This window comes from Lygodium microphyllum, chromosome 6 (assembly GCF_053477565.2).
Source record: "Lygodium microphyllum isolate KBCC chromosome 6, Lygodium_microphyllum_v1.1.10, whole genome shotgun sequence".
NCBI lineage: Eukaryota > Viridiplantae > Streptophyta > Polypodiopsida > Schizaeales > Lygodiaceae > Lygodium > Lygodium microphyllum.
This window is the reverse complement of record NC_141140.1, coordinates 131,055,769-131,127,857: the sequence shown is the minus strand read 5'-3', so window position 1 is coordinate 131,127,857 and position 72,089 is coordinate 131,055,769. Positions and strand designations below refer to the sequence as shown.

Below are 72,089 nucleotides of genomic sequence, written 5' to 3'. Positions count from 1 at the left end.
AGGGTAACTCCATAGTCCAATTCGTGTGTCCAGTGCTGCTTTGGAGTATTAAGGGTGGCTCCAGTGGCATAGATGGTGTGTTGCTTTCCTCTTGCGCAGCCATTAAGGTGCCAAGCTCTCTAGACTTAGAAGATTCAGAGGTATCAAGCTGCTATTTTGGTCGATATATTGGTTGGGGTTTGATGATCGCAACCATTGTGGGTTCCATGGGTCTTGCAGCTTGGGTTTCGTGGGTTGTCACAACCCTAGATGGAGTGTCACTGCCTGGGGGTGGATGGCAAGCAATGGTTGTGGTTGGGCTATGCTTCTAGGATTTCCCTTCTTGGGCACCCATATCCAGGTGTTGCCTTCATAGTATCCTTGGGCTCACAACAAATCTTTGGGAATCCATCGCGGCTTGGTTGTGCACGTACGTGTCGATAGCATCGAGTTGGTCTATTAGGTTTCGAATGATAGTTGTTAGCCTTGCGGGGCTGTGTTTGCAAGTAGGTCACTTTTGGTACCTTAGCAACCATTTAAGCATGGACTCTGTGGCTTTGGGGATGGCCTTAGTTGGCAGTGGTTTTGTAGTCTAGGTGGGTTGTGATGACTCACGAGCCCCCTCCTTAGGCTTGGTCCTAGGTAGCTCTATTGATGGCATAGCAGGCTTTGGTGGAGCCTCGTTTGCCCTTGCTGAAAGCTGTCATGATTCAAACGTTACCAATAGAAAGGTAAATAAGCTGCAAATTGTAGTCCACATTGCAATGTGCTTGCTTCTTGAAAGTGCATCCTAACAGTGATTCTTGACCTACATCCTTCGTATTTGGCAATACATAGAAGAGGACTAGTAGGTTCTTAGACTCGATAGAGAGTGCGATCTTGCACTTCCCTAGGAGTGCATATGACTTGCCCCCGAATGGGCTGAGTTCAGTGTTGGTGGGCTGTAACTGTGGCTGACCAATGAGGGTCCAATGAGCGTAAGTCAAGACATTGAAGTTAGCTTCCTCATCAATCAAATGTGCATGTGCATCAAGCGGTGGTTGTGATGCGCAGGTATGCTGGTGCTACTACCTCCTCATCGTTGTCCTCTAATTTGGTGATGGTGGCTATGTGAACATTGACAAGGGCTTCTAGCATAGGGGGCTCATGTGGTGGATGTGTTAGAGGGTAGTGCTTCTTTATGCGACTACCATTAAAGAAGTATGTGCCCTCACCTTCAAGAGTTTCAAGTTTTACGTTGCCCGTCCTACTAATGGTGCACACTCAGAAAGGTCCTAATCCTCAAAATTTCATTTTCTACTTGTGGCCCTTTACGAAGTAGAGAAAAACAAGGTCTCTCTGCTCAAAGTCACGTTGTTTGATATGATTGTTGAACCACATCTTTCATCATGCTTTCTCACAAATGAGGGCGTGGGTGGCTAGGAGCCGAGTCTCAGTGAGTTGTTCCAATTCCATGAGATGGTTAGTCCAAGCTTCCTTCCCTTCCCATCTCTCCTGTATTGCTATCCTCAAGCTAGGGACAAAGAATTCTAATGGCAAGATGGCCTCAGTCCCATAGGTCAGCCTAAAGGGTGTTTGTTTCATAGTCGTTTTAGAGGATGACCGATAGGCCCATAATACTACCATAAGTTTGTTGTCTCAGTCACTTTGTGAGGTGGAAACTACCTTCGTAAGGACATTGAATAAGATGTTGTTCGTGGATTTTTCTTGGCTATTAGCTTGAGGGTAGTACGATGAGGATTCCCTATGGATGATTAAGAAGGTTGAGAGCAGGTGGGCAATCACCTCATTGATGAAGTGAGTGCCTTGGTCGCTTATTAATTCGATAGGGCAACCAAATCATGAGATAACCTGCTCCCACAATAACTTCGCTATGGTTCTAGCATCATTCTTCTTGGTGGCTCATGCCTTGGTCCATTTCGTAAGATAGTCAATTGCTACGATGATGTATCTAGCCTGTGAGTATTGTGCCGCAAGACTTATGGGTCCAATGAAGTCGATTCCCCATTTCTCAAAAGGGTCGTCGTGCAGTGACAGGGGCCAACTCCATCTTTATCCTTTCATGCAAGAACTTTAGTCCTTGGGCACTCATTGCAATGCTTTACAAACTTAACAGCATCGCGGAATAGGGTGGTCCACCACAACTGAGATTGCAACACCTTGCGAGCTATCGTATCCCCGCTAAAGTGCCCTCTAGCAATCCCACCATGCGCTTCACTCAACACGTCATGCATCTCGTGCTCGCACAAGCATCGCCGTAGCAACCCATCTTGCCCTAACCTATAAAGTTGACTGACTATCAACTTGTAAGGTTGGATTTTCAAAATAAGTCTCCTAAGCATGGCATTCTCGATAGGTCTCTTGGGCAGACCATGCTCTAGAACTTGGACTATGTCATCCACCCAGTATGATGTTCGATCAACTTTAAACAAGTCCTTCTCGCTAGACAAGCTGAAAAGATTAGCATCTGGCAAATCGTCAACTATGCCTTGTTCAACAGCTTCTCCTATGGTTATTCAAGACATGTGATCAGTCATGTAGTGTTGCTTGCCCTTGCGTACCACTACAGAGAAATCGAATTCTAGAAGAAGAAGCAACCATCTAGCGATGCGTCCAGTAGCGCAAGGTTTATTTACAAGATATAGCAAGACTTAATGGTCTACAAAAAAGGTGAAAGGCATGGCCAGGAGGTAGTGTCAAAACTTCTTTACAACGAATACCATGGCCAACCCCTCCCTTTTTGTGGGGAGTAATTCATGTATGTGTCAATGAGCTGCTTACTACTAGCAAAACTCACGAGGTAATCCAAGTTATGTTCACCAGGCTCTCTGGCACAAGACAGCTCCAGTAGCAAATTTAGATGCGTCTATATACACATGGAAGATGATGTTCCAGTCTAGGGCTCGTAAGATTGGTACAGTTGTAAGAGCCTTCTTCAACTCCTCATATGCTCGTTGGCACTCATCAGTCCACTCGAATACAATCAGCAACTTATACACTGGTCTTGCAATCAATGCATAATTCAACATGAAGCGTCGATAGTATCTGGTGTAACCTAAGAAACACTGAACTCCCTTATAATCTTTGGGTAGCGGCAAGTTGACAATGGCCCTGACTTTCGAAAAGTCTGTGGCTATGTTATTCTTGGACACCACTGCCTAGAATGCATCTGTACTTGACCAAGAATTGACACTTCAAGGGTTCAATGATAGGTTCTAAAGCCAATATCGTTCAAAGACCTCTTGCAGCTTTTCCAAGTGTTCTGCCCAACTAGAGTGCACGCATAGATCGTCTACAAACACCTCTAGCTCTAGTCTAAGCATATCTTTGAAGATGGTGCACATTAGATACTGAAAGGTTGCACGTTCGTTCATTAAACCAAAGGGCATTACAATATAAGTGAAGACACCCCACTCAGTGGCAAACGCGGTCTTCTGCCTATCATCGGGATGTACTTGCACCTGGTTGTATCCTGAGAAGCCATCCAGAAAGCTGTAAGCCTCTTTACCTCTGCTACCCTTTTGAAAATGGGCTCTGTGTATGGTAACGGTTAATTATCCATTTTTGTTGTAGCGTTAACCTTCTTATAGTTCACACACACTCGGATCTTCCCATTCTTCATCATGACTATCATGATCAGTGACACCCAGTTTGTGTGCTCTATTTCGTACATGAATCCTACCCTCATTAGCTTATCGATTTCCTCCTTCATGGCTTGGGCATGTTTCGAATTCATAGGGTATGGTTACAAGCACCGCACTAGAGGCCATTGGTATGTTATGCGTCACCACTCTAGGATCCACTCCTTTGAGCTCATTTAAGGACCAAGTCGAGGAGAGCATGAAGTGCAGACTACCCAGAAGGAGGCCAAGGCACAAGAGAAGAAGAAGGCCACGAAGCCCCAGCAACGAAGGAGAGAGGAGATGACAAAGGAAGAAGGAGTGTAGCTGAAAAGAGCCCAAAAAGAATCCAAAAGGGTGGAAGAAGAACGAAGGAGGAAAGAGGAGGAAGAAATGAAGAAAGTGAGAGAAGAATCACATAGAGTCGAGGAGGAGAGAAAAAGAAGAGCAGAAGAAGAGGCTAAGAAGTTAAGGAGACAGGAGGATGAAGACATGGCGGAGGCCATGCACAGGTCTATCGAGGAGACCCATGGTGCTAGAGAGATGAAACCCTTGAGTCCACAATAGGAAAGCGAGCCCATGGTGCTAGAGAGATGAAACCCTTGAGTCCACGATAGGAAAGCGACCCCAATGGTAGCACAGGAGCAGCGCCTGTTGTAAGAAAGGGCAAGGCCCCACTACATCCCCTCCCTTCGACTTTCGTGCCTCAAACCACCACCACCACCACCGCCACAGCACAGGAGCCAAAGCCTACCATAGACACCACTAAACTTATGTCCATGATGCAGTTCTTGGTCATGAAAGTACAGGAAATAGTGCCAGAAGAAAGAGTCAAAAAGCCAATTGTAGCTGATGCTGAGTCTAGGCAAGATCCAAAAAGGCAAAGGTTGGAAGCATCCACCACCACAGCACCGCCAACAATGCCCCCGGCTGTAGACTACAATGCCTATGTAGCTGAACTTCTAACCCAGCTAGAGAAGGATAAGGAAGAGAAGAATGCAGCAGCACAGAACTAGAGGCCGAAAGAGAAGTGTCTACGGCGCTAAGGCTAGAGATGACACGGCAAGCCGCAGAACATCATAAAAAAATCCGAAACCTGAAAGAGCAACTTAGTGCCAAAGAGAAGGAGGCACAAGAGAATGAGAAGAACAACATCAAGAACAGGAGGATGTCATGGTATTCACGCTATGGTTAGCAATGGAGGAGCAAGGAAGGTTAGAGAGAGAGATAGAAGTCATGTCAAAGGAGAAGAAAGAGGCCACAGAAGAAGCCACCAGGAGCTTATAGGACAACCTACGAAACACCCAGCAGAAAGTGGAGGGACTGATGGCCATGGCTATGATCGAAAGAAGGGTGCACCGAGCATAACATCAAAGCCAAGTGCAAGTCAATGAAGATCTATCAAAAAGTCTCATAGAAGCCCACCAGCAATTCTCTATGGTTGAGCAAGGTACAAGGATAGTAGAAGTGCGGTTGAACTGTCAAGACAAAGAGAAGACCCAAATGCTGGAAGTGTGGAAGGAGCAGCAGCAAGTGGTAATGATGTTGTCTCAGGAGATGGAAAGGGGAAAGAAAGATTTGGAAGACAAAGCACAGCAATGGGAGAGGTGCAATTTTGAAAGAGTGCGAGGATTGACAGAGCGCCTGGCAGTGGCGGAGTGCAAGAGAGTGCTCGTGGAATCTAGGGTTGAGGCCACTGAAGTGTGCTCCGACACGCAGAGGCAAGCCTTTCTAAGCACAGTGCTTCATGTCACACAAGTTGAAGGCAAGGATTCAATGGAGAGAGTGAAAAGGAAGTTGGAGTTGATGCCCAGAGCCTTAAATTATGGCCTACAGGAGCGCACACTCCCAACCATCACAGGCATAACCAAGGAGTAGCAATGCAACTACTTACAACATGCCAGTCTCTCCACTAATGAGCTCAAGGAACTTGGATTCGAAGAGCATGAGCAACCCTGACCACCCCCAGTTCAACCCACGATGGAACATGACATCAAGGAAGGGCCGGACTTCAAGCAAGAATTGGAAGAAGAACAACAGCACAAAGAGCCCAGTCCGCCCCTTGCCTGATCTACCCCCAAAAGAGCCAGAGGGTGCCCAGGTTCCCAAGCACATTATTGCTGCAAGAAGAAGAATACGGGAACTTATAAAGCAAGCCCAGCAAAGAGCATGAGCACACGGCCACAACAGCTTCATGACAAGCCCATGCCACTATGCGGGGATCACCATCCCATCAATTGGCCACAGGTGTTGACTATCTAGAAATAGTAGGAGCTCTAATCTCAACCCTTCGAGATTTCCTTCCTCTATCCACGAGCCTTGGACCGAGTCTTACCCTTGGATGTAGTGGAAAGGATCGTTCGTTTGGGCAATACTTTAGCAAACAAATGGGTCGAGGAGCAGAGCATCATAATCACACAATGGAGGTGGGAACCCGTGGACTACTGGCACGATAAGGTCTATCAGGTTCCCAAAACCATCCAAGGCTATGAGGCGTAGCCAAAGTGGCGGAGAAGGATTTGGGACACCAATTTTGATGCATGGATGGTCTTCTACTGCATGCTACCTGAGGAACGGAATGATCCTATCTACATGCTCTTCCTGCATAGATATGGTAGATATGGAGTAGATTATCATAGGAATGTGCATGGAAGATACGACTTTCCAAAGATCTATAACGTCAATGCAGAGACTCCCGAGGGATGGACGACTTTCAAAGCAGGGGACTTGCGCCCATCCATCAACCACTTCCTCGAGGATTTCTCTTCCTGCCCAGACCCAGCCTTCATAACCACCTGTAACTACCTTAGGACCATTAGGTTTTTACTTAAGCAAAAGCCAACAGCTGAGGAAGCCCACCTTCCCCCACTCTTTTTTCACATTAACCTAGGAATAGATAGCTGCACTATGGCTAGGCTCATAATGAGGGCAACTTTCGCCTCACTCTTTTTGTATTAAGATCCTTGAGGACATGAGCGATAGCCATTTTACGAGGTGTGATCATCCCTTCTTGTCAACCACACCTCTTAATGTAAAGGCTAGTATCAAGGAACGCCTGCAGAGCCACACCTTTTTTACTAAGGCCCTGAGAGCACCTCGCGAATCATCCGATGAGAATCGACAACCTGAGCACACCCCTGTATCAGAATTCCGATTGTAATCATCTATTAAAAGGAAACAAAAAGTGAAAAACTGGATCCCCTAACGTATCATGAGTGCCACAATCACTACACCTAGGGTCGTTATACCTAGCCCCGTTCCCCATTGCACATGCTTAGGGCACATCAACCGCAGGACATTCTCCTAGACCTGTCTCCCTAAGTGACGCACCACACTTATAACCATGCATGAATTGGGTTCTCAAGTGTGGGGCAATGCCTAGGCTTGACGGACTAGTCTCATTAGCACGATCACAATGCAGCACATGGCACACCCCCAGGAAGTGCGCCTTCTTTTCTTTTTAGGTACAAACAAAGGCTCCAAACCCCAGCTTCAGAGGTCCCATCATGCATGCAATGCACTCCCGGCCTCCACCACCTTAACCAAGTGATCCATTTCTTTCCAAGCCCAATTCCTTTGCGGCCCCATCATCATCAACTCATACGTCTTCCCTTTCTCATCGAACGTTCATCAGCTCAAAACTACAATGTCTCAAAACTAGCACCTGCCTAAGAGAGGAACCTTATGCAACAACATTCCCATGCATGTAGATGAAGGCAAAGGTAGACCTAGGCATCCCCAGTCAAAAAGTGAATGAAGAAACTGATTTGGAACATTGCAAGAGAATGCAGCCATGAAGGGCCAAAAGACAGATCCAATCTAACATCGTCTTAAATTTCAAAGATGGATCCATCCACCTGCCATCCTCTGTCTAACACCATTTTCAATTTGAAAGATGGATCCACCCACGAGTCTATTTCCACGCACGGATCTGTCCAACACGATATTCAATTTGAAAGGACAAATCCCTTCAAGGCTAGCATCAAAGAGGGACCCACCCCAACTTCAAGGGCTGGTCCACACAAGCTCAAATACAAACTCAAAAGAGCCATCTAGCTACATCCATCCCTTCTTCCAACCACTCCGCATAGGTGCCATGGGATTGGCACTCATCTAGGAGGGGGTAATGTTAACTCTCATAGGAACAAGGTGGAAAATTCAGGAAATCTAAAGCAAAATACAAGGCCAAGGCAAAAGTGAAACAGAATATAAAGCCGCACCAAGGAAAATCTGGAAACACAGAAAGTGCAAAGAAGTCCTAAATCAAGGAGAGAGGTGCATAAGAAAAAAGCACAAGTCGATACTTTTGTAAAAGAGTGCACGACACACCATGATTTATTTTGTAAAAGAGTGTCGAGCTCTCACCCGTGCAAATTGGAAAGGTAGACGAGCAATAGGAAGGAAGCTAGGAAGATAGGAGGACAATGGAAAAAGAAGGGCCTACTAGGCCATGGCCAGCCATGTAAAAAGGGAATAATCACCCAAGGGAAAGAGGGCATGTATATAAGCCAAAAAGTTAATGGAAACTCTCATTCTTGGTGTGTGGCAAAAAGCTTCTTCTTCTTCTTCTCTTCTTCTTGCTTTCTTGTGTGTGCTTGAGTGAGGGAGTGAGGGAATAAGTGTGTGAGAGTGAGGGATCGAGGAGAAGAAGCTCCCCACCTCCTCTCTTCATCTTCTTCTCTTCTCTTGTCTCACGCAGCTATGGAGGATGGAGCTTGACGGAGAGGGATTGAGGTTGCTCGAGCTTGCTTCGAGGATCATGGAGCTATCGTGTGTACGGGAGAGGAGGGTACTCAATTGGGCATCAAGGTAAGCTCACTACACCCCATAGGTAGGGAGAGTGTGTCGGCTATGTGAGAGGTAGCCATAGCTGCCTGGCTTGAAACGCTTGACCAATAAGCAGTTCGTAGGTCTCGGGGGTTGAGCAAGAGAGCTCCCTTCACCCTCCTTGTTCATCTACCTCCCCATTCCTCTCTTTGTTCCTCTCTCCCTCCCTCTCTCCCCTCTTTTGTTTCTCTCCATCCTTCTCTCTATTCTCCATTCTTCTCTTTATCTCTCTTCATCTTATCATTTTCCTTTCTTGCCTTTATTTTTCTCTCTCTTTATTTCTCTCTATCTCTTTTTTTTGTTTCTCTCCCTCCCTCCTTTTATTGCTCTATTTATCTTCATTTGTCTTTGTTTCTGTTTCTTTCCCACTCTCTCTCTATTTCTCTTTTTTATTTCTCCCCTCTATATCTCTATTTCTCTTCCTCCCTCTTTATTTTTCTCTCTCATTCTATGTCTTTCTCTCCCTCCCTTCCTCTCTATTTCTCTCTCCCTCACTCCATTTATTTTTCTCTCTCTTCTCCCCTCTTTCTTTGTTTCTCCTCCTCTCTCTCTCCCCCTCCCCCTCCCTCTCTCTATTTTCTCTCTCCCCCTCTTTCTCTCTTTACATCTTTATTTCTCTCCTCCCCTCTCTCTTCGTATCTATTTCTCTCTCTTCTCCCTCCATCTCTCTATTTTTCTCTCTTCCCCCTCTCTCTCTTTTTGTTTCTCTACCTCTTCATCTTTCTCTATCTCTATTTTTCTCTCTCCCTCTCTTTGTCTCTCTCTTCTCCCCTCTTTCTTTGTTTCTCTCCCTCTCTCTCCTCCTCTCTCTTGTTTCTCTCCCTCTCCCTCTCCCTCTCCCTCGTCTCTCTCTTTCTTTTCCTCCCTCTCTCTATTTTTCTGTCTCTCCTTGCCCATCTTTATTTCTCTCCCTCCCTCTCTCTCCCTCTTTGTTTCTACACCTCTCCATCCCTCTCTTTGTTTCTCTCTCCCCCCTCTCTTCCCTCTTTGTTTCTCTCCCTTCCTCTCTATTTTTTTCTCTCTTCCCCTCTCCCCCTCTTTGTTTCTCTCCCTCCTCTTTTTCTCCCCCTCCCTCCCTCTATTTATATATCTCTTCCCCCTCTTTCTTTGTTTCTCTCCCTCTCTCTCCTTCTCTCCCTCTTTGTCTTTCTCCCTCACGCTCTTATATTTTCCTCTCTCCTTCCCGCTCTCTCCCTCTTTGTTTCTCTCCCTTCTTCTCTCTTTCTCTCCATCCCTTCCTCTCTATTTATCTTTCTCTCTCAATGCATCTCTCCACAAATAAAAAGATAAAGAGAAGAGAAGAAAATACAAAAACAAAGAGAGGAGCAACAATGTACCTATCTCAAAGGCTTGAAGAAGAATCCCTTCGTCTTTCAAACTTCCCTCAATTTTCTCATTCTCACTCCTCTCCTTCTTTGCAGGTGGCAATAACGGCTCTGTGTCTGTGTGTGTGTGTGTGTGTGTGTGTGTGTGTGTGTGTGTGTGTGTGCATAGATCGTTCTTTCACCATAGCTACCCTTTCCTACCATGGGGAAGGAGAATCATTGTATATCTGGAAAGGTCCCATGGGTCATAATTTGGCCTTCCGTGGATGATAATAAACTACTCTACTCTGCTCTGTACTTTGAGCTCTCTCCCTCTCTCTTTTGTCCTCTTTCGATCGTTTACTCTAAAAATGCCATGCTCAAGTCTTTATTGATCTTCTTTCTTAGTGTTTCATCGCTACTAGCATTGCTATTTGTGTCGAAATAGCGACTTTGCCAATTCACATTAGTGACATACCATCCCTACGATGCTTGCATCATAGTTATGCACTTTTCAGAACCCATGGACCAAGTCACAAGGGGGCAGTGCTATCATGGTAAAAAAATGTCCACCTATTCATGATTTAAAGCCAATATCTATATTGTTATTTGCAAAGACTTTGAACTCTTCCGTGCCAAACAACAAGATAGAATCCAAACCCCTAGTTTGGCATAAGGAGCTGCAAGCCACCTCGTGGCTAGTATCTTGGGTAACACCCCACTAGTTCCCATTAGACAGGAAAGTCCTAACTCAATAGGGAAAAAGGGGCAAGACCAACACAAAACCTACTAGCATAAAGCATGAGCTTCAAGATGTAAGCAAAAATCTCATAACACATCCAAAAGGAGAGAGGAAACAATAAGAAATACAAGTCAATATGCTCTCTCTACAAGCAAGACAAGTGCAAGTAGTAGAGGACCAAGTCCAAGTTGTGCAAGACTTCATCAAGGCTACGTTAAGTTGCTTTGCTCCTATCTCACTTGCCAAGGCCCACTAGCCCCATAGGTCATAAATAAATTTAGGAGCCCAAATACAGATATCCTTTTTTTTATTTTGCTTCATTTCCTCTTAAAGCTTTGAAAAACTTCACTTAGGTACTTAATTATGATTGTCATCATAAAAAAGGTGGCAAAAAGGGTATTTACTAATCTAAGATTATGTATGGTTGAGAATTCAAGTACAAAAATACAATATTATTGGAAAAAGGACTTAGCAATACATAAAATGTTTACTTTTAATACGTACATCAATAGGTTTGCATGTGAGTGCCATGAGTTTCATCAAAATACATACTCACTTTCTCAACATAGATTGCATTGATAAGACTCACCTTTCATGGTATTTCTTCATTTCAAATTGCCAAGTCTTGGTCCACCTTGTTATCAACATGCATGCCATGATCTATGGCCATGTTTCATAGCATACATATACAATATAGAATAGTGACCTTGGGACTTTGTGAACATGGAAATTTTTAATCATCCCATCCAAGATAGGCAAAGCTTAGTTTTTGAAAAGGAGTCAAGAACAGTCAAAGGTGGTAGAAGTCCCCATCTCTTATTGTTCATTCTTAAATGTTGTAACCTAAATTGGAGAAGGATGGAGCATTTGATCATTGATTAGCTTGAGCCAATCAAAACAAGCAATCTTTTTGTAACTTTTTTGTTATTGTTTGGTCCAAAAAAACTTCCATACATGTTGAGAGCAAATTTACATCAACTATACATTGCAATGTTGAGGGGTAATTGCCTTTCCTACCATACTAGTTGCTAGCTAATTTAATATAGTTCTTCTTTCCGTTTTGATATAGTTGCAATCAATAGCATCCATGCAATTTTTTCATTCCATCATATTTGGTTTAAATCTCAGTAAATGAGATTGGCCATTGGATGATGTCCTTAAACTGGAGAAGCATTACATCAATAAAGTTGCTAATAAATTTAGACACAATGGACAAACCACAATCAAATTCCATAGAAACATATGCATACAAGCAACCAATTGCATGGCAAAGGAGGCAATGGTAACCTTTCTTTCCACATGGAGAACACGAGCGTTCATGTGTCAACAATGACTTGACTATCCTACCTTGTTGTGGCGAAGGTTTGAGCACATGGACAACCTGCACAAATAAAGTTGGAGGTGGACATAAAAAACATTGGAAGCACATGCAATCCTCCGTGCACCAAATATGATAACTTGATCACCAATGGATGGAGTGTCATTTTATCCCGGGGAGGTCAATCATAAATATATGTATGTATCATGTGGGTTCAAAATAAGGGATTTTTAAAAAGGCATTTTTTCACCTTTTTTACATATAGAAGGATCCCATATAAAGGGGTTACTTACAGATTGAATAGAAAAGGGTTATGTTTTATCAAGGAAAATTTCATAGATAAGGATTTTTATGAATAGGCCTTGAACACACGTGATATAGAGGGTATACATATAGTGAATTACCCAAGCATTTTATATGCCATGTGTTGTCATGAATGACAGACCTACATGCATGAAAAAAAAATATTAATGTAATGTTGGATGCTTAAAATAGATCGGAGGAATGAAGTACCGAATGGATAGGATGAAGTTTGCATGAGCTCTAAATTATGTTAAATTTTTGTGCAAGACTGTTTATATATGCATAACTATGAGCATAAGTATGAATGGATACAATAACGGTTCTAGATATTGTTTAGACAAATGCAAGCACATTATATGCAAACAAGATAGGTAGTTAGTTTGGTACCACGTCATATCTACTAGTTTAATTGATGATAGATAAACAACTCTCTACGTAGATTTTAAAGTACAAGCTTATAGAAGACTAAATAAGTCTTAACTTTGTGAGATAATAAGAGTGAATAGAATCCACTATTCAAGCCATAAAATGTTCACTTTCAGATATCTCAAAGTTGTTAAAATAATTGCCAAATAAGTTTTTCCAATTTCTCCCAAAGCCACTTAGCTAGAGCTTGAAGTTGATCTTTTCAACACAACGTCCAAACTTTAATTTCAAAAGACCAATGTTCTCACCTATTCTCTTACCCTTGAATTCATCGATACACACCAAGAATGGGAAAAGGACACATCAAGCAAAAACAACAAGGAGTAAGCAAAAATAAGCTCACAACGCCATTATTAGATATAATAATAGAAATGGAGAACAAAGGATAGGTACACAACCCTATATTAAACAAGAATAGGATACATTTCTTCAAGCCTTAACAATGTAGTTAAGATGTGCATTGTGAGACATTGGAGATGGTGAAATAAATAAATGTATATGATACATGGTAATAAAGAGTACCTTGACATATACGAAAATGGGTGGGGCTAGGAAAAGCGTGAATGCACCATTTTTGAATGTCTAAATAAATTCAAACCTTCATTTTACTCCAATCAATGGCACCCTAACCAAAAAAAAGTATTAAATGATGTGGCTTTGCAATACTTGCAAATGCAAATATCAAATTCCAACAAAAATATTGCTAGGCTCCAAATGTCAAAGTGTGGCCAAGTCTCGAAAAAACTGGCCTCACTCAACAAGAATGACTCTATCAAGTATCAAGTGGCCAAAACAAATGATATAGGCATACTACACGTATTAAAGGTGTCATGTATCAATAACCACATAAGAGTTGAAGCCATCACATCTATTGTGAGCATATCCTAGGAGATATAAAAAGTATAAGATGTGCCACTCAATCATACAACCAAAAACTTCATTTCATTAAGGCACATAAGCTCAACGCATGATTCAATGGAGCATCTATGCTTTCAAATCATTCCATATGCTTGAATGCTAACCTATCTCTCACCTAGGTTGTCTAACATCCAAGCTCATGAATTCCTATTCTTGTACTCCAGTCCTACTTCAAGAATACAAGATAGAAGAAAGAAGAAGCTTGAATTTTAGTGAGTATTCATCAATGCCTTAACCTCTACCATTGTAGTTTGGATAGTGTGTGGAGGAAACTTTGATGGTCTCTTGCTCCATGATGCAAGCTTTAGCTCCTCTAGATATGCACTCCCACAATCCCTTTGCCTTGAACATACAAGCAAGTAAGACCAATAAAATAAAACTTGAGAGAGGAAAATCCCACAAAAGCTCATAACATTACTCTTATTCAAGCTCAATGTATGGTTGATGGACAAGAGCAAAAAGGAACACTCAAGAGAGTAAGAGGGGCTCATATATCCTCAATTGCAAGGAGAATCTCACAAAAGCTCACAACATTACTCTCATTCAAGCTCAAGGTATGGTTGATGGAGAAGACAAAGAAGAAGATAGAGAAAGAGTGCCACAAGTTTGCCACACACAAGAGCTAACAATTTATTGGATAAATCTACACTTTTAATACAATAATGAGTTAAGGTTAAATTAGGACTTCCATTCTTCCACTTAGCCATTTGGCCCATTCCATACAAGTCTAACATCAAAGATTTGGCCTTCACCTTCACATCATTGCAATTTGCACAAGAGAGAATCTAATGCTCAAATTTATAGCAAATACTTTTGGCAACTTGTGGGATTGAAATAATAAGATATAATAGCCTCAAAAAGTTGGTAAACGTTATATTGTACGATTAGTAAATTGATTGTCATGCTTCTTTTGATTTTAATTTAAAGTCTCTTTCTCTTTTTGGTGGCCTTTTTGTATACAACCTCTTTTAAGGAATTTATTTCACCATTGTATTTTTTGCCTTATGTGATAAACAAATAAATTACCCCCTTACTAGATTCTACTAGTCCCTTAGCCCTCTTTACTAGCCCAAGCATGGTTAAAACATTCACAAGACAAAGGTGTGGGTGGTGGTTGATAGATTTTGCAACTCTAAGTAGTAGGTTGCTTACCTTAGGGGGTGTGTCCACCTTATTCAAAATGATGGTGTGGATAAAAGTTTGATTGGAGAATGGGTCAAGCCAAAGCTTCCTAGGTATGCCACACCCTTGAGACGACCCAATGAGTGATGTGATAGGGTGATGTGCAATATATCTAGTGGGTTAGATATTTTGAGAAAGCTCGAGGGGTGTCTTGGCCTTGATGTTTGCTAGAGTTATTCAACAACCTTAAGCAAGGGATGCTCCTAGTAGGTTGAATGCTATCAATATTGGTGATTGGGGTCAAGTATTGGCACTTCATTTTTTATTTGAAAAGAAAAACTCGTGATAAGCCTGGCAATCTATTTGGTTCAAAAACTTTTCTCCTAGTTGTGAGCTATTCTCAATGAGGCAGTTGGATGGTGGAGAGCACGAGGTCTTGTGATAGCTTGGTTGGGAGCTCAATCTCAAAAATGGAAGTAGTGTTAATGAAGTTGAACTCTCCAATTTTATGCAGGTACATTTGAGATTTTCCTCATTGTTTTACATATAGATGACTCAATCATCATAAGAGACTATGAACATTTGTTTTAGAAGACTAGGGAGATGCTAAACTCTAAATTTGAAATGACAAATGTGGGACTTATGCATTTTTGTTTGGGTATTGAAGTATCTTAAGAACTTAGCAAAATATTTGTTTCTCAATGAAGATATGCTGGGGAGATTCTAAAGGGATACAAGATGACCAATTGTAAGGTAGTAGTTTTATCAATGGAAGTAAATGCAAAGACTCTCGTTTGAGGATGCATCACCACTTATGAACATTAGTGGGTATCAAAAGCTTGTGAGAGGTCCTAGCAATATCTTAGTTATGTAGTTGGAGTCCTAAGCAAATTCTCAAAAGAGCCTTGAAAGAACCATTAGAGAGTAGGGATGCATGTGGTAAAGTACTTGAAGGATACAATAGACTATGCTATCACCTACAAGTTAGGCAAGACCTTAGTTGGACATTGTGATTCTAATGGGCAGAATATATTGATTCTAGGAAATCAATGATGACTAGATATTGCTTCTCACTTGGATCATGAGTTTTCTCTTTACCAATGCGAAGCAACCTATGGTGGTATTATCTTCAACAAAGGCTAAATGCAAGGCACCATGCTTTGATAATTGTGAACTAGTTTGGCTAAGGAGGATTTTAGGAGACATAGGAGTTTCAATGAAAGAGGCAACAATCTTGAACTGTGACAACTAGAGTTGCATGGTGATTGTAAGGAACCCTGTGTTTCATGCCCACACAAAGCATGTAAAGATTATTATTATGTGTAGGAACTCATTGAGTAAGTATTGAGAAATGGAGATGAAATATTAGTCTATAGAGAACAATTGCATACGCAAATTTATCAAGGCTCTTAGGATCGATTAGCTATACCAAACAAGTCATTTACTTTCAAATGGACATTGAGAGAGGGTGTTGGAAATCAGTCACCTGCCTACGATCCAAGTGCCAAATATTATAAGGGCCCTAAATGAGGAATAGCCATGATGGGCACTCGGCATTGGCAAGGTTCCTAGTTTAGACACTTGAAGGGATCTAACCTTGAAGACTAAATGGTTGTAAGATGGCCTATGTCGACTTGACCATTGGGTCAAGTGGAAAAGAGTTAGTGGTGTACACCGAGTGATGAGTTATGAGGATTTGGAGAATACTCCTAGGACTATCCTCAGGTGGTGGCTAGTAGGTTGCATGGACCATGTGGATGGAGAGGTAAGGTGAAACATATGAGTGGTGAGTTAAGGGGAACCATGTTGGTGGATACTTAATATCCTACTCCCCAATAATCTTATCCATCTACCTCCCTCACTTTGATGGATCCACCGTTTGCTCACCTACCATCCACGTTATGGATCCACCTACCATCCACTCTATGGATGTATCTACCATCCACTTTAAAGATCCATCTTTCTCTCATCTACCATGTTGACCCCTTTATGAGGTTGTCATATTTATCAATGCAACATAGCTATTGAACATGTTGTGAGAGCTAACACATATCTTCTATGCTCATTGCTCTCCATCCAACATCTATCTAGATCACCATCGAAGCTCATAGGAGTGCACAAGTGGACAAAGTTGTCAGCCATTAGTCATATCAATTTGGTAAAAGAGAAAAATAAATTTATTCTATCCTATTCTCTCTTGTACTTGTGTTTGTTGTTATCTTCCAATGTGCTCTATTTTCTTATGGAAGACAACTCCATGGCTCTTCTTTGATGTTGTCAATAAAGCAAGGCAACTTAATGGATGGAGATGGGAAGATTTGTCATTTTGCAGAGGAAAAGAGGCACTTGGGGAAGATCATAGGGAGACCTTGGAGGTAGTGTGAGGACAACATTTTGAGTCCAATTTAATTAATGGTTAGAGGCATGGTCTCTAAGGAATTAACTCCAAGGCAGTCTTGTGTTTGTTGTTATCTTCCAATGTGCTCTATTTTCTTATGGAAGACAACTCCATGGCTCCTCTTTGAGGTCGTCAATAAAGCAAGGCAACTTAATGGATGGAGATGGGAAGATTTGTCATTTTGTAGAGGAAAAGAGGCACTTGGGGAAGATCATAGGGAGACCTTGGAGGTAGTGTGAGGACAACATTTTGAGTCCAATTTAATTAATGGTTAGAGGCATGGTCTCTAAGGAATTAACTCCAAGGCAATTGAAGTGATCAGTCTCTCTCAAGAGTGCCTTTTATGCCTAGATTTTATGGTCAATTTGATGGGACTAGGTCAATCAGAAGTAGAGAGTAGAAATGCAAGTGACTTAAAGAGACACCTCTAACCATAGGAGAGTCGAACTCTCTAAATATGTCATGTCCTTGTTGGGCATTAGGTGAATGTGGGGGACTTTAGAAGAAGAAATGGGGGGGTTAGATATGGGGATCTAATTGACCAAGGCCATTGGTCATTCCAAACTCGAAGACCCCTAGATACAATGCAGTGCTTGTGTGCATCTTTTATTTTTCCTTTTTCTTTGTAATTTGGTTTTTTAAAAAGAATAAATATGAAATGTGCCATACTATGAAGCTTTGAATAATTATGCAAAGTGCCATTTAAAGAGTAAATGAAAAACATTAGAACTGTAAGGATAATCATGATTGTAATCTCAGTTCTTAGTATTGTTCATGTATTGAAGCACAAAGAATGAATGTTGAGCCAACATTATTGATAAATGAGCCTTAATGATGAAGAAGATATCGTTAATAAAGAATTACAATAGCTAATGAGGATTGGAATTTTTTGAGGAATGATTCACACATTCTTTTGAGAAAGTCAATGGATCTCTAGTTAGTAGTCAAGCTACATCTTGCATGAAGTAGCTAGGGTCTGGATGTTGATGATACTTCCATGTCTATGAGGATAGTTGAGGCTCCTAAGTGTCCTTTTGCATTTAATATATTAGCATTAATGAGCTCTTCTAAGGGATTTGTTGATCGTACTTGCATGTTTATGAGGATATTTGAGGCTCCCAAGTGTCTTTTGTCTTCATTTCTTTTGTGTTTTTTAGCTCCTTTAAGGGATTTGTTTGCTTGGAAAATCCTTCTTAAGCTTAAGATTACAGCACCTGTCACTTGTTATTATTCTACATTCACTCGATGAAACTTGAGAGTGACATGCAATCACTTCTAGTTTAAAAAAATTGTGAAATTCACATATGAATTAAAATATGTGCCACGTTACTTGTACTATGATTCATAGCTCATTTTCTTCCCTCACATAAGAAATGTCGCAATGCTTCATGTAGCATTCGTAGCTCATTTTCTTCCTCACATAAGAAGTGTTGCAATGCTTCCAAGCATTGCAAAGGTAATGCTCTTATGGTGTGTGTGGATTTTTTTCTATTTAGAACATTATTGATCAACAAAGAAATGCAACAGATTGTTTATTTTGTATAGAAATTAGTGGGCTATGGTACAATGTCACTCGGCATTGGAATAAGCCATTCATTGAAGTCGGGATTAGATCGGGATTAGATTGGGATTAGACTAGAACATAGCACAGGTATCATGAATCTATGGCACTTTGGCAAGGAAAAATATATAAGCATTGACCACATCTCCTTGGCCTATTCTACTAGCAACATTTAGTTATTTTTCCATGAGGATTTTGTCTAGTAGAAAGCAATGTTCAATTGGTTCAGGCAACTTGATATCTCATACAATTGTGAGCATTCATAGGGAAGGGAGCAACATACATCAATTTGTTCTTTGAATTCCATACAGCTCATCATTGCTTAATGATAGTTATTAGTTGACCTCCAACCATCTTGCAAGTGAATCCAACATGGTGTACAATTTCTTATCAAACTTGCATTATCCTTTGACTTTCTATTCTAGTTATTGTACTTCCTCCATCCTTTTTCACAATGGACCATGTGGAAAGAGGGAATCAAGTGAAGTTCCTTGTTTATATTTTTTCGAAAGTATACTTTGTAAGTACATCTACTATTTATGGGTAACACTCACAAACAAGTTCTTCCTTTTCCAATGTCAATGACCATTCTAGAAACTTTTTATATTTTGTAGACATCCAAGGTTGTTATGAATTACCACATGAGCAAGCAATTGCAGTCTATTAGTTTTTTGTGGCACTCTATTACATGTTGGTTCTTATTTTGCACCTTCTCTTTTGCCATTTCTGCAATCTCTTGATCAACTTAGGCTTTAAGTTTGATGGGGATGCTAGGTTGAGAAAGGCATGTCTTCTAAGTTGGTGAGTTGGTTATGATCATTATTTTAGAGCTTGTATCCCTTTTGGTTGAAGCAATGGGGACTTATTCCTTTGTTGAGGTGACACATTTAATTAGAGATAGAGGTTGTGATGGGTTGGGTTCCACTTTAGATTTGGAAACAATAGCTATAATATTAGTGGATGTAGTGTTGTGATCAATCAAGGCTGATTGTTTACTCAAATCCTTAGAGTGATTGGAAGTAGTCGTGGTCTTAGAAACTTTAGATGTATCTGTGATACACTCTCAAGGGGAGGTCATGGGTCCTTCAATTTTTCCATGGCTATCCCTTGAGGATCTTTTTTCTAGGATTGAACAATAATACTAGGATGCTGCTGGGTTTCCTATTTTCACTTGGTTGACAAAGGCTCTTTAGATCTAGGAGAATGGCATTTTGGCTTACTTGTAGTAGATGCCTTCAGTTGTTCCTAGTCAACATTTGATGTTTCCATCATCTCTCTCTTTGAAATTTCTATTTTAGATTGAGATACCTTTTTTAAAGAAGATAGGTCCTCGTACACCTTTAGTTTCTCTTATAAGTAGAAAACTACTTCAGAGCCTACATGCTCTATTGTCTTCTTTCGATAGATAAGCATTGGCTTTTTGGTAAATAGTGTAGTTGGCTTTGGTTTTCACTATGGCATAACTTTTTTAATATAGTTTTGCACATAGGTCCAGTTCTCTTTCTGCTCGAAGTAATTGGAGATAGAGGTGGTCTTATATTCAGTTTATGCAACCACAACCATCGGTTCCCTACATAGTACCCTTTAGCATACAGAAGGGCCTTGGGAACATATCATTGCTTTGTGTTAACTCTCCATCAATACTTATCATTATAAGTCCTTGGTCTCCTCTTCCTTCTCGATGGAGGACTTTTGATGCCTCCTTTTGGCAACCTCAGGGGATGCCTTAGTGTTCTTGGTGGGGTTGTTTGCCTTGTCTATTCTAAGGAATTGAATTAAGTGGCCTTCGCTCTTCGTCTTCTGCTTTAAGCAAATCCTTGAGCACTCTCTTGTTATCTTCACTAGACTTCATGTTTGACTCAAAGGTTATCTGTTATGCCCTATAATCGAGATTACATTAAGTTGCACATTTAAAAGGTCTTCCAAGTGGGTTTCCTTTCCAACATTTTTGTAATTAGGAAGCACATTAAATATGACATGCTTTCAATTTCAATGGCCATGAGAACTTTTCATTTGCCTAGGAGGAAGTATGGATATTCTTTGTGAGGATTGATTGTTGCATTTCTTGGCACAAGCTCTAGTTTTCTAATCTCAGTTGATGTGTTCAAGGTCAAAATTTTAAATTATGCTCCTTCATCAACGAGAGCATTTGTAGTGTGCTCTAGTTTTGGTATAAGTTTGACCTTAAGGTATGCAATTACTATTAGCTCTTCGTCTTTCAAGGTTGATGTTTGTGGTCTTAATCTTTCAACTTGAAATGTTTGTGCCTTTGGTCTTGATCTTTTAAGGTCAATGTTTGTGGTCTTGATCTTTCAAATTGAAATGTTGCATCTCATAGATCCTATTTGGTGACTATTAGGCACCTAGCATTTATGAAAATCTTGATATACATGAGTAATGCCACACTCATTGCATCTTAGGTTTGCTTCATTTTCCACTTGAGGTTCTTGTTTTTTAGGGCAATAATTTAGCACATGGCCTAGTTGGTGGCAATTCCAATACTTACTTACTTCTCTAGGTAGTCCATGCCTCTTCCTTTTTCATGTCCTAACAACATGATTGGAATCACGAGGATTGCATTACCCTTGTCATTGCATGTTACCTAAGGGTTTGTGTATTTCTCCTACTTGTGATGCTCTTTGATCAGATGCACGTGAGGGTTGCTATCTCGAGATATGTTATCAATGGCCAATAAAATTTTGATATTCTTGATTGAGTAATGTCAGATCTCTGAATGGTTGGACCTCAAGGGTGCACCTCAAAAAATGTAAGCATATCATGGGTGATCAACAAAAGGATTATGTCATTTCAATGTCATCGCATCGAGACCATTGATCTTCTACTACCACAATACACACATATAATCACAATTTTGATCTTAAGAATACTTCAATGAGCATAAAGAAATTTGAAAACATCCCATTTCATCATTCCTTTAATGCTTTGTCTCTTTATCACATGAAGTGTCACACATATGAGTGTACCAAGGCCAACCTCATGCTAAAAGCCCATAGTAAATACACTTAATGATGAGCATATTTATGTATTCAGATCAAAATGATATATTTTCTAATCACAAATGGAATTATAACCATTGTGACATTGTTTAAAAAAATTAACATTTAAAGCTATTTATTAGCATTTCCTTTAATTTTTAGTTATCTTTTATGAGGAAAAATAGGAAAATATATATACCAATAAATATTAGAGACCAATGCCATCACAAATATTGACTTTCAACCCATAACAACATTATGAATTCTTGCTTCCACAAACCATAGAGCATAGATGCTCACTTATATGTAATTTTGACTATTTCATGGGCATTGCATGAAATGGAGGAACTCTCTGAACCATTACCCCCCTCCCCCCCCCCCAAACTAATTCTCCATTGACCATTGATGGAAGCCTTTGAGCCTCACAAATGCTTCAACATCCTTTGTTCATGTGTCATCATGGCCCTCTCTTCCATCTCACCCACCCCCTCTCTCATGTGAATCGATTTTAGTGGATATGGAGGAGGAGAGAGAAGGATTGCATAACAAGAGAGATAAATGCTAAATTTGTTAATTCCTTATTTCTTCATCTCATCATATAAACAGAATACACATGTGTGTAGAAGATGAAGAGGACGTTCCATTTCAATCATTACATGCCACAAATGATGAAGATTCAACATGAAATGATCAAGACAGTCTCATGAAGACAGTGCCCTCATAAGATGTGATTCTCACTACCCATTATCTCTCCATGCTTGCTTTTCTTGAATGTGGCCTTTGCTAAGGTTCATACCTCTTCTATTTTTTCCTATGCCATGCCTATCCCTTCAAATCCTACAATAACTAGCCCTTTTGGTTGCCTACAATGCATTTTCACACAAAATAAGGTGTTTTGGCATGAGTTTTGGCTCCAAATATATTATTTTGATGAGTCTAACCACTTCTCCATGTCCCAAAATATTGACTTTTCACTTTGTCTTGCCTCTTCCTTTGAGTTGAACTATGAATTGCACCTTGAACGTCTTGAAAAACAAGCTTGCTTCCTTAGTCTTCATTTTTAGGCTTCAAGTCTTCAAAAAGTGCTCTCGAATTCCACAAGACAACTCTAATTTTGCTCTTTAAAATCTCTCCTCAGATTTGTTATATGTGTAACCCCTAATGGTTGAGTGGGGATAGAAAGGCTAAATGAGAGCCCATTTAGTGTAATCCAATACTCAAATTTGGAGCATGATGAGGGAACCTTCTAAGAGCTCACCTTAAATTGCAACATGGCAAAAACAACCACAATTGGAGCAAACTCGATTGGATCTAGAATACTCTAAAGGTAAATGGTCTCCACTGCAATGTATACATCACATGTTCGATCTACAAGCTTCTAGCTTCTTTATAGCCTCCACATGCCTGGAGGGAAGCAATGAGTTCTTATGTCACATTGAGGTTTCCACCATTTTGACTTGATAGCATGTGTTGTGTTTATATTCCCTTTCAATATCTACTCCTCTCTTTGAAGAGATTGTCAATTCTAATTGCCTCATTTAGTACCTCATTAGTATTGGATTGATCTACAGGTGAGTTGTTCTGACCATGGCATCGTATACTCTCCGATCTTGGATGTCATTGAGCATTCATTTTTTAGTTACTACTTTAACACTTTGACTTTCTACATGTGGAATTCTTTTGCATAGGCTTCACACTTTAGCCACATAATCTTTCATACTCTTTCCTTCCTACTACTCCATGTACATTGGCTGCACAATGAGATTAGCTCCATAGCTGACTTTAGCAATGCGCATTATGAAGAGGTCCTTTAGTGTAGAGAAATGTGATTTCTTAGCAACATCTAGGCTAGTGAACTAAGTTTGCCTTTTTTACCTAAGCACAATCTGAAGACTTGCATTTTTCTGTAATTTGATGTGACATTACTGGCCTCATAGACCTACTCAAATTGTTCTATGAAACTATGGGGATTGTCACCCACTCAATATCTCTACATTATTTTGGTGATGAGGGAAGTTTAGGCTTGCTCTTGTATTCTAACAATTCTTCCTAGTGTTGTTAGTAGCAAAGTATTAGTTAGGTGTGTTCCTGCTTGGAGCATGCTAGAGTTGTCAAGAAGTCAATCGTTGTACTAGACTTGATATAAAATCGTTAGAGAACCTCATCACTTGTGAATTTAGAAGCAAACTCTCGATCCCTTCAATTTCACTTTGCATTTCAACTTCTTATTTGCATGTAACATCATTTGATTTGAGTAATTGAACAACAATATCCCTTCCTTGGGTTTGAATAGTTTACAATTTTCCCAATACAACTTCCTTGGTTATTTGGCTAATGTCAAGCTTTGCAGCATTTTTTAAATTTTGGACAAGCTCTTAATTGTCTTATGGAATGTTCTCCTAGAATTTGTATATCGCCATCCTATGTGATGGTTCTCAACTTGTTTCTCAATTGGCTAAATCAAGCCTCTTGTCAATGAGTTCCTAGATCATAGTGTTGTTTTCTAGTTGATGTGGCACAAGCATTAGGGACTAGTGGATCTTGGTGTTAAAATTTCTAGTACACTTCAAATGTACATCAATTGTTGGGATATATACAACCATATATGATTTTTTAAATCCTCTTGTAAGATCAACTTTCCATATATGTTCAATAAGATTTGTTGTTTTTAGATTTTGCAACTATGTTTCACTCTTGACGAGCATTCAGTTGCATGTGTGTTTCATTCTTTGACTCTCAGTATAGTCGATGCATCTTCCTTAGGTCTCTTTTGTTGATCACCTCAAGTCTATAGTTTTGTGAGTTTTCCCTCTTCTAAATTCCCTTTTGATTTATCACTGGAATTGTTCATGACTCTCCTTGTTCACTTAGGTTTGTGTATATTGTGTTTCTCCATAAACTTCAATGACTTCCATATTCTATAGTTCTTGGAATGGAATTCCCACATCTCTTTATTTGATTATATTGGTGATTCTAGGAGCACTCAATTTCCTCCTCCATTATTTCCTTCACAACTTGATGGACTCCTTGCTGTTAAGGCTATGTTACCATGAGGTCAATTTAATTAGCATGTCTAATTCTCTTGGCCATAGTTCAAGTGATGGCAAGTAAGCTCTTATCCATAGTTGTGCTCATGTTTGATTTGACTTGTTGCCTCAAGTATCACTCTTAGTGTAGCTCCATGGTCTCAATGCTCTTTTGGATGTGACTTTATAATTAAATTGACAACGTTGATTGGTTGTTTCCATATGGTAGGCTCATCTAGTACCTAGGGGGTGATGTGATTTTTAGTACTAGGTATCATGTAGCTTAAGGAGTGGAAACTAAGTGTCCCTTATCTTAAGGTGCAAGGTGTGCTTAAGTACTAGGGCAAGTGTTTGGGTGTGACTTTAGGCCTTAGAGGGTTAACCAGTGATGAGACCTCAATGAGGCTAAATGTGCAACTCAAGGTGATGCCTTAGCAACCCGATCTAAGTGGGGTTAGGTGTTGAGCTACAATGTTGGTAGGTAAGCACCCATTGTGTAATGAGTGTCTTTGTGACCTATGTGCAAAATTTATGTGAGGCCTAAAACTATGGGGTGATCCATTTTTTACCTAGGAGTGATGTGTAGGTTCTTATAGGTTAACTATCCAAGAGTCCAATTGAGATTGTAGTGTGGAATTAAGATGAGGAGTGCATCTAAGCACAATCCATATTGGGAATACCCCTTATTCTCCTTGTGATGGTTCATGCAATGGGTTTCCTAGAGGATATCAAATCTTAATTCTTCTTTAATCAAAGTGCCTTACTCCCTCTCCTCCAATGGTTCTAACTCCGCATATCTTAAGTCATTGATTACAAAATGCTATTTGAAAGGCCTTAATCCATGGACCTCATCTTTTCCTTTGATTGAGTGCAAGAGTACTAGGTTACCACACTTCCATGCCTCTTTAGCTTTCCCTCAAGGTTTCCAACTCCACATTCCCTAAATTTTTTATAGAAGCTATGATCAAAGGCCCTCCAAGGTTTCCAACTCCATTTTTCCTAATGTTTTTACAGAAGTTATGACCAAAAGGCCCTAACCATCCTTTGATCAAGTACAAGAGTATTAGGTCATCATGTTGAAGATTTGTTGTTGCACATGCTTATCATATTAGGTTTTTCTTCTCATATTTTCACAATTAGTGCATGAGAACCAAAAAGATGAATTTTCCTAAGTTTCTCTTGCTTGGTGAGTCACTCAATCAAAGCATTAATGTATCATCTTTCTTATGTAGTTTCTCTTAACCTTGGGACTAGAAACTACCTAAGCACAATGGCAGGAGTGCCATGGGTCATCCAAAACCATGTAGTAGTTTTGCAAGCTCATAATGTCATTGTGAGCTCATTTTCCCAATCTTGTGAGTTGCGGAGGCTATCTTTGACCAACATGTTCACAATTTCTTATTCATAGATTGAGCCTAATAATTTGCCTGAGGGTAATGTGATGAGGAGAGAAATTCTTTTGAATAAACAAGAAAGTGGATAAAATGTCCAATTACTTCATCTAATAAGTGCTTCACTTGATCACTTATGAGTTTACTGGGGTAGCCAAACCTTGAGATTACTTCTTGTATCTAATATACAAACTAGAGAAAATAATAAAGAAAGACTTGATTATTACATTCTAGACTCTAGTATTGATCTAAGAGATACTAGAGCATTCTTCTAATATTTTTGATAAAATTGATGCAATTTGAAGGGCTAGGCTATTCAAGACATTTTTTAAAATGTCGATTGATTCTAGAGATTACCAGACTATTAGTTTGCATTAAAAAACTCTTCTCTATAACCTCAGGATTAAGGTTAATCAACCTAGAACCATTTTCACATTGCACAATGAAGAAATAGGTGCTTTGAAGGCTATTTTTCTTGAGGTGAATAGTAGGAAATTTGTATGAAAAGGGCATGGCCTGTTTTGGCATTGCTTTTGTCATTGGTTGGCCATTGCGATTGAGCACTTAATTTTACAATTTACTAATCTTCTTGGTGGTGTAGTTGGATAAGTTGGTTTCTCTTATGGGAATGAACAAAGCTACAATGTATTGATGCATGGTTTAGAATACAAAGGGCCTATTGTAGCAAGTGTGTATAAAGAAACCTTGAGCTCCTTGGACTTAACTAGAGGTGCCAAATCAATCATCACATTGATCTATGTGATATCAAATTTCTATGTCATTCTTAGAAAGTACCTATATTAGAATGAGTTTATCCAAAATTTGTATTTTTAAGGATTTACAAGTAATTGGTATTCCCTTCATCTTTCGAAGACCTTTCTAAGTTTATCAAGGTGTTAATTCCAAATAGGTACTCTAGCTGATCCCATAATAGTTGGTAATCCATACACTTTTCAAATACATTTCTAAGATTATCAATGTGTTCTTCCCAATCATAATTCAAGCAAAAGTAATCTATGAACACTTTCAAGTAATCCTACAATATGTCCTCAAAGATCATACACACGAGCCATTAAAAAGTGGTTAGATTGTACATATACACTCATTTTGTGGCCATGGTTATCTTGTGCTATCATCTTGATAGACTTGACTTTGGTTGTAACTTGAGAAGTCATCTAAGGACTTGTAGCTTTCCTTCCCTAACACCGATTCTAGCATATGCGCCTCATATGGAAGCATATAATTATATTGTTTGATGGTTGCATTGAGCTTTTGTAATCTATGCACACTTTCATGTTAGTCTCCTGGAGGACCATCGCTATGGGGGCTACCCAGTGTGCATGTATCTTAGATTCACTAATTGCAACCTTTAATTTATTGGCTTGACATTATGGCCATGGGGATCATGTGGATAATAAAAGTAGGAGGTACTTATTTTGGATCCGAGTAATTCCATGTGAACATGTAGAAGCACCTTGAACCATGCCCTCTTGTCCTCAATGTGGTCCACTACTACATATGATAGCTTTGATGGTTCACCCTTCTCTACAAATTTTGGCCTCTTGAACTTTAGCCTCAATAGACTCATTTGCAGCCACACCATGTTTGTCTCTTAGCATTGAGATCACTTGGTCTCTTTTTAGAAGCTCTTGAATCATTCTCTCACGGTTTTTTTCTAGTAGTCGCTCTCATTCTATTCCTTGTTGTTTGTTTTTCTTTGAGTTTAGCTTTTCTTAAAAGGATTGATACACATCCCATTTGGAATTCTAAAATCCCTTAAGTTTTTAGCATCACTCCCAATATTACTATCTATGCTAAGCTCAAATAAACTAGTGGGAGATTTCTCACCAAAATATTGACTACTTTCATTTCTTCCCATGTCTAATAGGAGCTCCAAATCAAGAGTGCTAAGTCATGCCTCTCCTCTACTTAGTACTTGAAATCCTACAAACTCCATGGTTAGATCTATAGGATTCGCTTTATGTGTCTACCATGTATTTCATAGGCAAGTGTTTCATCACGAGGGTTACAATTTGATGCACAAGCATCCAACCCTGCTAAGTCCAAGCTACTTAGAAATGCACTATTGTATTAGAAGTTTAGGTTGTGTGCACTTCTACCTCCCAAGTCATGGTTTGCAATAGCTTCCCTAAGAGTAGCTAGCATGTTCTCTCTCAAAATTAGTTGTAAGAATTGTAGGGCTCGACTTAAGTCAATTTGTTATTGGGTATTTGATAAGGCATTTCCTAAGTTTTAACTAATCTCATGTAAGGGTACAATTTTGACTTCACTCTCAACATTTGCATCCTTGTATAAGGTCAATTGATGTACATGTGCATGCTCTTTCAAGTTTATTGTGCTCGACCTTTTACTTGTCCTACTGAAATTCCTCCTTGTTGGTGAACAATAGATCTATCATAATAGCAAGGATATGCATCGAATCTTGAGTGTTCTCCTAAATTGAAACATACTCAATTACAAGATTTGTTGTGGGAGAAGTAAATCCTTATTGGCCTTCTAACAAATCTAAAAATGCATTTTAGATTAACCAAAGAGATATTTCAAATGTCCATCTCCACTCTTACTTTCTCCATCTTATTACCAAAGATGACCAAACGAGCACCTATCCTAAATTAACCTTGCCCTAGGCTTATGCTTTCGATTTCTTCCTAAAAGAAGTCATAGCCAATGAAATTCATGACCAAAAATTTGATTAAAATAAGATGGTATTTCAAGTGTCCATCTCCACTTATACTATATCTATCCTATTACCAAAGAAGACTAAAAGAGCACCCATCCTCAATTAACCTTGCATTGTGCATCCAAAGTCTTCCTAAAAGAAGTCATAGACAATGCACTTCTTGTGACTACAAAGTTGATAAAAAATCATATGATAGCATGCTTACATGGCAATATTTCAGTATACCCCTTGGGTTCTCTTTAGAATCATTGGCCATTGTTAGGTTGAAGTGCACATTCTCAATATACGAGTGTTACACCAAGCCTGAAGCACTTAATTGTTAATTATGCTCACTCCTACACATGTCAATTATCCCTCTCCATATAGGATCTCCCAGGGCCACTATTGAAAGTACACCATGGCATTCAACCCCTTCCCAAAGGTTGGTCATCACTCCTAGGGCTCCCAAGGTTCTATTAGGTGCTAGATATGGTATTGGAGGCTAGCCTAGATTTCCCTTCCTAAGTGTCTTGCTTGATCTTCACCACCTTATACGTAAGATTTGAAGGTCCTTAAGATTGTTGGTTCCCTTTAAGTTGCACACCAAGAGATTTTGTTATACTAATTGATGCTACCTTGAATAGGCCAAATGCTTGAGACCACATATTGTCATGTTGTTAGCCTCATAGACTTATTGAATTGCTTTAGAAAAATGCAAGGGTCATGGTAGGACACATACTTGTCTACATGCTTTGCTACCAGAGAGATTTTGGCTTGTTTTTTGGAAGTGGTCTTCACTTCAAGGGCACTACATAGGCTAGCCTCCATTTTAGAACTAACTTCCATAATGCCTATATTGGTATTTAGTATTGTCTTTGGATGAGGTTAGAAATGGAATCCTTGAAGATGCTAGCCACTTTGGAATGTGACATGCTTTCATCTTATCTACTTACTTCTAGATGGCTTCTTGATGCACAACCATCACCCTAGCTGTGGCCTTAAAACTCTATTTTCTAAGTATCTCTACATAATCCATTAGAAGTCAGTGACTCCCACATCACGAAGTTCCTTAAGTGCATCTCTTGCTTCCCTCTAAATATTACTTTCTAATAGATGACATAAAAGGGGATATGTTCTTGGATTTTCTTGGTCAACTAGTTGTTCTAATTGATCTACATTGCGAATAACAAAATTCTATCGTGAAAAAAGGTTTCAAGGGTCAAGGTCATATGATTGATTCAATCTCTAGATTGGTTGGTGGATTTTACATGAAAACTTAGCCTTAGGCGCATGCGCTACTCCTCCTTATTAGTCATTGATAAGCATTAAGCTGGAAGGTTTCCTACTTTCGGCATAAGTGCTCAGTGTGAAGGATGATGCATTTTGGATCGATTCTTGACACATGTGGGTTGATACTAAAGAGATGGGTTATGTTTTATACACAACAAAGTTTTTGGCCCCTTATGTCTTAACAATTGGCCTTGGGCACACAATCACGAACATTCACAATAATCGAAGGCCAGAGATAGATTGGATGTGAATGCAGGTGATGGATAAAACATGTAGAATTCTTAAATAGTCATGTTTAACTCTCTCTCTCTCTCTCTCTCCCCCCTCCACAATCACGGTATCCTTCTTCTTTGTACCATCTTGAACATCAATAGTAAGACCCTCTTCATTTGCCATATGATCCTCTCCATGTTGGGCTGTGTTTTCAAGGTTAGTCCAACCTTTGCCTTCTACATCATGTGTATTGTTGAGAGAGAGAGAGTATTGAGAGAGAGAGAGAGAGAGAGAGAGAGAGAGAGAGAGAGAGAGAGAGAGAGAGAGAGAGAGAGAGAGAGAGAGAGAGAGAGAGAGAGAGAGAGAGAGAGAGGCTTGGGGAGTCAAGACCATAGAAAGCCCATCACAATAAACTCAAAATAGAAAATTGACAACATCATTAGCACACCTTGACCATCACTTATTACATCGAGTGGCAAGGTTGCACAATGCTTTTAAAAAACCCATGTTCATTGTAATCCCACCTTAAAGTATTGAAACGTATCTTTTAAAATTAATTCATTAGAATTAAGAGGTAAAAAAACTTCAAATATAGGTATTTCACCTCTTAAAATTTTTATAAAAGGTTTTTCACCTTTTGGGAAAAACCTTTCCCGGAGGGGTCGCAAGGTATCGAAATCAACCGAGCAACGAAGTTAAGGAACCAAACAAAAGATGTGCTGTGCAAAGGGAAGCAATGCTTTTTGACAAGCGGTGGGGACGTGCTGGCAGGGTGCATTCACACCCGGTGCGTCTTTATATGGAAGTCGGGAGAACTACATCCACACACGCAGTGTGTAGCACGGGCCAAGGATTGCGAAAGGAGAGAAGGAAGAAGGCGACGATCTCTGGCGTTTTCTTGCAGCGAGCTTTGATCAGCCGCTAGGTCTCGACCCGGCACCATTTCCCATGGCGTCATCGCCTTCAGGTTTGATCTCTGCTGTTGTTTTCTGCTGCTCCTCGTTGCCGATCCTCTGGTTTCTACAGATCCGGGTTTTAGGGAAATGCGCTCTCTCTTATCCTTGACCGTTTCAGCTGTAGTTGGGGTTTCGTGATCCTCTTTCAGGTGGCCTCGATTAGGTTTCCCAGTGACATTCTCAGCATTGCTCCACAGTTCCGTCGCTTAAGCATCAGCCTTATTTTAACAGAGGAATTAGGCGTGTGCAACGGACCATGCGGTGATAGTGTTTTCGGAATAGAGGCTTTTGAGTCCTGTATCTCCGTATGGGTAGACTAGTTGCTGGGGTTTAGCAGATTAGGCATGCACAATGGAGTATCCACGTATGGGGGTAACGCGGCTGATCAGTAAGTTCATTTAATTTGGTAGATTCTTGATGAGACACCGTTAGAGCATTGTGCATCTGCCAACCTGTGGGGCTCACTTACACCTTGGCCCTCGTTAATATGTACATGACCTGTCCTTGCCTGCTGTGATCTTATTACATGAGGTGCAAGTCGTAACAACTCAAGAAGAAGATTTCTCATGCTACAAGCAACATGCCTATTCTGTGTGGAGTTTGGCGTTCATTTTCGCTTGAAGCTTGTGCTTTTCATTGAAACTCTGATTTTTCATGGTTTAAGGTTTATTTTGATGTGGTTAGGTGTTAAAGAAAATGAAGCCAACACCAAGGCCCCCTCTCCTGAGACTTCAACAGTTCAATCAGATGATGGGAATATCAATGTTAGAGCTGAGCAAGGCGATGCAACAGTGCCACCATTGCCCAATCCATTTGATTTTTCTGCCATGTCAGGCCTCTTAAATGTATGCCTTCTTCATCTCAATTTCTGTCTCGTTATGTACCAGTTAAGGTGTTTTGAGTGACCTGGTGATAATGTGTATGTGTAAAACTTTATGGCCCAAATGAACACTCACGGAAGCATTCATGTGGAAGAAATATAATTGGGAGCAAGGCTAGATTTGAATAAATTATGGAACTGTTTCTGTGGGGTTGATACTGTGTTTCCGGATTTAGCTATCCATCTCAGCTCTTGTTGGTGGTTAATCATACCCATGTACTGCTTAATTACAGCTGAGAGTCAAATGGGCATCTGAGTGCTTGTGAGATGTGCGAACTCTGGTTGAAGCACTGGTGTAGAGGTCAGGGTCAGATTTGGTCATCTTTCTGTTGTCATTTTGTTTAAAGTTCTGCTTGTCAGTGTTCTCTTGTAGATATGGTCCAGAATTGGAGTTCACACACACACACACAGAGTAGGCTGCATTGTTACACTTGTATTAGCAAGATCATCACACTTATGTTAAACTTGCAGCTGTCTCTGCAGTAAGTCGCACTTAAGGGGATTATTTGACAGGGAAATATCAACCTTTTCATTAGACTCAGTGTAAGCTGTTCAAAGAAGTTGAAAAAGTTTTGGGGTAGTAGTTTATGTTTGACCAGTATTCTCTTTGGTTATCTTTTATGCTTTTCATGCAGTTTGCTGTGATGTTGTATGATATTCCCAGTCTGCTAATGGATTTGATTGGGTTGTGTGTGGAGTTTAGGATCCAAGCATAAAGGAACTTGCAGAGCAGATAGCAAAGGATCCTGCTTTCAACAATATGGCTGAACAGTTGCAACGCAGTGTTCAAAGTGCTGGTTCAAGTGGTATCCCTCAGCTAGACACACAGCAGTACTTCAATGCAATGCAACAAGTAATGCAGAATCCTCAGTTTATGACCATGGCTGAGAAACTTGGTAGTGCATTAATGCAGGTAGGTGTGTTTTAAAACATTCTATTAGCAGGTGGTTTTGTGTGTATATGGTCAGAGTTATTGAAAATTCAATACCACAGGATCCAACAATGTCTGGTATGTTAGAAAGCCTAACAAATCCTGCTAGAAAGGAGCAGTTAGAGTCAAAAATGGCAGAAGTTCGAAATGATCCTACCTTGAAGCCTATTCTGGAGGAGATTGAGACAGGGGGACCTGCAGCCATGATGAAGTAATGAATTTTGGCCCTTGCTCTACTATCTTAATAAAAATTATCTCTAGGATTCGTGCTATGTATATGAAATGTATGTGCAATTGGAAGTTCCAATTTTCTTTTATTCTGGAGGAAGGAACTAGAGCTACATTAATAGACTTGTTAACTTGCAATGACTATTTAAAGATGATTTAGCAGTTGTGCTTTGCACTTACCATAGTCAATTCATTGTTTATAGGTGTTAGTGTTGATAATAGGTCAGGTTTTTTTTAGGGGGCTTCTGAACATGTGCTATGTAGCCAAGTTGCCAGTATAGGAGTAGTTGGACTGATTTGATAACCGTACTATCTTAGCCTTCCATTCAGCAGCAGTCAGATGACAGTTACTTCAGTTAGATCTGCTTATAAACAAAGGTCCAGAACTATTATATGTATTTCTAGCTACATGATATGATTCCAACCCAAGTTTTACTGAGTTGGCCCTCTCATGAATTTAACACCTTCATATCTTGATTTTTGAGGACTGGTTTTTTATACCAGGGCTTTAGAAACATTTCTTTTCAGACCAGCACTTATAGTATAGTTTTTCATCATCCAACTTCATATTGCTCCTGGCTATGAGGTCGGCTGTACTGTATTTAAGCAGATCCGATTGTGTCTTGTAGTATGTGAGATACCTAGTATATATGGCTTGTTGCACAATGGTGGTACTTACACCCCAAGATTGCCATTTTGCAGGCTTTGTACATTTGTTTTGATGATTTTGCTAGTTGCTTTATACTTCCATGGCACTTTGTTCTTTTAATACAACTTCACCACCTTGTAGAGGCAATTGTCAATCATGAGTATTCTTGATGTGACTTTGGCTTTCTATCAAGTGGCTTAGTTGGCTACTTTATATTTCCCTTGTGATCTACGTAGGGCACATCTTACCTCTTTTTGTAAATATATGAAGGAATATATTTTGGTACCATCTTGGAAAAGCTTTGACAAGCCACCCCTAGTATAAGTTATGTTTTTCTGCAATTTCAACTTACAAAACCCTATTTATTACATGTGTATAGCAATTTGGGTCTTGCATTGTGATTGGTGTAGTGGACTTGAAACATTTGAAATTAGCATGGATGAGCTTGTGGGACAGCATGCACACAACAAGACCTCTAATTAGGATTCCATCAATGTATTGAGCAAACTACTAAAGTTTGCTTTGTTGGATAATGTAGGAGGAAACAACATAATTGGTTGAGGAATTAAGCAGGATCTTGCACCAAGGCAGTGGACAAACTAATGCAAGGTGATTGATAAACTCGTGGTGGGCAGAGGGCAGGTTGAGAATGCAAGCCGTATTAAATGTTGTAGGATAACAATATGATTTGCTTGGGGATAATCAAAACACAGCAATATGATGCTCCTAGATATTATAAACAACAATATACAGCATAGTCACAAGTGATGGGGGATGGGGATGGTCAGAGAGAGAGAGAGAGAGAGAGAGAGAGAGAGAGAGAGAGAGAGAGAGGGTGGGAGGAGCTTCGCAGTGTGGGAAGTCGTATCTCGTTTAGATTTAAGGCTTGCGATGGGCACGGGCTGGTTGGCAGTTGTGGAGAGAGTAGTGAACAATGAAAGGGAGGCTAGTACTTGAATAGTGAATCGTAAATGTGTTGTGGTGCAGAAATTTACAAGGATGGTATTATAATACGTAATATCTAGCAAAGGGAGTACGGGATGGTCGCATTGTGGCATATGAGAGTCATGTGTTCCATGGTGGAGAGAGATTTGTAGGTTTTTGAAAAAAATTGCTTGATATAATTCACGCACTTTCGATATGAAACACTACCTCTTAGATGTTGATTTCATAGTGTAGATAGACCATCAAATATTTTTTACTTTTTGACATAGACTAAGTTGTCTAAAAAGTATATGAGACGGAAAACTTTTATATTGATGTTTTATATTTAAATTATTCGCATAAATGGAAAAAAAATGTAGTGGTTGATGCATTGCCTTATTAAGTCTTAGATTTTTGTTGTTAGCATGGTATATCAACTTGAGGACGTTGGGTTTATTGCAACTCTTGTCTATTTTTGATAGGCCTAGGGAAATCATTGCTATAGACTTTATCTTTGAGCTTTCTAGGCCTACAAGGAATGATGAAATATTGACTTACTTGTAGCTTTAGTAAGTAGGCTCTTTTTATTTTGGCGAGGAAGAAGATAAAGGTTGATCATATGGTATATGACATGGCATGCTTGAGTTGATCACAAGTAATCGAGGTATGTTGAAAACATGGATGCAGACTATGCAAATGTTAAGTAAGTACTTTAGAGGTCTCAAGAGAAGCACAAGAGGGCACTTGATCGCCATAGGCGTGCTTTTTAGTTTGCAAAGGGTGATTATATATTGATGCGTTGTGAAAAGGCAAGTCTAAAGAAGACAAAAGATAAGGAGAGATTGTATCTGAAGCTAAGTACGAGATTTCATAGGCCCTTTTAGTGATGTTGTTTATAGGTTGAAATTGGCCCCATATTAGCGGATAAGTAATGCCTTTCGTTCTAGGTTATTGGGGTCTTTTCATGGTGTGACGTATTTGAGGATGTATTTGCTGAAATTTAGCTAGAGGTTGAGGAGTTGGATGAGATATTAATACTTGAGTAGGTGTCACAAGACTGTGACAACTATTATCTTTTTGCTGATTTCTTTATTACTACTTTATTTGGTTTTTCTTTTTGGAAGGATCCCTCTTGAAATCTAAACGCCTGAGTTGCATGGCCAGTATGTGAAATGGACAGGAATGTCTAGTGAGTCAAGATTGGACAGTTAAGGTCTAGTACAAGTCTGGAAGAGACTGATGTCATTGTAGATTGACAAGCCTAGAAGAGACTTGTGAAAGTGTATATGGACAAGTGTGTTGAAGAACTAGCCTGGAAGAGACTAGTTCAAAGTGAAGATGGACAAATCTCCAAAAGATTAGTCCATGTGGGGTCATCAGTGGAAATTTACTTTCAGTTGAGCTACATTACAAATTTGGATGTAGCCATAGTTTGCAAAGATGGTCAGAAGATTAGTGGGGATGCAATGGAAGCAACTCCTAAAATTTAGGGAGTTACTATTTTTGGACCCCAGAATCTATTCGTGTCATTATCTTCGTTTTTGCACGAGGATTAATCTCTGGTCTGTGCCGAGGTCAAATTTTGCACCGAGCATGGAGAATTTTAGACCGGAAGGCTAGAATGGGAAACACCTTCCATTGCTGCCATTTGGCACAAATTTGTGCACTTTCCTCTTTAAAAGAGGGGCTGGCGTGCAGTTTCTTGGGCCTTTGGGGGGGCTCATTTGAAGAGGGAAAAAAGATGGACAATTGCTGATGGAGAATTATTGAGAGCTTGCCTACCTTGTCTATGATGCACAGAGGGTTGAGCTTGCTCCCTACTCTCTCTCTCTCTCTCTCTCCTTGACAGTTATGGTTATGCCCCAGTTGAGGGCCTTTCTTCTCATTCATGTACAGTTGTGTGGGAATATGCTGTTTTTGCATGAGGCAAGAGCCTCCTTTCTCCAGGAACAGGAGCAATTGTTTGCTGCCCCCAAGCAGGAACAGGTGAGGGTGGTAACCTCACCAAGCAAGTGTCCGAAACAGCACTAAATCAGTACTGATTTTGAACTGTTCAGAGGTTATTTCAGAGCCCAATTGATGTCAGAATCAAGGGGCACTTGGCACAGATGTTGGAGAACAGTAAAGGGAACAATATGAGCTGAAAACAGGTTTCAAAATAGGTCCCAACCAGTAATTACAGCGGGCTGAAATGGTCAATTCTGCGCTTCAACCAGAAGTTTAAGACTTGGGCAGAGTTTCCCCTCTTGGTCAACTTGTTTTGGGTCAATAATTGCATTGTTATGCTACCAAATTTCACCCAGAATAGGTGAAAGACAGCCCATTGTACTCTCTCTTAAAAAAAAAAAAAGAAATACCGCAAGGGGCGCCTGACTTAGGGGCCAACAGGGTGTCTGTGTGGCAACAGGAGCATTCTAGCTTCCTGTATTTCTTCTTGATTCTATGTCTTTAAGTTTAGGTAAAGTGGGCGACTGTGAATTGGGTGAAAGCATTTATATATTTTGGTTGTACACTACCGCCCTTTCCAGAGAACAAGCCGGTTACATGGTTCTGTTGCCGGGATCGAATCACTTTTTCCCTAAAGAGTGAGCGAGGGTTTGTTTGGGTGTAAGACACAGAATTGTGCATTATGGCTGATAGAAAGGAAGACACCAGAGAGGAAGCGTCTTCATCACAGGAGATCCCTGTTGTTCATGAGGTGGGAGAGTCTTCTAGACCTCCACAGTTTGTTACTCCTCCTGTTATGGTTGAGCCACAAGTTCTTACGGCTTCTTCTATGGATGAAGACATTTTCAAGACTCAGTTAGTTGCTGCTGTGAGTATGTTTACTCAAGTGATGCAGAATCCAAGGTTTTTGGCATTTTTGCAGCCCTTACTTCCTTTACAGCAAGTTGGGCAATCTGCAAAGATTTCGGATCCAGTAGAGGTCCAGGATAAGGGTAAGCATGCTGCAGATTTAGTGGAAACACCAAGGCAGCTTGCGGAGTCAATGGAGACTCCAAGATTGGTTCAGACTGTCCAGGAACAGGTGGCGGAAACGCTAGTTACACAGGCATGGCTAGTTCAGCTCGCCACTTTACAGCAGCCAAATGTTGGCTTAAATGGACAGGGAAACAGTTTTCAGGCTTTACCACAGGTTTTCCCACCGACCTCTGTACATCCTGGGTACTTTGGAGGTGGATCTATATTTCAGAGTATGGCTGGTTATGCGCCTGGAAACCAGATTTATGTACCAGGAACAGTGTTTGGGGGTACACAGGGTTTTATGCCAAACCCCATGTATGGTAATATAGGCATGCAGCCTGGATTTCAGGGAGTTCAGGGCAGTTTTGGCATGCCACAGGGCACTTTTGGTATGGCTGGTTATCAAAATCAGCAAGTATTGTGACTACAAGCCCTGTAGTAAGTGGTCCCGCAACTTCCATGCCGCCTGTTAGTGTTCCTATGTTACAGGCATATCCTACGGACCCTTTGATGGCTCATGAGAAGCCAAAGCCATACAAGGAAGGTAGTGCAGCCGTACAGTTTGACATCTTTCGAGGATTTGAAGATAGGACTAAGGCTCTCTCTTTCTTATAGCAGTTTGATGCCGCATTTGCAAGAGGGAACTTTAGAGAGCCTTCTAAGGTCCGGAAAGCTGCCACCTTTCTTAAGGACAATGCTAGTCAGTGGTGGAGTATACTGTTGATGCAAGGACAGGCTCCTGCCACTTGGACTTACTTTAAGCAAGTATTTGCTTCTGCTTGGTTGACCAATGAATTTGAGATCGATGTTATGTCAGCTTGGCACAATTTGGATGCATCTAAATGCAAGGATCTGAAAGATTATAACAAGAAGTTTCGGGAGGCTTTGCTTCCAGTCACTTCTTACAGGGTTGTGCCATTGACCGAGCAGATAGAGAAATACTGCTGTGGGCTGCCCAAGGAACTCCGAAATTATTGTACAAAGACAAAGGTCACCACTTTGACTCAGTTAATTGAGAATGCCAGCACAGGAAATGCATTATTGTTGGGACAGTCAAGTGGTTTTGGGGGCAGCATTAAACAGGACAAACTTGAGAAATTTTCAGCAAAGAAGCCATTTGGTAAACAAGTTTATTAGATTTCTCAAAGCACAAGTAAACCTTGGCAGTTCAAGAAGAAGCCAGCCAAGTTCTTTGGACAGCAGTCAAAGGACCAGAAGAAACCTTTTGTGCGCAAGTCTCCTGAAGAGAGAAAGGCTTTAATGGCTGAGAGGAAGTGCTTTATCTGTGAACAGACTGGTCATATTGCGTCTAATTGTCCGGACAAGAATAAGAGACCAGCTGATGATGATAAAGAGGACAGGAAAGGAAAGAAGCCCAAACTTTCAGCAGGTTTAGTGCCAGATATGCTGGGAGACAAGCCACACTCGGATGCTAATGAGCTTTGCAGAGCTTGGAGTAAAGTTAGGGATCAACATGTACTCATTTTCTTTGATCTTGGAGCTAAGGCAAACTTTATCTCACCAGAGTTGGCTTCTACTTTGGGCATCAGAGCAGATGAGATGGGCTACATAGCAGAGGCAGGGTTGGCATGACCTAGCCACTCAGAGTTTGTGACACCCATTCTTGGAAGGCTGCGTCTTCATATACAGTCTTATGTTGATGCAGAAGAATTTCATATCATGCCACTTGAGGCTGTGATGTCTTGTTGGGAATGCCATGGATGTTCAGAAAGCATGGTGTGTTGGATGCCTTTAACAAGACATTGACTTTGGAACATAGGGGAAAGACTCATGTGCTTGATGTGAAGCTTAAAGGAGAGTCTGTACCTGTTGTATCGGCTTCTGCCATTACATCTGTAATAAAGAATCATCTTTCTGCGTACTTGATTTTTACACGTGATGTCAAGGATAATGATGAGTCAAATTTCTCTATGTTAAATAGAGATAGGTCTGCTTTTTTGTCTCAGTTTAGTGATTGTTTTTCTGACTCATTACCATCACAGTTGCCACCAGAGAGGTCTGAGGATCATGCAATAGATTTGGTGCTAGGCAGTAGCCCACCAAATAGACCTCCGTATAGGGTTAGTGCAGCCCAATAGAAAGAGATATTGAGCGAGGTGAATTAGCTGTTAGGAAAAGGGCTGATTCAGCCAAGTTCATCTCCCTTTTGCTAACCAGTGCTCTTAGTGCAAAAGAAGGATGGCTCTTGGTGCATGTGCATAGATTATCGAGCGTTGAACAAGAGTATCATCAAGAACAGGTTCCCCATTCCAAGAATTGATGACATCCTTGACCGTTTGGAAGGAGCGTCAATTTTCAGCAGGATAGATTTGAAGAGTGGATACCATCAGATCAGGATTAAGCGAGAGGATGTGCATAAGACTGCATTTAGGACCACGTTTGGTCTCTATGAGTTCTTGGTAATGCCATTTGGACTTACTATTGCTCCTGCTACGTTTAATTGAATGATGGACAGGATTTTTCGTCCATGCAGGCAGTTTGTTGGTACATAGAATCCTGCAAGGGCCAGAGAAGACTATGCAGGTCTATGAGAAAGAATTGCTGGCTGTGATTCATGCGCTTTCTTGTTGGAAACACTACCTACTTGGGGCAGATTTTGTTGTCCAGACAAATCATCAGACATTGCATTATTTCTTAACTCAGACTAAGCTGTCAGAAAAGCATATGTGTTGGGCAAACTTTTTGTCAATGTTCCATTTTCAGATTGTGCATGTGGAAGGCAAATAGAATGTTGTGGCTGATGCTTTGTCAAGGAAGCCACAAATTTCAGCTGTGTCAATTCCTTATTATCATGAGCTTGATGATATGAAGGAACAGTATGCTGATGATGAAAATTTTGCAAGGATCTTTGATTAGCTTGTCAATGGACAACATCATGAGCATTATCTTCTCAAGGATGGTTTCATGTTGATGCATGGTAGACTATGTGTAACTATGCCATTGAGACGGAAAGTTATGATAGAGAGTCACTCTCCACCGTATGCAGGGCATCGTGGTATTGATGCAACAGTCAAAGCAGTAGAGACATTCTTTTATTGGCCTACTTTGAGAAGAGACGTGGATGCTTTTGTGCGGCAGTGCTTGATTTGCGAGAAGGTCAAGTTTGACAAGCAAAAAGCACCAGTGCTTTTACAGCCATTGCCTATTCCGGATAAACCATGGGAAAGCATAGCTATGGATTTTATCTTTGATCTTCCAAGGAGACAGACAGGAAATGATGGGATATGGACTATTATTTGCAGGTTTAGCAAACAGGCTCATTTCATTCCTGTCAGGAAGAAGATAAAACCAGATCAGATGGCACGTTTGTTTATGTGCAATGTCTTCAAGTACCATGGTATGCCACAGTCTATTGTCAGTGACCGTGATCCACGGATGATAAGTCTATTCTAGAGAGGCATATTTGAGAACATAGGCACAACGCTTAAGTTCTCATTGTCATTTCATCCACAGGTTGATGGACAGTCAGAAGAGGCAAATTCTACTGTCTTGGATCTGCTTAAGTGCTATGTGTCAGAGCACAAGTCAAAGTGGGAGCAGTATTTGCCTTTGGTCGAGTATGCATACAATAATACTTTGCATTCGTCAACAGGCAAAGCCCCTTTTGAAATTGTTGAAGGTGGTAAAAAGGTTCCTCCCATTTTGCATACAAAGGATAAGATCTTTCAGGCAGATCAGTATGTGTAGAGTATGGGTGAAATGTATCAGAAAGTTAAGCATGCCCTTGAAAGGACTCAAGCAAAGCAAAAGAAAGCTGTTGATCATCACCGTCGTGAATTGATATTTTCACTTGGTGATTGGGTACTATTGCGGTTTGAAAAGACACGCTTAAAGAAGCGGAAAGGCAAGGAAAGTCTTTTCACTAAGCTTAGTATGCGATACTATGGGCCTTTTCAAGTAATAGAGAAGATTAGTGATGTCAGCTATAGGCTGAAATTGCTTGACAATTGGAAGATTCATAATGCTTTCCATGTAAGTCTTCTTAGATCCTATGTGGGTGATGTGCCAGAAGATACGCCAGTTGAGGAACAGCCCGAAGTTGAGAAACTTGATGAAATTCTTGTTCCAGAACATGTACTGGCACACAAGGAAAGGAAAGTGAAAGGCAAGGTTGCTAGAAGGTATTTGGTTAAGTTCAAGAACTATCCAGCTATAGATGCTAAGTGGATGGACGAAGGTGAACTTGCAGAGTCACCTAATGTGTTGGAACTTTACCTTGAAGCATTTCGCTTGCAACCTACCTTGACCCCTTGTATCTCTAAGCTGAAATAGATTGTCAAAGTGACAATTGCTCAAGAAAGAAATTATGCACAGAAATAGATTTTGTACAGGTTAACACTTATTGTGTCCATATGGTTTTCTCAGTGCTAAAGAAGTAAGTATTGCTTGCAAGAATACAGTTTTTTACTCCTATTGAATTGAATGCATGTTGTAACAATGGTTACTCGATCGGGCATGTATTCTGTGAATTGACTCAGTGGAGATATCATTTTGATGTACCAGCCACTAGATCTCTAGTCAGGGTGATGTGGAGTCATCAAATGAGAATCTGCCACTATGGGGATATCATTGTGGTGTACCGGCCACTATATCTGGAAACAGTAATGTGGAGTCACATGATGAGTCTGCCATGTTTCACAATTAGAACATACATGTGTTAACAGTGCGTTCAGTACACAATGTTGACTGATAGTATGTATGTGTTGTACATGTGCTGCCAAGTGTAAGTTCACTGGGTTAGCTGGAAGCACGTATGACATTCATGCAAACGAGGACGTTTGCGATTTCGAGAGGGAGGTATGTCACAAGACTGTGAGAACTATTATCTTTTTGTTGATTTCTTTATTACTACTTTATTTGGTTTTTCTTTTTGGAAGGATCCCTCTTGAAATCTAAACGCCTGAGTTGCATGGCCAGTATGTGAAACGGACAGGAATGTCTAGTGAGTCAAGACTGGACAGTTAAGGTCCAGTTCAAGTCTGGAAGAGACTGATGGCACTGCAGATTGACAAGTATGGAAGAGACTTGTGAAAGTGTATATGGACAAGTGTGTTGAAGAACTAGCCTGGAAGAGACTAGTTCAAAGTGAAGATGGACAAATCTCCAAAAGATTAGTCCATGTGGGGTCATCAGTGGAAATTCGCTTTCAGTTGAGCTACATTACAAATTTGGATGTAGCCATAGTCTGCAAAGATGGTCAGAAGACTAGTGAGGATGCAATGGAAGCAACTCCTAAAATTTAAGGAGTTACTATTTTTGGAACCCAGAATCTGTTCGCGTCATTATCTTCGTTTTTGCATGAGGATTAATCCTCTGGTCTGTGCCGAGGTCAAATTTTGCATCGAGCATGGAGAATTTTAGACCGGAAGGCTAGAACGGGAAACACCTTCCATTGCTGCCATTTGGCACAAATTTGTGCACTTTTCTCTTTAAAAGAGGGGCTGGCGTGCAGTTTCTTGGGCCTTTGGGGAGGCTCATTTGAAGAGGGAAAAAAGATGGACAATTGCTGATGGAGAATTATTGAGAGCTTGCCTACCTTGTCTATGATGCACAGAGGGTTGAGCTTGCTCCCTACTCTCTCTCTCTCTCTCTCTCTCTCCTTGACAGTTATGGTTATGCCCCAGTTGAGGGCCTTTCTTCTAATTCATGTACAGTTGTGTGGGAATATGCTGTTTTTGCATGAGGCAAGAGCCTCCTTTCTCCAGGAACAGGAGCAATTGTTTGCTGCCCCCAAGCAGGAACAGGTGAGGGTGGTAACCTCACCAAGCAAGTGTCCGAAACAGCACTAAATCAGTACTGATTTTGAACTGTTCAGAGGTTATTTCAGAGCCCAATTGATGTCAGAATCAAGGGGCACTTGGCACAGATGTTGGAGAACAGTAAAGGGAACAATATGAGCTGAAAACAGGTTTCAAAACAGGTCTCAACCAGTAATTACAGCGGGCTGAAATGGTCAATTCTGCGCTTCAACCAGAAGTTTAAGACTTGGGCAGAGTTTCCCCTCTTGGTCAACTTGTTTTGGGTCAGTAATTGCATTGTTATGCTGTCAAATTTCACCTAGAATAGGTGAAAGACAGCCCATTGTACTCTCTCTTAAAAAAAAAAAAAAAAGAAATACCGCAAGGGGCGCTTGACTTAGGGGCCAACAGGGTGTATGTGTGGCAACAGAAGCATTCTAGCTTCCTGAATTTTTCCTTGATTCTGTGTCTTTAAGTTCAGGTAAAGTGGGTGATTGTGAACTGGGTGAAAGCATTTATATATTTTGGTTGTACACTACCGCCCTTTCCAAAGACCAGGCCGGTTACAGTAGGTTTTGGCACATAGAGAGAGCGTTTAGAGGTAAATTTTCTAGAAGATACTTGGTGAACTTTTAAATTGCTCACTAATAAATGCTAAATGGATGAAAGAGAGTGACTTGGTATACCACTCTTAGTTGTTGTAGTTCTACCTTGAGGCTTTTCAAGTAGGAGAGCTCTAGTGTATAGTGGCTCTCAAATGTATTCAATATATATCCAAGATACTGTGCTAACAGGGTCAGTTATTTCATTATATGGGACCTAGGACCTTGAGATATAAGTGATTGCCAAAGGCAAAAGCTATAATAAGTTGTGTTTAACAGGTACTAGGTGATACTTGGATTAGAAATCGACGTAGGTCACTTAATTAGCCCTAATGTTAGCCCCAAATTTAATGCTACTTGGGTGGCCTCTTGAATGCTTTTGAAACACATCGATTTTAGCTTCAAAAATTTAAAATTGAAGCCTTCAAGTTTAGGCAGGCTCCTCTAGGTGGTCCATATGCCAATTTTTATTGTAAATTAGGGTTTATAGCAAAGATTTACCAAAATCTCTGTCTCCAATGGTTGGATTGTAAAACTTGGAGCAAAGTTGGAAAATAGGTGGAGAAAGAGAGAGAATGCTGTAGAGACTAGAGAGAGAAAATTTAGAGGTTTGTCGTAAGAATTTGGTGAAATAGAGCTGTTGACTCAGTTTTCCAGCCTGTAATGGATTCAAACAATAGTAAAGGGAGCATAAGAGGTGGTAATCTTCGGGAAATAGTGCCTTAGCCGTGATGACAAGGTTTCCTTGGTTAGGAATATGCAATCGCCTTCACCATAATGATCTCCAATGGTTGAGAAATGGCTCCAAAAGTTGGCAGCAGCAGCCTAACCTCTCTTCCCAATAGCTCCAAAATGCAAAAACGAGATTTCCTTCTCCGTTTAGTCCCAATTTAGCTTTCCCAAACTTGCACGGGCAAGTTTTGCCAAGTGGCAGTTTTCTAAATTGAATTTCAGCATTCAACACATTAAATTAGTTTTCAGAATATAAACTTTTAAAATTAATATAATAAATATTTTGTGTCTAGAAAAATAATCAAACCAACGAACAATTAGATTGGTTAGGCTGATTTATCATCCAAGTAATCTTGAACACTCATTAGCTAGGAATTGACATTAATTAATTATTTAATGCTAATTTGGTAGTATCACCACTAATATTAACGGCTAATTAAATGTTCTAGGCCAAGTTTTGACACGTGGTACTAGCTAATACTTGGGCATGATTTATTGTAACTTTTGCCTTTGACACCAACTGATATCTCGAGGTCTTGGTTTCCACATTCTAAAATTATTGACTTGCACCTCACATGTGTAAGTGACACTTGCACACATTTGCCCATTTGATTAACTTTTTAATCAAATGTTTAGCAAGGAGTAAAATTTCATGTCCTCGTGACACTTGGGCTTTCCATTGTCGGTAGTTTGGACTTACTTATTTTTTTGGTTTCTTTTCTTTCTTCCTTGTCTTCCCCTTCTTTGTCTTTCATCTATTCTCTAATATCGTAGGCACCACAGCATGGTTGAGAGGCACTAAATGTTCCCTTGTTTTAGGCCTCTAGCTCTAAGATCTTACTTCTTAGTGACCAACTCTTCTTATGTGATATTGTTCTATATATGCGAGGTAAGTTGATTGATATAGAAAACAACAATTTTAGGAGATTCAACTGGTTGTTCAGTCAGCAAACATTTGGGGCTGAATTTGTTACCCAAGTATCACCATTGAAGTCCAATCCATGAGCAAACCAAGGGGCATGGGTGAGTGAAGATGTATCAAAAGGGTCATATCCATGTCCTTAATGAGATACTATATTGAAGGGATGCTAAGTCATCCTAAATCTCTTTAATCTTTTTGATGTGATTCTTCATGGTGGGGGAGTTTTAGTTTAGAGAGTTGTCTCAATTGCATCTCTAAGGTCATGTCGTATGTAAAGCTTGGACCTTGGGCTTATTAGATGGGTTCAAATATTGTATACATTCTGCGGATGCATTGTTTATGCATGAGAATTGCACTGCTGCAGTTTAGAAAGAAGACAATGGTTGAGCATTGAGCCAATCCTTGAGAGTAGCTTGTTCTATGGAAGTACAATTTTTTGATCCATAAAATGGGCTATGGAATAGGGAAGGTTATAGACTCTCAAAGATTAAAGGCATCGAGGATAGTCTCGGCTTTGCTTCTCAAAGGGAATAATTTGTCCCATCAATCTTTTGGGCTATCACAACACAATAGAAAATAACTTATATTCTACTTTTTTGTATTTCCATATTTGATTTCTTCACTAATTAAAATCTATCTAGAATAGTGCAATAGTGTCGACCATACATAATGGGTCAGAAGAAAGATAGTGCACACTTTTATCTATACGATCCAATCAAGCATTTGTGATTGGAACTTGAGCATGATATTGGGATCAAACTTGGGTAGAGAAAGGATTAATGCCTTCGGAGTGTTGGATAGATCCACCAAAATAGACGCTTACATTTAGCAAGATGGGGATGATCATGAACAATCCGTGCTGTGTGCATCTACTTATAGATTGAAAGTGTAGAATGTATATATCTTTGTACAGAAAACTCCTATGAGTTTTCCAAGACCTCCTTTGTAATGTACTTGAAAATAGCTTTCACATGATATCCATATCTAGAGAGGTTTGTCAACTTCTCTTTTATGTATCTGTGCTTGTAATTACTTTTGAATAAGTTGTCTTATTCAGCTCAACTGTTTGTACCTTGTATTTCTTAATAATTTTTAGTCACACAAATAAGGGAATAGTAGAATTGTTAAACATAGTAATGGGGCGCTTTCGTGGGTATCGGAAAAATTGGGAAGGACAAATATGTACAAGGTTACAAGGATAGAGAGATGGGGGCATGTAATTTTGGGAGGGAGGGAGAAGGGAAGAAGGAAGAGAGGGAGACTGCTTCCCATCTTATTGATTCGCCTTCTCGAATCTTCACATTTGCAAGAGAATGCTGCGAAAGAATGTTGGTCTGCTGGTTGCAAACCGTAAGGATGTTGTTGACGGAGTTTTCATGTGAGAAGTGACAATCAGGCTTGAAAGGGGACAATGGCCCAAGAGTTTGCATGCCAAGAGAACACAGCAAGGGAAGGTCTCAAATATGAATGCTCGGCATGATATGTCAACACACATGTGGAAGTAAGATGCAAAGAAAGAAAGTAAGAAGGAAGGAGAGAAAATAACTTATCGTGAATAGAATGCTAAAAAGAATGGCTGCAGATAAGGGACGCAACCCTTTGCATGTATCTTGATAATACGGCATCGAGGGTGTTGGGTTGGGCAGCAAAGATAGATGAAATTGCTGATGATGATGAAGAAGGAAAGCTGATGATGAAGAGAATGGATGTCTAGTCTAGCAGCTTTATAAATAGGAAATGCTAGTAAAAGTGGGTGGCCTGCAAAAAAACAGGCTTTGGGGGCTTGAAAAAATATTGGATGCTGTGGTAGAATTGAAAAGGCATGGTGCCAGGTTTGGATGAACCAGTGTAATAAATGACCGATATAGATTATGGCAGAGATCTAAATGTTCTTGGCTGGCTGATGCCGAGGTTTGCAACAGAAGATGGCACTTAGAAAGGAATGACTAAACCATTGACTGCTAACAATATCATCCTTCAAGCAATTTGAAGTCATTGAAACAACACATGGTGACCATCTAATGTGTTTCCCTAGCATTGAAATGCAAAACAGCTGATTGAAACACTATTTTAAATGGAAAACAATTGTTTTTAATCGTTTTTAAAGAGTTTTATAGATATTTTTTGTTGACATGAAAGAATTCGCATGGTATAAATGTGTAAGTTGCAAGTTATTGTTTATAAAGTTGACTACTCATATATATTATTCAACTGTTTCACTTGGCGTTTTACTTGGAACTTGCCCAAAGGTGAAACGTTTTAGGGTGAAATGCAACATTTCAGGGGTGAAACGTTTTGCAATTACCTTGTGTCATTTTGTGTCGTCCAAGTTCTTTTGTGGTTGGATCCCTTTCCAAGAACACATTGAGTTTAATACTTTGGTGGAGTGTATCTAGTCCACTATTCTTACCTTCCAATCATGTCCTTGCAGTTCAATTGTCAATGGGTACATGTATTATTGTAGTGTTGCTTGGGTGAAAACAATGTTTAAATATTGTCAATTGAAAGAAACTAGTTATTTCCATCAAAGAATTTAGATTCTTGTTCACCATTATCAAATACCGCTTACTTTACAAGTGGTTTGTAAGCTCGATTGTAGATTCAAAGAAAGGTTTTGTCTTGCCTTTAAAAGGGGTTGTTTACTAATCCAATCGGAAGTTGATACAATGGTTTTGGGGTCTGATTCAAAGCTTGTTCAATGGGGTTCACTTGAATGAGTGTAGAGGGAGCACATTCACTATGCTTGAAGGCAGATAAATCAGTCTTTTTTGTTGTTACTTGTGCTAGGTCTCTTGTTGGATCCATACATTTACCTCCCTAAAGACTTTATCTTCGAGACCAATGCATAGTAACCAAGAAAAGTGTTTTGCCCTAGCAAAAAAAAAAAACTCAAAACATGCAAAACTAAACGTTCTATTTCATGAAACGTGGCCATGAAAAGAATAAAGTTGTGTGATATGAGGATTTTTTAAAGAAAAATTATTTAAATTTAATAAAATATGCATAGCTTTTTTCTTCTACAATTCATTCCCCCCCCCCCTCTAGTGCACCCGATCACCACAGCCTCCATCTCTTCCTGTTGTCTTTTGCTTCGTGAAACAACGTCGCAAAACATGTGACTTGTTTTTCTTTTACAACCCTTATTTGTAAGTTGTGAATGCTAATTTCCCTCTCTTTCTTATTTTGCTTTGGTATCTTATGGACTACCCCATGGAGCGTACATATATCCTCATTTATACACATTCCACTTTAGCTGATACGTGTTTGTATGTTGCTTGTTTAATCTTTTCTCCATTGGGGGAAGTCTTGCGTGTCTTTTTATGGGGCTGTCATACCTAATTGCAGTTTGCATTTGTGTTTCTTGAGTCACCTATTGTAATCTGTGACAACATTGATCAACTGCTTGACCTAGATGCAAGAACACTTCAGGATCAATATGCCTCAAGCAATGCTTCACCGTTTGTTTTATGCTTGTAACAGATATTGGAATGATCCAGAAGTGTTGAGCAAATTGGGTGATGCTATGGGCTTTGCAGTCCCAGGAGGAATGTCATTTGCTGATGATGCTGTGGATGGTCATGAAGGGGAGGAAGAGGCTGGTGAGGAAGAGGAGGATGAGTTAACGGTTCACCATACAGCAAGTATCGGGGATGTTGAGGTTGTTCTGCTGTTATATAGCAATTCGTTTTATTATTCATGTTTGCTCCAAGCAACTCATTGTCTTATCCAAATTTATTTGGTTGCTTTATCCCAACTGAGTGTTGAAAAGGTGGAAGAGGTTATGTAACTGGTGTTATCTTTTGCAGGGTTTAAAGGCTCTTCTTGCAGACGGAGCAGACAAGGATGAGAAGGATTCTGAGGGACGGACCGCTTTACACTTTGCTTGTGGTTATGGAGAGGTTAGTACACTGCAGAGTCTTCCTAAGTTGAAAACTTTGTATTGTGTGATGATATCTGGTGGTGAATATCTAATCGTATTCAGGTCTCAAGTCCATGTTAAGAAGTGGCCCTATTTTCTATGTGGCTACATAAAGTATTCAGATCTTAAGTTTGTGGAATTCATTCCAGAACTGCTATGCGAGCTTCCTCCGTGGGCATTCCTCTTTTGATAGGCCATGTGGTGTGAAGAGATTAACATATGGGAATTGTTTGTGGTGCTGCCAATCGATGAAGTTACCAATCAAACTTGTCCCAAATTTTAGCAAATGGCTACATTCCTATAAAATAATCTATCGATTCATAGATATATACACGCAAATTGGTCATTGTCAGAGACTCACATATAACTTTATCATGTTCTTCAACAAGCCTTACACAAAATGCTTTTTATTTCTATCACGTTTGCAGAGGTCCATCTGAAAACAAACCCAACTTTGTGTCGTTGCACAACTACAACTGCTACATGCCTTGAAAGCCAACATTTCGGTAGCTTTGAGGAGCTTTTGGTTCTGGGATTCACATAAACTGCAGGCTTATTGAGCACATTGGCTGGCTACTAAGTTTGTCTGTAGGCTGCACAGTGCACAACAGAAGGAACCCTCTTGTGGAGGTCCATAAGGGAAATCTTTAAGCTCAGCATCATTCTGTATGATGCTTTGAAAAATGGCGGATTTATTGAGTTCTATTATACTGATTGACAGAGGCAGAGTGCTGAAGTTGGTCTTTTGCAGGTCAAATGTGCAGAGGTGCTCTTAGAGGCTGGTGTGGCAGTTGATGCTGTGGACAAAAATAATAATACCGCTCTTCATTATGCTTCTGGATACGGACGCAAGGAATGTGTAGAGCTCTTGTTGAAAAATGGGGCTGCTGTGTAAGTGTCTACCTAGTTGATGCCCCTTAAAATGTTTTGCATTAGAGTCCCATAAAACTGGTTTTTTTGGTGAGAAGTTTGTTATTTTTTAGTGCTTTGAAAGATTATTTTTGATTAATAAAGCACTTTACCTGATCTCCATCTAATTTCTATGATCAACGGAGTTGTGACTCATGGGCTTGATTGCTAGGTTGTTTGCCAGGTATGTAATCTTAAGGATGTAAAGTTCTATAGTTGTGGAAAATGTATAACACTTCCTTACACCAGAATGAAGGTTCTAATCTTTGCATGCATGTAATCAAGCAACATGCATACAATGGAATATTTGAAACGTATTGTCGAGGGTTGCTTTCTCAGCAGCTTTATTTTCTGTCAAAGTGTGGTAGTTATGTGAAAAAGCATGTTTGAAGAACGACCTACATACACATACACGCACCTTGCATTGCAGAGATTCTGCAGTAATGACAGATTGGACCTATTGATGTCCAATATCTTTTTCAAATCTTTAGAGATCTTGTTTCTCCACATCAGTTATCACATCCTCTGATCTCTTTATCATTAAAGTTGGCTTTTAGCTGCAACTTAGTCTATGATGTTATTGGCTCTGCAATCTCTTTAAAGTTTGGCCAGGATTTCACGTCTTACTCCTTCAACATCGGTTCTTTAAATGGAAACCAAAATAGGATGGAGGGGAAAATGTATTGAATGACTTGGTTTCTCAACACCCCCTTTAGGCCCATAATGGAGTGAAAAAGAGAAGTGAGAATGAGAAGATCAATCCGGGGATTGTGTCGTTTCACTTGTAAGGTAATATGTAGTGAAGAACAATATGTTAGCAGAGTATTTGTCAGCTCATGTGCGAGTCTGAGCTTGATCTGGGCTGGGCATTTTTATTAGGTATTTTAGGTATTTTTCTGGTGTGGCATTTTATGCCATTGGGGCATTTTATGCACCAGTCGGCCAGCATTAATGCTGTCCGACCAGCATTATTGCTCCCCACTTTTTCAGCCTATTTATACTCAGTGCTCCTCCTCAGTCAGTATCATCATCATCACCTTCACCATTTGCAGACTCTGTGGAGAGAGGAGCCAGAGCCAGTGCCAGTGCCCACGCAGCCAGTGACTCACTGTTGTATGCGACTGTCTCGTGTTCAAATATATGGATTCCATTTCCCGTGCATACATCTGAGTTCTCATTTGTATCGTGTTCTTTCTTTCTCTTTTTGTCTTGTGTTTCCGCAGTTTATTTCAGCACATGTTTATGCTTCCACCGCTGCTCCACTTCTGACATGGTATCAGTTTTCAGGATTTGTGTTTCTGCTGTGTTTTCTTGCTGATTTCAGGACTGTTTTGTATCCTTGCTGATCAGACGACTGCTGTCGCAGCCAGGCGACCTGTTTTGGGGCTGTTTTCAGCCTGCGTTTTTTGCAGTTTTGCCATCGCCTGCTGCCTACGCACCCTCTACTGCCTGCGTTTTTCATCTGCAACTGCTGGCGACAGTTTTCTACCTGTTTTTCTCCAGTTTACAGTCTGCGTTTTGCTGATTCAGCATCTCTCGTGGCTGGGTGACTGTTAATTCAGTCCGTTTTTGCTGTTTTTGGCAGTTTCTGACTGATTTTTTGACTTTCTGCAGCAGATTTTGTCTTCTATTGATCAGATTTTGGGTTCTATTGCATGTGAACTCTCATTTTCTGCCGTCTGTGCTTGTGTTTTGGCTGTGTTTCCTCTCTAAATTCCATCTCTTCTCTTCTTCTTCTCTCCATATGGCTCCTCTGTGCACTTCCACTGATGATAAGTTACATGGACCTGATTATCTCACATGGAGTGCTGTCATGAAAGCTTGGTTTGTGCAGAAGCGGTTATGGTACATCGTCCGTGGAGCTATTGCTTGACCTCTCCGTCCTTTTCCTCTTCCTGAAGACTTTGATGAGGACAACCATGAGGAAGCAGTGCTCACATGGGACTCGGACGATGCCCGCGCTTACTCGGCGTTGCTTCGGTGTATTTCTAAAGCGGTCTTACCGGCGGTTACCTCCTGTAGGACATCTCCTGAAGTATGGCAGAAGTTGCAGCAGATGTACGAGGCACCTTCCACCATGCGAGCAGTCACACTTTATGGCCAGCTCCAGCAGATGAAGTTTGAGCCGAAAGATACTATTCAGTCTTTTCTTCTTCGTGTTACGTAGGTACAGGACCAGCTTCGGCACATGCAATCTGCTCTTCTCGAGGCGCATCTCGTCGGGACGGTCCTCTACAAGCTCCCCCCGGAGTTTGATGGAGTGGCCAATGCTTTGCGAGCGCAGACATCATCGACTCTTGTCAGTTTTACACATATGACCTCGATGCTTCTTGAGCATAAGACATCCTTGAGATTACAGGGGCGGCTTCCGGCACATTATGGAGGCGAGGCTTATGTAGCTTCAGAGAGGGGTAACGGGAAGAAGAAGTCGAAGGCCCAGTGTTACCACTGTGGCAAGAAGGGACATTTGCGGAAGGATTGCAAGACGTTAGCGGCTTCCAGGAAGAAGGAGCAGAAGACTAAGCGGGATATTGACTCTACCGATGAGTTCTCTCCTTCATCAGACTTCGACTTAGATCCTCCGACCAAGATGAAGTCCAAGGGCGGAAGAGATCCTCTTCTTTGGATCGCGGGAAGGGCTTGGTGGCCCCTTCCTCGGCTGCTTTCTAGTGGTGGTGATGAGGTCATCCCTCATGACTCTCTTGTGCCAGAGAGGGAGTGTGAGCGAGTGTTCAGATGGGGTAGCCGCGCCTCATCTATACTTTTATACAGGTGCATAGGTTCCAGAGAGAGACGTCCCTGACGCATCGACTTCAGTCTGGCGGAATTAAATCCTGGAGCTGGGATTGACATCCAGGTTCATGATGAGTTGGTTATCTGACAGAAAGCGGGAGGCTTTCGTCTGGAGCTCACATGAGGGGACACTTTGGCGGTCTGGCCAAAGGCGGGGAATCCATGGTCACCTATGTTCAGGGGCATTTTTGACAGGATGGTCTTATATGCTACTGCGAGACATTGGTGATGGACACAGAGACATGCTATGATCTTCTCTATTTTCAGGTGTTTGGTACGATCGACATCGACATTAGGTTCTCTCCGAGGCACCTTGGTGGTGGCTTGATCATCCACTGCTTGGGTATCCATGGTTCTACTTGGTGGTTCTATGTTGTATAGTTTCTGATCTCTTTTCATTGTACTATTGTATTGTATTAGATCACCCATGATCTGAGAGAGGGTGTTAGCAGAGTATTTGTCGGCTCATGTGTGAGTCTGAGCTTGATTTGGGCTGGGCATTTTTATTAGGTATTTTTCTGGTGTGGCATTTTATGCCATTGGGGCATTTTATGCACCAGTCGGCCAGCATTAATGCTGTCTGACCAGCATTATTGCTCCCCACTTTTTCAGCCTATTTATACTTAGTGCTCCTCCTCAGTCAGTATCATCATCATTACCTTCACCATCTGCAAACTCTGTGGAGAGAGGAGCCAGAGCCAGTGCCAGTGCCCACGCAGCTGGTGACTCACTGTTGTATGCGATTGTCTCGTGTTCAGATATATGGATTCCATTTCCCGTGCATACATCTGAGTTCTCATTTGTATCGTGATCTTTCTTTCTCTTTTTGTCTTGTGTTTCCGTAGTTTATTTCAGCACATGTTTATGCTTCCACCGTTGCTCCACTTCTGACACAATAGACATGATGAGCTGATAGAACTTGAAACTCAACCCTGTGATAGAAGCCACAAGCTCCGTTTACTTCATGTTGGAAGGTGTACGAAGGCCAAGCCATCAAGCCATGGTTGAAACATCCAAAGCCTCGAACTAGGAAAAACCTTTGGATCATGGGTGTTAATGGTAAAAAGAGGATGAGGAAATGGGTGATGGGGCATGGAGATGCCAACAATGCCAAGGGTTGTCGACAATGTATGCGAAGAATCGCAGGAAGAGAAAGGACCCCCTCTAAAGCCAAAGGAATTGGATCCCAGGCACAATGAGTGTTGAGGGGAACACACGTGGTCCGGTGGGGTGGGGAGCAAAGGTGGTTGTTGACAATCTTTAGTGGTATGCGCATTCTTGTGGCAAGAGGTGCACCTAGTGGTTGGTCCTATCTGCATAGAGGCCATAGCATCGGAGTGGTAATCCTATGAAGGGAGGGTGGGAGGGAGAGAAAGATAAGGGTATCTCCCAATGATGTAGCGGAAATAGATGGTAAGGTGGTGGTGATCCGAATTTGTAACCTGTCTTTGCCTTCCTCGATGAAGAGGATCTTTAGTTCTTTGAGTTCCTCAGCTTTGATACCATGTCAAAATAATAGGTATGCTTTGATACCATGTCTAAATAGTGTGATAGGACGGTATGCATTCGTACCATATCAAAGAGACAACAGGGTTTCCGGGAGACACACAATGTATGATAAACATTGAGAGAAGAAGAAACTCAGAGAAAACACAAAAAAAGAAGAAAAAATGATAAATCATTGAATCATGCTAGGTGAATCAAGTTGATACAATTGAGTCGAAGCTCTGAAGATGATTGCATTGTTATGTTTGATCAGGCCTCAACACCTATAGGGAATCTGCATTGTAGAGGGAGCAAAATGCAGTCCTCTAGATAGTAGGGTATAGAAGGTAAATGCTGAAGATGAAGGACAACTGTCGAGGGAATGGAATGTAGTCCATCAAAGTCAAGGAAAATGATCATCAGCCAATGACACGTACTTTGAAGGGTAAAGAAGGACAAGATGGCTTGCAAGATGAAGGATCCGACCCTAGATGGAGAAGGAACTGCAATATGCAGCCTGCTGGGATATTATCTGCTTGCCGGAGTCAATGCCAATGCCGGGAAGACATCTGGACAGCAAAACGCATATTGTCTTTGGATGGAGTATGCCTGTTATGTGATGGAAGGATGATCCAAACGCAAGGCAGATGGTACCTCTAGGTATGGAGGGCTGATGCGTGATGATGAGAAGTCCACAAGATTGGAAAATGCAGCCTTGATGTTTACTCCAGATGATGACGACGACAATGGTTTCCAGGTGGAGATTGAAGCTCAAACCATGAATTGTAATGTCCTCTCGCAGGTGTGATTGTTAGTGGAGAGAATGGAAGAGTGTGGAAGTGTGATAGAATGTCGGAAGGAATGAATATGTGGGATGTGGAATGAGGAACGCCAGTGCCGTATTTATAGGTAAAGACTCTCGGGTGGCTCCCACTGAAGTCTCTTGGGTGGTGCCTTGACTCTCTTGGGAGGTGCCCAGAACGCCTTTTTGGGGCTGTAAATGGAAACCAAAATAGGAACGGATGAGTGGAAAATGTACTGAATGACTTGATTTCTTACCACATGTAGTTTGAAGCTGTGACAATGCTGCGTACATGATTGCCAGATCATGTTGTGGCATCCATGCCATGGACTAAAAGTACCTGGTTGCATAATGCATTAGACAGTAGCAGACTGGCTAAGGATTTACATGAGAACTTCTATTGCATAGTGCAATAGAAGGCAGCAAACTGGCAGAGGATTTACATGAGAACTTGGCACACATGTAGGTGTATGATAGCCTGACTAAATCGGAGAATAGGAAAATGTAGAGCCTAGCATGCAATGGCCAAATGGAGTCGACAGACTTCAATGGTCTTGTTTCCAATGGTGACAAAGAAGAACAGGAGAAACCAAATCAGCAATCTAGACGCATCAATGTTAGTTTCTGATCAACAGCTCGACAAGGTGAGTGTGTTGATCAACCTAAAGGTAGGCAAGAGAGATCTAACTTGCAAGGAAGTTCTGTAACTTGAAGGAAGAAATCACAAGCTATGTTCAATTGTTGTATTGTTTTGAAGGGACAGTCACTTTTTGAAAAAGTTGTTCAATTGAGCATCAGAGTGACACCACTATTGTAGTCAGGAACTGCTGCCATTATGTTGAAATGTGTATGATAAGGGTTTATATTGTCTATTTTACGACGTTTTCTTGCCTATCTTTTACCAGTTGTCTGAGTGATTTGTTGAGAATTTATGCTAATGCTGTTTTATATTGAAGCAGAATTGGTTTCTTGGGCTTTTTTTTGTATTCTGATTTAGGAAGCTAGGTTAGATGCTATGAGGATTCAGTGTTTGTCTGCCCTTCAAAGTTGTACTTGTGAAAATTGATTGATCATTTTGATTATTCATTATGTTACTTTCAGCTTGTGTGTGTTGCAGTATTTCAGCATTTGATTGAACTTTACTATTGTTACTTTCTATATTGCAGGACGTTACAAAATCTAGATGGCAAGACTCCTACTGATGTTGCAAAGCTGAACAATCAAACAGAAGTACTGAAATTACTAGAGAAAGATGCTTTCTTGTGAACTGGTAGAAGCTGTAGCTGTTTATCTTGAACTCTATGTTCCCTGTTTGCCGATTTTTATACAATGTACAGCATTCTGAGATGAAATTTGAATTAAAATTTGTGGGAATACCTGGTCTTCTTTTGCAAGACTAGAGAAGTAGTGCTCTATTATCTGGCCATGTTGTTAGTGGGTTCTTTTGAGCTCTGTTGTCAAGAATTGGAATAGTATTATGTACCTAGCTCATCACTTGGTTGTACTATTGTCATGATTATTCCCCTAAGGATGTATTTTATGTGCTTTTTGGTAAGAATCACTTCTATATTGCCACTACGAATTTTCAACGACATTTTGCCATGCATGTGACCTATATGGGAAACAAATAATGTATCATGTTCCATGTGACCAGAACTAATTGCAGAACACCAAGCTGGATATAGTAGTTGCACACAGCTATTGCATGTCCTCTCGCATACAATTGCTGCAAGCTTGTGGGAACACAGCATATTATGTAGGGGCTGTGTATGACAAGGAGCTAGCAAGGCTTGCATGAATCAGTTGTGGGGTGTGTAATATGAGAAAGATGATGTGTTAACTAAGGTGACAGGGAATTTTGTCAACCTTACTGATTTAAAGGCTGGATCATGGACATGTATGTTATGCGCTTTAGAAATGGCGTATGTTTGTATACCTGAGGTAGTGTATTCACACTCCCCTAAGTTTCTGCTTATGTTGATCTTAGTGTTACTAAAAACAGCATGCTTCAGATGTTTGAGAGGATATTTGTTTGTTGTTGCACTAGTATGCTGGTCATGTGTGTACCTATTTCCTGCATCCAAGGTATGCATGTGTTTTGATGTTCGATTTGCATTCCCTATGTTGCATATCCTCCCATTTTCCAATGTAGTGTATGCTGGTCATGTGTGTGCCCATTTCACTGCTAAGCATGGTACACATGTTTTTTGATGTGTGATTTGCATTCCTCGTGTTGCATATCCTCCCATTTTCCAATGTAGTGCATGTGTGCTTTCATGTGTCCTGTTTGATTTACATTTTGTATGTGTGCATGTGGCTCCTCCATAAAGAGAGGAAGTGGTAGTTACGCTTGGGTTTAGTGCCTGGAAGAAGATCCAAAAACTTCTTAATATGGTTGTGGTCACAATAGCTATATTACTAATACAATTTCCCATTTGATCCTTGGGATGGTTGGATGTGTTTGTAAACTTTTTGTAACTCTAAGCACTTTCTTTGGCTTATGGATGTTTTTATTGGGGTTTTCCATATGAGAGGCCTCATGAGTATCCATCTTAGGGTGGGGGTTATTTAGTATTGCTAAAGCATGCCTACATTGGCGTCTAAGTAGGAAAAAGGTTAAAAGCTATCCTGATTGTTTGTGGATTTCAATATGGCCAAGTGTGCCTTGAATATTCAGAGAAAGACAAATGTTAAACATAGTGAAGTAGATTTTAATATCTGGAGTGGACCATCAAAGGGGATTGCTTACTGTATTTCATGCAGATAATTTAATTTAAGATTTCTGATGACTTGTCAGGTGTTTTGTTTTGAATTTTAGGCACTAACTAAGGTTGTCTTTTTACTGTGGGCTCGCCAAAAATCTCTAGTTGTTTCGTATCATTGCAGTGGTCACATATGATTTTGAGTTTCCATTCAGAGGTTACATATTTTTCATTGTAGTTTGAAAGTATTTTGATGTTTGGCAGTCAATTTCATCATGGTTAGAATGCAATTCTAACCCTTCATCTCTAGAGAACTGAAAGGAACTTAAGACTCAGTGGCCTACTTCTAATTAAAATGTAATATTTCAAAGCTAGATTTTTGGCTTGCGCCTCACTTGGGGTGTTGATTGCATCAGTAGGGATGAAGCAACTATTAGGCCAAGTTGTTATGGGAAATGTAATGATTCTTAAACCTTTCAATAACTTAAATGTCTTGTTGTTTTAGAGAAGTAAAATTAGGTTCTTTGTATTTTGATTTAGCAAGCTAGGCTAGATGCCATCAAGATGCACTATTTGTTTGCCCTTTAAACTTGTACTTAAAATATGGAGATTTGTTGAATATTCATTATGTCACTCTTGGCTTGTGTGTGCTGCAATGTTCACCTTTTTACATTGAATCAACTTCCTTTAGAGCACAATTACCCAATTCTACGTGTCCTTGTAACAAGATTGTTGTGTAGGATGGGCCTTTTGATATTTGTCCCTAGGGAGGTAAGTGTGGCCTTATTTCCTTGATTGATATCATTCCAGGTTATCCAATTCTTTGTGAGAATTAACGATTCATATCAACTACTTGTGTTAGTGGTCTTAATTCACTAAATTGAATGGTTTGTCATTACAATCAATTGCTCTCGTTTGGTCATGTGTCAAACTCCTTTGCATCTCAATCTAATTTGTTCTACAATTTGTTTACAAAATCTTGAACCTTTTCAAATGAATCTACAATTTAAGCTTTATACTACATACATTGCCAACATGCTTAATACTATGAACAAGTTACCCAACTTTCATTAGTCCCAAGCAACCATACTCTTTCTTGATCATGAATGGGTGAGAACTACTTAGCTTATGCCACTTGAAGTTTAGGTAATATGCCCTTCTTGCATGTAAGTCCTTCCACACAAAAGTGTCAACAAAATTGTATTCATAGGTTTTTTCCCCCTAGAAACTAGAGGTGGTTTCTAGTCTTTCAACAATGCAAAGTACCGGCAAGCATACCACTTGCAATTTTGTACCTCTATATAGATTGCTAGTGCTTGATGCATTTTTTCTGGTGAATTATATGAGGTTGTGTTGGTAATAATAGTTGTCTAGCTTTAGATACGGTCACGATATCCTTGAACCAATTAAAAACTATAGAAGCTTGACTATGTACCTTGGCAATGCTTTGCTCTAGTCGTGCGAAGTTTCTAATGCCAAATGAATCATACTTTGTGCCATATTCTTCTTTTATGAGAATCAATTTGGAATATAAATCAAGTCTAGAGTTTGCTCTTGAATTACCCCTTTACATCTATCTCACTCACACATGCTAGATTTGGGTGTTAATTGGGCTCAAAAGGTTCATAAGTCTTTAATGGTTTTTAGGTTTGTGCCAAATAGAAGCTAGAAAGAAACTAGGAAACCTGAATGCCTCAAAAGGTCCATAGAAATAGCTCCAAACTATATATACAGGATGATGTGAGTTGTCATTACATCCTTATAGTTATAAACACTTACATATGTTATGACAGCAGGACGAACCCTTGGGGCAAGGGGGGGGGGGGGGGGCTAGACAAAACATGGCTAGAATGAAGAAATATTTACAAATTATATAGTAGTATGTGAGTTGTTGCTACATCCACATAGCTCGAGATACTTAAATATGTTTTTTAAAAGTATTCGTTATAAGAGAAACGATAGGGGGTTAGTGGTTGGAATGAAAATATCAATTGGCTAATGGTGTACTCTCTCCACCTCCCCATGCTATTTTTATGTAGGAATACTTTTGGCCATGGCTTGTACTCACAATATTTGTTCTTTGTTGACATAGTGCTCCCTAGTTTAGATTCCTTTTCAAATGTCAATGCCCAAATACCCAACTTGAGTTAAAGTTGGTGCAAGACTTGCTATTCTCATGGAGTGGATATTGTTTCCTTAATGAACATGATATTTCAAAATCCAATTATATGAAAAGTTTTCCATGTAGGGTGATGGGTATAAATCATTCATCCTTGAGAAAAGAGAGCAAGGATCTTGGATTTTCAGCAACCTAGGTGAGAGATAGGTGAGTTGTTGAGTGTGTGAAATTGCTTGAAAGAATTGAGTAGTTCAATGTTGAGCTTGTGTGCCTCTCATTGGTGCACTCTATAACCTTACCACATTGGTGGAATAGGGGATGCAAAAATTGCAAGTGATGGTTTGAGGTTTCTCTCCAATATGGTAAGCATAACACCTGAAAACCTATTGCAAATATTTTAGGAAGGTGTCATTGTAGGAGAAAAAATTTGAATTTAGAAAAAATTGAAAAAGATAAAGTTTAGATTTCAATGTCATTGCATCCTACATTTCACTATCTTCTAATTGAGCATAAGGTTGCATTAGTTTAGTGCTTGAAGTAGGAGAAAATCACTTTCTGAAATGGTGTGATAAGATTAGCCCACCATGCTACAATAAAAACCAAAGGTTTCAAGTCAAGTCAAAGATAAACTTCACTAGACCCTCTAGTTAGTTTGGGTTCACTAGCAACACTACCTGCTTCCACTTGCGAAATATCTAAGGTCTTGAACCTTTGGATGCCTATAAGTTTTGGGCATCATAGCATATTTTTTATTGAATATCATAGTATTATCTTGATAGCATTAACTATTGTAGCATCACAAGAGCAATTTCACTATGTAATCAAAAGAAAGGGCGTGCCCAATACAAATTGTTAAGGCTTAGAGGCCAATAACTTTAGCTTGTATAAAACATAACCAAGCTTTAGTATTAAGCAAAAGTGCATAACCCTTCATTAAGCACTTATGTAGAAACCTTCAAGCTTAATGCTTATCTAATACCAATAATGAGGAGTAGTGTATGCACCTAAGGATAAGTTTGAGGGTAAAATTCACCAACCAATCTAGAGATTGAGTCTATCATATGACCTTGACCACCCAAACCCTTCCTCACACGGGAATTTTGTCATTGACATTGTAGACCAAATAGAACAACTAATTGAGCAAAATACCCAATGATGGATCCCCTTTTGTGTCATCAATTAGAAAATAATCTTATGAGGGAATCAAGAGATGCCATTAAGGCACTTCATGACGTGGGAGTCATAGACTTCTAATGGATTATCTAGAGATCCATGGAAAATAGAGTTTTGAGACCACAACTAGCATGATGGCTATAGATCAAGAAGCCATTCAAAACTAAGTTATTTAAGAAGAGCTAAACTCAAAGAAAAGAAAACCAGGAGTAGAATGAGAGTGACTATAAGAAAACACCATAAGAGAACAATTAATGAGGCTCAAAAAAAGCGACCAAGTTATCCTAATTCTACGAGACAAATGTGAGGTAGCTGCAAATGAATTTATTGATGTTAAGGTCCAAGATGCAAATTTTGTACAAGAGTGAACCATCAAAGCCATCCTATGTAGTTGTGGACCTCATTGAGAACAAGGGGGTACAATTCAAGGTGCTTACACATGTTCATGGAATTACTCGGATCCAAAATGAGCACCCCTTATTGTTATTACCCACATGATCCCCATGGTCATTATGCCAAGCCCATAGAGTAAAGATTGTAGTAAGTGAATATAAGGTACATACACATGGCATGCCATACACATTGGGTATCCCTGACAGTGGTGGTCCTCAAGGAGACTAACATGAAACTATGCATTACAAAAGGGTGAATGCAACCACCAAATAAGACAATTATATGTTTTTATATGAGGAGAACATGTTAGAATAGGTGTTAGGGAAGGAAACCTACAAGTTCTTAGATAACATCTCAAGTCACAACCATGGTCAAGTCTATTTTGATGATAACAGAAGATAACCTTGCTCAGAGAATAGGGAATGTGTGCATATAGTCTGACCACTTCTTAGTGGCTTACGTGCATGATCTTTGTGGGCATGTAATGGGATTTCTTGAAAGTGTTCATAGATGACATTTTCTTGAACTATGATTGGGAAGAACACGTTGATAATCTTAGAAAGGTATTTGAAAACTGTGAATACCAATTGTCATAGAGTTTGCTAGAGTATCGATTTGGGATTAAAACCTTGATAAACTTAGAAAGGTCCTAGAAAGATAAATGGATTACCAATTACTAGTAAATCCTAAAAAATACATTTTTTTGGGTATAGTCATTCTAGTGTAGGTAGTTTTTGAGAACAACATAGAAAACTTATATCACATAGATCAATGTGATTATTGATTGGGAATCTCTAGTCAATCCGAAGGGAGTTCAATGCTTGTTTGTACACACTTGTTACAATATGCCCTTTATATTCTAAACCATGCACCAATACATTGTAGATTTGTTCCTTCCAATAAAAGAAGTTAGTGCCATCCAACTTGTCAACATTAAATAGTGCATTTTTCGAGGAAAATGATAAAGCCATAACCCTTGCAATATATGCAAATCAAGACAACGACCAAGATATCAACTACACCACCAAGAAGACCAAAAGGTTGTAAAATTGAGTGCTCACCACAATGGCGAACCAATGGTAAAGGCAATGTTAGAACAACGCCAAGTACTTTTCATGCAAAATTTTGATTATTCACCTCATGAAAAATAGTCTTCAAGACACCTATTTCTTTGTTATGTAATGTAAAAATGATTCCAACTTAATTAACCTTAATCCAAAGGTTATAGAGAAGGGTTTTTTAGTCAGGTTTAATAGTCTAGGAATCTCTAGAAATAGTTGACATTTCAAAAACTTCTCAAATAGCCCAACCTTTTAAATTGCATAGATTTTATCAAAATGATGATGAAAATACTCTAGTAGATCTCAGATCAATGCTAGAGTCCAAAATGAATGCACATAATTGAGTTTTTCTCTATTCTTCTCTTTTTTATTTAAAACAAACACAAGAAGTAAACTCAAGGTTTGGCTACCCCATTAAACTCATAAGTCATCAAGGGAAGTACTTATTGGATGAAGTAATTGGACATCTTATCCACTTTCTTGTTCATTCACAAGAATTCGTCTTCTCACTGCATTACCCTCAAGCAAGTAATTAAGTTGAATCTGAGTAAAATATCATCGATATGTTGGTCAAGTATAGCCTTCACAACTCGGGAGATTGGGAAAAAAAAACTCATGCCATATTATGGGATTAGAAAACTACTACATGGTTTTGAATGACCCATGGCACTAATGCCATTACATTGAGGGATTTTCTAGTCCCAAGCTTAAGTGTAGCTATATAAGAAAGATGATATGGTAATGGTTGGATTCAGTGACTCACCAAGCAAATGAAACTTACAAAAATTCATGTTCGTGGCACTCATGCACTAATTATGACAACATAAGAAGAAAGACCTAATATTATAAGCATGTGCAACGATGAAGCTTCAACATGATGACCTAGTACTCTTGTACTTGATCAAAGGCAAGATGAAGTTTCATGGGGTAGTGCCTTTGGTCATAGCCTTTATAAAAAAAATTAGGGAATTTGTAGTTAGAAACATTGGAGAAGGGGGAGTATGGCACTTCTATTGAAGAAAAATTAAGAGCTACTATCCTCTAGGAAACCCGTTGCATGAACCATCACAAGGGGAAGAAATTGTGACCAAATTAGAGTCGATGGATGGCTTGTGCAGACCTCAAAAGATCAAACTGATGGCAAAAAAGGAGCTTACATTTGGATGCTTTCATTGATGAAGGCTCATCTCATAACACCTAGATGTACAAGGATTTTTCCATGTTTCAACCACGTTAGTCCATGTTACAACATAACTCCAAACATGACCCATGTGGGGATGATCATTGTTAGTGCTAGAAAAATGTACAATAAGGATAAATGTGAAAACCAAAAAAATTCTCACATCATTTTGTGTTTACCTAATCATGAGAATGTGGGGAATGAAATTCTTCTTGGCAAGACATTTAAGTACAAAATGATTTGTGATGTGGAGTATGTGGCAAAGGGAACACATTAAATTGCCTCATGAAAAGGAACTTGCTACTTTTGGTTAAGCACAAGAAGTGAGCTTTTGAGTGAGCTTTTTTTGGCAACCTCCAACTTTTTATACCAAATAGTCCACTTGGTCATTTTTTCGTTGTGGGAATATATCAACCACCACCACCACCACCACATCTTACTCTCCCCTTTCCTCATTGGTGCCACAACCAATGGCACCACCAAAACTTATTAGTCTGTTTCTCCCCTCCTTTTAACTTCGTGAAGTACTAATTCTCCTTTCTTTCACACACACACACACACACGCACGCACGCACGCACGCACGCATGCACGCGCACACACACACACACACACACACACACACACACACACACACACACACACACACACACACACACACACACACACACACACAGAGTCTCTCTTTCTCTCTCTCTCTCTTCCCCCAACTCTCTCACTAAGCATTTCTCCTCCATTCTCTTTGTGTCTTTGTGCTATTTGACATATGGGAATCTCAAAAACACATGTAACATTTGACATCAATAAAGAAAATAAGATCAATATTATGGCCTTTTGCATGGAACCATTTCCTTAGCAATAAAAATTTTTCATATTCCTCAACCAATAAAATTTCCTTACTATATCAATAACTCACCATTTCTCCTTTGTTTTCACACACACACACACACACACACACACACACACACACACTCTCTCTCTCTCTCTCTCTCTCTCTCTCTCTCTCTCTCTCTCTCTCTCTCTCTCTCTCTCTCATATTGGGGACCAATGACATACATTTCCCTCTCCTTCTCCTCATTAGTAACACCTTTCTCTCTCTCCCATCTCTCTCATTTACAATCTCTACTCTTGCTCGAACTTTCTCTCTCAAACAACACATTAGTAGTTCTCTCTTGTTAACTTCTTTATCTCACTAAAATAGAGCTTATGTGCTCATTTTTGATAATAATATCATGATGTTAGTGGTTCAATTGCACTTACACAAGTGATATCATATACACATACATATATATTTTCACATTCTTCCCTCACACACACACACACACACACACACACACACACTCTCTCTCTCTCTCTCTCTCTCTCTCTCTCTCTCTCTCTCCAACAATACATTAGTAATTCTCTCTCCTTAATTGGTTTATCCCACTAAAATGAGCCTTTGTGCCCATTGAGATGCAGATTTAAAGGCATGCTTTTTGGGGTTTTAGAGAATTTTAGGTGGATGGGAGGCAAATTTAAAGGCATGATTTTCAAGATTTTGGACAATTTTAGGTGGATCGGCAAGGTGTTTGTGAACAAAAATGAAGATTTTAGGCTCCAAAGTGGTATGTGCGAAGTAGCCGAGGTGCAAGAGATGGAGTATTTTGAAGTTTGAGACACAACAAAGTGCAAAGTCAAGTCTACAAATAATAAAGAAGCATCCAACCATCACTTGGGCATTAATTTCATTTGTTTGGGGTAGAATTTGAGGCCGTGAGACCTTAATTTGTGGGGGATATGGTCTGAAGCAGCCTAGGAGGACAAAAATTAGACAAAATTTAAAGGGGTATGGACCAATTTTAATGGGATATGGATCAAGGCTAAAGGGGTGCTTTAATTTAGGCAATTCTTGATGATATAATCATTTGTGGAGAGAGGAACAAAGAGCAAGAAAAGTGGGCACCATATTTCATGGCTTCTAATGATTCCTATGCATGAGATATTTGTTGTTTGTTGTGAGAAATATGAAGAATGAAGCCTCCCGTGGTCCTCTATATGCTCATGTAAATTTCATGGGCTGATTTGAAGAAATTGAAATGTTGATTTTCTAGTCTTTCTCACTTCTCCCACAAAACAATATTTTCCTCTCCTTCCTTTGCTCTTGCATAAAAGGTATTCTTATGAGGAAAGGGAGAGGAGTGAAAGAGAGGGGGAGGTGAGAGTTATGTGAAAGAAATGGTTTGTGGCATGTTGTTTGTCTTAGCAGAGGGCTTCTCAGGTATTATTAGCAGCTATGGTAAGCATTAGCAGCCTTGGGAACTACTTGGTGTCTTGTTCATATTGTGATGTGTAGGTAATCAACAAATAAGTGGCCTAGTTTTTATAGTAAATAAAATCCAATTAAAAAATTATATTAAAGGCATATAAATAAATATATGAAGATAATTATCAACCCTTAACATTGGCTATTTTGAATATTTTGGATTTTTTATGAATGAAATGATTGAAAATTAAGAAAAATAGAAAAAAATTAGCAATAAATAAATTAAAAACACCAATAAATAGGGGGATACTAAGAATGTTCTATTATACCTAGAAATGTAAAAATATCATACTTTTTTTATATTTTAAAAACTTAAGGTTTTTAAGCACAAAACATATAAAAACCTTAAGTGTAGTGACCTAACTGAAAGAACATAACTGAATGGTTGATTTTTTGATGAAATGATTGGTTTTTGTTGAGTTTGGAAGTGTTTTGGATTAAGTTGAGTAGGTTCAATAAGCTCATGATGGTTTTTAGTTGAGACATGATGTTCTGATAGGCTTTGTGATGTGTTTTTTTTGGTTCTGTGATGATAGGGTCTGTTTTACCTCTGATTTGGTGTGTTTTCTTTCTAGTTGAGAGGTTATGATTATAGATGAATGAGTCAAGGAATGATTGAGAGTGTATTGAAAGGTTTTCGATGGATTGAAGTGGTTTTGGTTTGAGTTGCATGGTTTTTATGCCTTCTATCGACCTTCTATAGTGTTCTGTAGAGCTTTTATATGTGGTTTGTAAGCCTTTGTTTGCTTCTGTATGTGTTATGATGGATGGATGCTTAGCTTAGGGATGTTTTACAATCTTGGAAGAGGAATAATACAAGCTCTAAATAGCTTGAAGAAGCAACTGATGAAGACTTGAACTGAAGACTGAAGTAACAATGGCACTAATGAGCTCTCGAGGGTCACTGTAGTCTTCGGTGACTCTTCATATGAGGGATACATCTTGGGAGGGGTATCCATGACCAAGAGAGGATTATTGAGGTATATTCTTTGTTATTCCAATGTACTATGGAGAGAGACCATATGTGTGCGAGAGTGTATGAGAGACATCCAATTTTCTATGAAAAACAATGTATCTTTGAGTGAGACTATGAGAGAGATTGAGAGAAAGGCTATGAAGACTATGAAGATGATGAAATATGAATAATATGTGATGAATTTCATTCAAAGTTCATCATTATTTTTTGTTATTTTGGTTCGCGGATGGTTTCTATGAAGAATATGTCGAGGATTTGTTGTGATAAATTTGTGGGAGATTTACTATATGATGCTGCATGAAGATTGGTTGTTCTTAGTATTGTTTTTCTTCTTATGGTTGACTAAAGTATAAAGAATATGCTTGTTGGTGTGACAATATAGATTTCTTGTAGTATTTCTCCCATTTTTCTTGGTGTTCCTCTTGGGACTCCATGTTTCTGGTGCGTAGCCGGGAAGATTGCCATCGACAAGTGCCAACAAAGGCTAGAAATGGAAGCAGTGGCACTGTTGAAGAGTAAAAAAAGCAATGGAAGAGTGTATAATTCTTGCTACTATTGAAGAATTTGAGATCTTCATTTGAAAAGCCACTTCCTACAAGAAGTGTATTTCTCAATGGCAGAAATATGCCACTATCTTGATGCGGACTCTGTGTGATAGATTGATTTCACTGTCTTCTGAAGCTATAGAAAATTATCACTATAGTCAATCGTTTCCCATACAATTGAAGAGCAAACCAGACAGAATGAATATCAATGGAACATTTAGCCTTCATTGAAGAATTTCCAAGTATCACTAAGTGGGAGACCATGAAGAAGCTTTAGGAGTCATGGTTAGTGGAGGTTCACAAGAATAAGAAGGAAAAAGTTGGGACTTGTTTGTGGATGCCCAACAACAAGATATGTGGGATGCTTGTGGGGCATTGAGAACCTTTTGTTTGTCCAATTGGCAATCCATTGGAAGCTAGTAGACAAAGTGTTTTAATCTATGCTATTGAAATCCTCGAAAGTTGGTATTATCAGGACAATGACACTATGGTGATCCTCAAAAGAATAAAATTTGATACTTTTAGAACCGAATACCTTCCCCTTTTTAGTGGCATGAAAGCATAATTCAGAGACGTTGAAAATAAGAAAGTAGAAGAAATATTGGCAAGAGAGCCCTCTAGAGAAGACTGAAGCCCTTATGAATCACTTCTATTGGGTACATACAAACTGGGTGTAGCCAACTACTAGATGAATGCCACGATTAAGAGGTAAGCATTATAATGAATCCAAAGGTACGTGAGAAGTAAGAAGGGAAAAATCAAAGCTGAGAACAAGCAAGCAACAAAAGCCTCCTTTGATGCCCTTGTGGCACTCTTTACAAAAATTCCAATGGCAACCCAAGGTCCCCTTCTAAGTCAGATCTGTCCTAAAAATGTTGATGATAGGCCAGTGAATGTAGTCCCGTTGCCAATATTTATGGGAGAGTATAATGAAGATCCTGATCTTCACGTAGCTGAGTTCATACTAGCATGTGTACCCAAAATTACTAGAACCTCAGAGCATTGGCTAGCTATATTTTCCGCCACTTTCAAAGGTGTGGCCTTTTAGTGGCATTAAAGATAGCAAGCCAAAACTTTTAGCACATGGGACGAGGTGCCTTTGTCACCAAATTTAGGCATGAAGGCTTTGAAGAGTGGACGTAAGAGGAGTTTATGAATTTAAGTCAAAATCGGTGAAAGCATACATCTCTAGAATGGAATCCATACTAAAGAGATTGACCAACCATAACTTGGATGAAGGCATCTAGAAGGGAGTTTTTCTTAGAAGCATGCAACTAGAAGTTTATAATTTTGTGGAGCTGAGAAGGCCAATCAACCTGCAAGTTGTAGTGGAAGGCGCAAGACTATATGATGAAGTTGAAGCAAGGCTATTAATGACTTCAGAAAGAGGAGTCTTACCTCCTCCCATATCAGAAATGATATATCCACAAAATGAAGTCCCAACAGGGATTGTTCCCTATCCCTACCCTCAGATGTGCACAGAGTTGTAGTATAGTGCATAAAATCCACAGTCAACAATAGTGGAACCCTACCTAGTAACCAATAGTTCCAATAGGAGTTGTGAATCAGAATAAAAAACAAAGGACCCTTTGGACCGACCCAACTAGTCTATGTAGTGATTACAAAGACTTTCCAAATCCTACAATGAGTACTCCAAGAGGAGAAAAGTTGAAGACTATTTGTCCAATTCAGTTGGAAGCATTAAGAAAGAGTTGATGGATGTGATTACAAAACAGTTGCAGATACTAAAAGTGAATACCGCCAACATATCCAGTACTACAGGAGGTGGAAGAGATGTGATGCAATCAAACACATGGTGCAAGAAGGGCCATCATGCGGGACATTTAGCCACTGAACGTACCCGAAAACCAACTATCCATGGAGCCTTTTGTTCGTACTATTTAAGGAAGAATCACCTAGAGGATATTTGCTCTCTAAAGGAGATGCATGAAAGAAGGAAGGAAGATGAAGAAGCAAGATTAAATATGTTGGAATCCAAGATTACAACCCAAGATATTGGACCAAAGCCTAGAGAGTTTGGTCCTAATTTCGGCCCAAGAAGTTTTCCCTCCCAAAACTATAAAGGAACATTTTCTGGTAGTAGATAGAGATCAAAAGTGCAAATCTATAGATGTGGAGAAAAGTGACATATCTCACCAAATTGTCTAAACCCTAGATAGTCCATGGACTAGTTGATGCAAAGGAGAAGGCCACACTACAAAACACTATCCCAGTCTAGCCCCTATGAAGGCCAGTGCTGTTGGAAGTCAACAGACCAAGGCCCAAGAACCTGCATCCAACTTGGTGGAATTGGAAGTTTTCGTTGCAATCATGTGTGCTAAAAAAAGGAACCACTTGTCCAAAAAGAAAATAATCCTCATGCCAAAACTATGAGGTTCAATCTTCCAATAGAGAAACATAACGATATAGTACAAAACACTGTAGTGCCATTGAGAGACATAGAGACAGTCCATGAGATAGAACTAGAGGCCTGAGAGATAGATGATGTAGAAGTACCCCTAGTAATAGAAGAAGTCCAGATGTTGCCTCTTTTAGAAGAAAGAGGAAAGATGAAAGTGTGTGTGGCCCCATTCCCTAGTTGGCTAGAGAAGCCTCTGGATCTTGTCAAAGAGTATGACTTGGTCAAAGACATGGACACCTTCAAACCCAAACCTAACATTCCTACAATTGCTGATGTTGTCCCCCAGTTGTCAAATGAAATTTAAAAGCATACCAACAAGAGGATGTGGCCTAAGGATTGCTCCCACAACTATCACTAAGTCCAATAAGGCCCCAAATCTAGTAAAAGAAGTGGATGTGGCTAACGCCTTCTTGAATATCGGTAGGGTGTCAATGTGGAGAATCAAAGCTTTATTTATTGGTTGATTCCTCTTGGGAACAATGACAATTGTTTGCATGACAGTAACCATGTGGTCATCCCATTTTCATAATACCACAATGGAGGATCTCATTTCCCATGTCTATATGGATATGCATTTAGTGGAAAAATGCTCAACTTTTTTTAGTGGTCATGCAAGTTGCGTAACAAAGTTGTTGATGCTTTGAATTTTGTAGCCTTGTGCAAAATGCTTGGAGATGCCCACATGTACTACAACATTGGTTCCATAGATGAGAGTGATGGAAACTCTTTCCTCTACTCAATCGAGTACCTTAACTCTATTGATCTTAAAGGTGATCCCCCCACCCACCCACCCATCCACCCCCAATACCCATGTTATATTCTTGTGGAACTCAACTAGTGTGCCAAGAATTCCATAGAAAAGGTCTTGAAGTTGAAATTACTATTGGAACAAATATTGGTGATACATTTTTATCTGCAGAATCACACTCATTTCCATGTTAGCGGGTCTTCCTTTTGTCATGACAAGAAGACAATTTCCAATTCAACTAGATTTCAAAATGACTAACAATAAGTCCCAAGGGCAAACTTTGAGCTAGATAGGCCTTTATCTCAAGATTGGAGTCTTCACCCATGATTAGTTGTATATTTCATTTTCACGATGGAAGTTTCCCAATCCAATCAAAGTTCTAGTCTCAAATCAAAATGTGGATTCACAATCCACCACAAACATTGTATATCAAGAGGATTTCTACTACAACCGCACTTTAAACTTAGTTGTGCTATTCAAGTATTGCAATCCTTTGTTGATGATCTAAGTACTCATTCTCCTATATCGATGATATATATTTTATATTTGCCAATAACATATATCATTGATATTCTCATGTACTAATCTAAGATTATACATGGTTGAGAATTCAAGTACAAAGATACAATGCTATTGGAAATAATATTTGGCAATGCATAGAATGTTTACTTTTAATATGTACATCAATAGGGTCACATGTGATTGCCACGAGTTTCATCAAGATACACAATCATTATCTTTGAGGTTGCATTGATAGCATCCACCGTTTTTGGTATTTATTTATTGCAAATTGCCAAATCTTGGTCCACCTCATTATCAACATGCATGCCATGATCTATGACCATGTTTCATAGCACTTTTGCAAACATTGGGATTTTTAATCACCCCATCCAAGTTGGGC

At 39.8% G+C, this 72,089-nt stretch overlaps 2 protein-coding genes across 2 annotated transcripts; both read left to right on the top strand.

Annotated features, from left to right (window-relative positions):
- The first annotated feature begins 30,917 nt into the window (after nt 1-30,917).
- Nucleotides 30,918-57,063, top strand: LOC148035136 (ankyrin repeat domain-containing protein 2B-like). Its single transcript, XM_087680107.1, has 8 exons — nt 30,918-31,081; nt 31,755-31,915; nt 32,654-32,863; nt 32,944-33,092; nt 49,142-49,319; nt 49,468-49,560; nt 50,332-50,471; nt 56,736-57,063. Exons 1-8 carry the CDS (start codon nt 31,063-31,065, stop codon nt 56,833-56,835), a joined length of 1,050 nt encoding a protein of 349 aa, XP_087536233.1. The 5' UTR covers nt 30,918-31,062; the 3' UTR covers nt 56,836-57,063.
- LOC148035137 (uncharacterized) lies at nt 33,127-40,140 on the top strand. Its single transcript, XM_087680108.1, has 2 exons — nt 33,127-34,367; nt 34,746-40,140. Exon 2 carries the CDS (start codon nt 37,312-37,314, stop codon nt 38,068-38,070), a length of 759 nt encoding a protein of 252 aa, XP_087536234.1. The 5' UTR covers nt 33,127-34,367; nt 34,746-37,311; the 3' UTR covers nt 38,071-40,140.
- Nucleotides 57,064-72,089: the final 15,026 nt, after the last annotated feature.

What these genes read in the sequence shown, in the direction of transcription:
- LOC148035137 (XM_087680108.1), top strand. Translation starts at nt 37,312, where the DNA reads ATGGCTGATAGAAAGGAAGACACCAGAGAGGAAGCGTCTTCATCACAG.
- LOC148035136 (XM_087680107.1), top strand. An exon ending in CCATGTCAGGCCTCTTAAAT is followed by an intron (nt 31,916 to 32,653) that starts GTATGCCTTCTT and finishes TGTGGAGTTTAG; the next exon opens with GATCCAAGCATAAAGGAACT. An exon ending in CAAGTATCGGGGATGTTGAG is followed by an intron (nt 49,320 to 49,467) that starts GTTGTTCTGCTG and finishes TATCTTTTGCAG; the next exon opens with GGTTTAAAGGCTCTTCTTGC.